Raw genomic sequence first — 72,089 nt, forward strand, 5'->3', positions numbered from 1 at the left:
AATATCTAAGCTCATAACTATAATTGGTATATACTTCAATTGATAGTAGCACAATCTTTTTGGGTTGACTCAAGACTAGCAACTTGACAAGATGATTTTTAGAGAAAGAAGTTGATTTATTATTTGATTAATAAATTAGAATAAATAATTTGTTAACATATTATGCAAATAATATATTAATCAGAAATAGTAATATATATTTAATATTTAATCAGAAATTAATTGGAATTAGTTTTGGGATCAAAAGAATTAATTAAAAGTATAGGGATTGAAGTGTAATTGTTCAGTAGTTGAGCAAGAGACATGTTAGAACCCTCCATAAGGATTGAACGGTTTCTTGAAGCCTAAGGGATTCTAGAATTATCCCTGGTAGATAATCAGGAAGGTGGATAATTACCCAGTTTAAGATCATCTTGGATTTAGGCTTGTCTAGATTTTCCTGACTGCACTATACATAGAGCCTCAACCCTAAAATTTTCAACCACTTATTCTTTTAAAGAGATAGCCGAAATTTCTAGTCTCCCTCCTTTTTCTCTCTCTCTCTCTCTCTCTCTCTGTCATATTCGTTTGCTAGTGTTGGGTGTGAATCACTAGAGGCATGACATTTATAATACTTGCTCTCAAGGCTTCAACAACACAAAGATTTTCATTATTATTACTAAATAGCAATCGAGGTATGATTCTCTTAACCCTATTTATTTTTTGGAAAATATGCTAGTGTTCTAGGGTTTCTATTTTGTTGTTCAAAGTTGTATGTTCAATTAGACAAAACATAGATAAAGTATTAGAGATACATGCACATATAGGGTTTACATGGTGTAACCCTAATAAGCCACACTATATAAAGGATCCTATGGTTCATGAAATGGGACTAGTGGATACACTTAGTGAGGGCCAAGGCCGATTTCATAAGGAGAACCAAAGTAACCTTCTTCTCAAGTTATTCCATTTATTGGTGGTGTTGTGTGATTCCATTTGAGGCTTCCACACTATTGGGGCTAAGCTCTTAATGGTTCAAGACTTCAAGCTCCATCAAAGGTATGTCATCTAACTAGTCTTTTGTAGTATAGTTGCTCCATAATATGCTAGTTAGGATGATGCTTTGGAATTTTGTAAATTTTCATGTATAATAGTGAAAACATATATCCAAGGCACATAGGGTTGCATGCACACCATAGGAGTGTTAGAATGCTCAAAACCCTTCAGTGGTATCAGAGCCTAGGCTTGTTTTCAATTATACTTGATGCTACTTGCTTGGGAATGCCTTAAAAATCGATTTTTGCCATTCTGGACAATGTACTCGCCGATTCCACTAATGGACTCACCGAGTCCAAGCACAAAACAACCTAACTCACCGAGTTTGTTTATACACTCGACGAGTCGGAGCCCCTAACAACAGATTTTCGATGTTTTTGGCTGGAATTGGACTAGGATCATTACCCTAAGTTGTTTTTGAACTTATAAACCTGTTTTTAATGTGGTAATGATCATGCTTATCCAATTTAAAAGATAGTTGTCAAATTTTCAAGTTTCGTATTAGTTTATATGGTTAGGCTGATTACATGAAATTTGTTTGATATAAATTGTCTTGTGATTATGAGTTTGATTTAGATCATAGAAATATGATTGTTTTTATATGTTACAATTTTGGTCTAAATGTTTTTTGATGAAATCCATAACTTGTCCTCAAGTTATGGAAAAGTGAAATTCTTTCTTTTAAAAGTAATTAAAACTCATAGGTTATAGAAAATGAAGAGTCGTTTTTTATAAATCGTTTTATGAACTCCATAACCTGACCTCAAGTTATGGATTTTCAAGAGTCTTTTCATTTAATCCTATATTAAACTTATAAGTTATGATTCCAAAAGTTTTTGAATAGTTAAAAACTTGCCCTCAAGTTATGGATTCAATCCTTATACTATTATAATATTATGGTTTTATATATATATATATATATATATATATATATATATATATATATATATATATAAGAGTAAAGTTAGTATTACCGTTAGTAGGCCTCATTCATGAACCCGAACTATAAGGGAGGTATAAGGTTACTGCCTATAAAATCGCAGTTTAATGGGTATCCACTCTCACTCACCACTTCCTTGACTAGTGGAAACTTGTTAGTCGAACGGGTAGGATAGGACTCTAATTCTCCCTTCATTAAAAGTATAATGATAATATAAAGTAATTAAACACTTATAAATTCCCAAAGCTTAGTTACTTAGGAAAATGTGAATATGGTTCTAACCCATGAAATTGCACTTTGCACCTTTTTAAGCCGATTAGTGGAGCGTGTGTGGTTAACGGGCACACTAATCTGGACTGACAGTGCATGGAAAAGGGTAGCTTGATGTTAATCATAGATCAATGGAGCATGTGTGGTTAACCGGCACATTGATTATGTTGAATCCATTTGTGTTGCGTCTTGGGCCATAAGTTTTGTACCCGGATTGGGCATGTCCATCCGTGGTTATCTAGAATAGTTTGATAGTTATCTAGATTAGCTAATAGGGTTTTGATATGAATATGCATGCATGTATGCATAATTAAATGCGGTCGTTCATTATGTTTATCATTGTAACCCTAAACTCCTCTACAGTTGAAGTTCTTCATCAAGCTCATCTAAGGTGTTGAACTTATAATCATTCGACATATTCAGTACAATTCTCTTGTTCTTTATTACATTATTATTTATTAACTTGTTTAGAATCATTCGATCCTGAAAGAACTTATTTCTAACAATTGGTATCAGAGCAGGAGATTGTGTGATTAATACACATTCCTTCTGTATTCAGATTGCTTTAGGGTTTCCACTTTTATCGTATAAATAGAAGTCTTCTTCTTTATATCGACGGTAACTCAGTTTCTGATAAAACCCTAATCTCAAGATTACAGGTTTGATTCTAATAGCTCACCATGTCTCACGACGATTCGCATACAAACCCCATCAACATCTCAAACAGCATTGGATCTACAACAAGGGTACCCATACTCTATACTCAAGATTACGAAGTATGGGCTCATCACTTTGAAGACTACGTGGTTGGATCTGAAGATAATGGCTATCTTATCTGGGAAGCTATCACTATTGGACCGTTTGTACATTCAGGAACAAACACGACTGTTAAGTCCCAAAAGGATTACAACAAGCTGGTGACAGACGTAGATAAGATACCACATGATGAGAAAGATAAGCTCTTGTGTAACGTGAAGGCCATGCGAATGATAAGATTCGCCCTGCAATCTGACGCCTTTCGGTTGGTGGGTTCATGCACACCGGCTAAAGAAATCTGGGATAGGCTGAAGGAACTTTACTCAACTAATGAAGATTTGGAACACTCCATTCAAACCCTACTACTGTCAGAATTTGGAGTCTTCGAACAGAAAGTTGAAGAGAAGCTTATTCAGACTTTTGATCGGTTTAATCATCTCCTAAGTAAGATGATCAAGCATGGAATAGAGAGAAAGTTGATTGAACAGAAAGTGACATCCATGAACGGACTGAGATCAGAATGGATGGCCGTAGTTTCCACTGTGAAGGCACATGAACAGTTTCAGTCTTATTCTCTGGCTAAACTTGTAGGGATACTTAAGTCCCATGAAAATGTAGTAACCAAGGAAGGGAAAGTGGATCTGGTGTGGGATCATTGGCTCTTGTCTCTAAAGGAAAAAGTATTGCAGAAGAAGAAGAAGAGTCAGATATGTATAAATGTGACCTTACAAGTGAGGAGTATGCAATGATGGTCACAAATCCAAAGAAATTTGCAAGGAGAAAATTTCCAGTCAGCAAGAACTGAAACTGGCAGGGAATTTATAGTTCTGAGAAGATAAAGGATGAACTGAAAGTCTCCTCTCAAAATGATGAAGAGAAAAAGGAGAGCAAGCTTGCAGGAGATTCTGGATACGACTGTAACTACTGTCATGGCAAGAACCATTTTGCCAAAGATTGCATGTTGAGAAAAATGGCTGAGAAGAGAGAGAGGGTGAAGATGATGAAGCGTATTATATGCGCAGGTTAGAGGAAATCAAGAAGAAAAAGGCGACTAACAGCTCTATGAATGCCATGATTGTACAAGAGAATACTGGGGAAGATGAGTTCGGTGGCGTAGAAGTTTGGTCAACCGACTCTGAAGATGAAGAGGTTAGAAGGCCCACTCATGGAAAGGCTTTTGTGGAAAAGGAAGAAGGTTCGGCTGGAAAGTGTTTTATTGTCACTATTGATCCATCAACCGAAAGTGAAGATAGGGAACCGAACCTGACTGAAAATAAGTGTTTTGCGGCCAAGCCAGTGAGTGAGAAGATCAACAACTGCGATCGGCTGATCAAAAAGGTACAAGCTCTTCTTGAAACTCTTAAAATTCCAAAAACATATTATCAAGAAGAATTAAATGAATTAAACTTTAAATTTTCTAACCTAAGTAGTAGCCTCATACAAACTCGCTTAGCGAATTCTAACCTAACTGACCAACCCAGTAGGGTGTCTTCAAAGAGTGAGGAAAGAAGAATGTGGATTGAGCTGAAGGAAGTAGAGTTAGTTAGATCTAGGGACGAAAGTATTTATTTGCAAAGAGACAATTTAAAGTTTTTAAAACAAAGAAATGTTTTCTGCTTAATTGCTAGGCGTCTTTTTACTAATATTGCTCAATTACATTTAAGCTGTGAAATTGGAAACAAAATCCAAAAAATGATATTGCCCTTTCTTGAATTTAAGGAAGATGAGATCATAGCAGAATGTGAATCAATATTGTCCTCTGAAGAGACATCTATGTCTTATAGGCTAGGTCTGGAAAAGATAAAAACCTTCATTGACTCTAAGGAACACAAAAGCATGCTAAAAGATATACTAGATGAAAATGATAGGCAAACAATTAAATCTGAAACTATTCAATCTTTCCATCTCTCAACTGCCAAACTTGACAATGAACATAAAATAAACTTAGAAAATACGTCTGAATTTGATATGGAAAGCAAGATGAGTGAAATCTCAGTAGAGGACGAAGTTGACTGCTTTGAGTTTATGAAAAATGAAACCGAGAATGAAAAACCACTAATATCAGAAAACTCGGTTGATTTTGCTCGTCTGTCAAAAGAACAGAAACCGAAACTCAAGGAAAAGGCCATGGTCTATCAAAAGGTTCAGACTGTGCCAAATCAGGTTTATGCTGTTACTGGGGTCACTCAAAGGCAAATGGCAGATAATGCTGTTACTGGGGTCACTCAAAGGCAAATCGTTGGCCTATCTGAGCAGACTACATGGAGGGTTAAAGGAAGATACATTGCAGAACCCATCAACACACCCTACGGTTTCGACAAACCAAGCACAAGTAGAACCAAAGAAATTCCTGAGGAACCAATTGAAGAACCGAAAGTTCTAACCAAGAATAGTGCAGAAACAAAAATGTCCAACAAGACAACCGAAAATCAAAAGGAGAAACCAAAGGCTAGCTTCAATATCCACAAATCTTAGAAGGAGTTAGCCGAACAGAAATGCTTGAGAAATCAGAGATATTCCAAGAATCTCAATGAACGAAAAATGCACTGGAATTCTCAAAACTCTAATATAAGCCTCCTAGGAAAGGATCAATGGACAATGGAAAGAAAAATTTGAAGGAAAATTTCGTAATTCCTACTATTCCAAGTCCCAGAACCAAAAGTCGAGTTTCGATTCCCAATCCAGTTTCGGCCCTAAACGCAGTTTCCGTCCTAAACATAGTTTCGATGCTAAACACAAAAATGTCCAACAAGACAACCGAAAATCAAAAGGAGAAACCAAAGGCTAGCTTCAATATCGACAAATCTTAGAAGGAGTTAGCCGAACAGAAACGCTTGAGAAATCAGAGACATTCCAAGAATCTCAATGAACGAAAAATGCACTGGAATTCTCAAAACTCTAACTATGAGCCTCCTAGGAAAGGATCAATGGACAATGGAAAGGAAAAGATGAAGGAAAATTTCCTAATTCCTACTATTCCAAGTCCCATAACCAAAAGTTGAGTTTCGGTTCCCAATCCAGTTTTGGTCCTAAACGCAGTTTCGGTCCTAAACATAGTTTCGGTCCTAAATCCAGTTTCGGTCCTAAACACAGTTTTGATGCTAAACGCAGTTTCGGTCCTAAATCAAGTTTCGATCCTAAATATAGTTTCAATCCTAAACCTAGCTTCGGTTCCTCAAAGTCCCAAGGTGAAACACATTCTGTGAAGGACATTAAAGGAAAAGGAAAGCTAATACCAGACTCTGAGATGGAAAATAAGAAACCACCAGCTAACCCTAGGAATCAAAAGAAAAATCCTAAACCATCTAACACCACACCAACAAATGCACCAAAATTTAAAGAAGATAAAACTAAAATCAAGGTGTATATCATTAAAAGAAAAGATCAGACCACTTTAGTAAAAAGAACATATTTGGTTGATATTTCTTCTATTATTCCTTTCTTTGTGAAAAACTCACAAGGACCCAAGAAACTTCGGGTTCCTAAATCTGCTTGAATTTGCAGGTAATCAGTGACGAGCAGTTTGACGACAAATGGTATATAGACAGTGGTTGCTCGCGTCACATGACAGGAAGGAAGGAAGAACTAAGGGAGTTTCGGTCCCTGAAAGATGGTGGGAGTGTGAAGTATGGAAAAAAATTCCTATGGAACAATCAAAGGATATGGCATGATAACTAACGGAGACTTCTCTATCAGAAAGGTGGCGTATGTAGAGGGATTGCAACACAACCTCATCAGCGTGTCCCAATTAGTTGTGGGCATAGGTTTGAAGGTATCATTTGATGATGAGGGATCTGAAATAATTGAAAAACAATCCAAGAAGGTTCTGTTGAAATCTGAACGAAAAAAGGAAATGTACCCTCTGAATCTCAACCCAATTCGAGGGAAACCAGCGATTTGTTTACTGTCAAAGGCAAACACAGATGAAAGCTAGTTATGGCATCTACATCTATCACATCTAAACTTCAAATACATTAACAAATTGGTGCTTGGTGATCATGTTCAAGGCCTTCCTCTTCTCAAGTTCGATAAAGAACATCTATGTGCTGCATGTGAGATGGGCAAACAGAGCAGAAAAAGCCACCCCACATGCATAAATACGAAGATAGTTGAAGCACTTGAACTATTGCACATTGACTTGTGTGGACCTTCAGCTATAGAGAGTATCGGTGGAAGTAGGTACATACTTGTCATTGTAGATGATTTTTCATGCTTTACTTGGGTTTTCTTTCTTAAGCAGAAATCAGATGCAACTCCCAAGCTGAAGGTATTCATCAAGCAAGTGGAAGTACAGCTAAGGAAGACGGTGAGAAACATCAGAAGTGACAATGGTCTGGAATTCAAGAACAAAGATTTTGAGGACTTTCTGGCTGATAAGGGGATAACTCACAACTTTTCGGCCCCTTATACACCACAGCAGAATGGGATTGTTGAAAGACGAAATCGTTCGTTATGCGAAGCAGCCAAAACCATGCCCAGTTTCGCTTCCCTACCATTATACTTCTGGGCAGATGCAATTGCCATGACTTGCTATACTCAAAATCGGTCCTTGCTCAACAAGAGATTCTCTATAACGCCATATGAGATCTTAAACAATAGGAAACCGAATGTCAAAATGCTTCCATATCTTCGGTTCAAGATGCTTTATTTTCAAATCTAAAGAGAACCGAAATAAGTTTGACGTCAAAGTTGATGAGGGAATATTTCTGGGATATTCTCTGCCATCAAAAGCATACAGAGTGTTGAATAAACGCTCCAAAAAGATTGAAGAGACTTATTATGTTACCTTTAATGACAATTATATGAAGAACGTTCAGAGGACCGAAGGTAACCTAGGGGAAATATTCCTAGAATCTAGATAAGTCTCGGTTCCAATATCCAACTTGTTCGAGGAATACATTCGACTGTTTGATGAACCAGAAAAGGCGATTCATTCAGAAGCGAAAGCAGCAAATAACAAAATCGATAATCTCAAAAAGGTAATAGACGACGTTGCTAAAGAGATGGAAAGTGAACCTACAGGTACTACATCATCAACTGGCTCTCCAAACAAAGATTCAACGTTCAAGGGGGAGAGCTCAATAGCACAAAAGACAACTGAAGTCTCTGTGGAGGGGGAGAAGTCAACTACCTCCTCAACGGAAAAAGGTCCAGATGAAAAGGAACATACGGATTCAAAACCATCGGGTAGTTGTACAATCGAGGGGGAGAATCCACCTCCCACAGGGGATGCAGACTCTGATGCGGCCTCAGGACACACTTGGCCAGTTGAGGGGGACAAAGAGAGTGAGAGTTCTGCTAACGAAGGTGAGGGTGATTTATCAGAAGTTGAAATAGAAGTAGAAGCTGAACTGAATCCAGAATATGATCCAAAATATCCTCCATTAGTGAAATGGACGAAGGACCATCCCAAAGAACAAATTATTGGTGAATCTTCAGAAAGTGTTCTTACTCGATCTCAACTGAAGGTGAAACAAACTGCATTATTCTCTAAAGTTGAATTTTGTATGTTTAATTCGTTTATTTCCAAAATTAAGCCGAAAACTGTAAATGTTGCACTTGATCATTCTGATTGGTTCAAGCAATGCAAGATGTGCTCCATGAGTTTGAACGCAACCGTGTTTAGAGATTCATTCCTACACCGAAAGATGCTTCTGTTGTCAGCCTGAAATGGGTGTTTAGAAATAAGCTAGATAAAGATGGGAATGTCATTCGTATCAAGGCTCGGTTGGTGGTAAAAGGATATTGTCAAGAGGAAGGCATAGATTATGAGGAAACCTTCGCTCCAGTAGCAAGGTTAGAATCTGTCAGAATCTTTTTGGCATATGCTGCTCATGAAAACTTCGAAGTTTTCCAAATGCATGTCAAATGCGCTTTCTTGAATGGAGAATTAGAAGAAACAGTCTACGTTGAGCAACCGCCTGGTTTTGTGAATGAAAAATACCCTGATCATTGCTATGTACTAGATAAAGCTGTCTATGGTCTAACACAAGCACCAAGGGCCTGGTATGAAACACTAACTCGGTTCTTGAAAATGTCAAAATTTAAACAAGGTTCGGTTGACCCAACCTTCTTTCGTAAGAAGGAAGGAGAACATTTGATGATCGTTTCAGATTTATGTTGTTGATATCATCTTCGGCTCCACGAATCCTAGCTTAACAGCTGAATTAAGGAAGTTGATGGAGACTAAATTTGAAATGAGTGCAATGGGTCCAATTAATTTTTTCCTTGGTTTGAATATTAGACAGGGACCAGATGGTATGTTTATCAACCAGGAGGCATACACAAAGAACTTGCTGACGAAATTCGGTATGAAGGGTGATTCAAAAGTGCAGGTTCCTATGGCATTTGGCACTAAGCTAACCTCATCTCTGGAGAAACCTGTTGTGGACATAACATTATATCATCAAATGATAGGGTCCCTTATGTATTTAACAGTTAGTAAACCAGATATTATGTTTTCTGTCTGTTATTGTGCCAGGTTTCAAGCCAATCCAAGAGAACCTCACATGGTTGCTGTAAAGAACATTTTTCGTTATCTGAGGAGAACCTCATCTTTCGGTCTCTGGTATCCTGCAAGATCTGGATTCTTCATTCAAGGCTTTTCTGATGCTGATCTAGGAGGATGTGGATGCAAATTTCTTGATCGAAAGCTTGTTAGCGGGCAGTCCAAGAAACAAACCTATGTTTCGTTATCCACAGCCAAAGCTGAATATATTGCTGCAACATCTTGCACTTCTCAAGTGGTATGGATTCAAAGTCAACTAAGAGACTATGGGATAAGCATGAAGAAGATTCCTCTCTATTGCAACTCTAAAAGTGCAATTAGTATCTGTCACAATCCAGTGCAACACTCAAAAACCAAGCATATTGCACTTCGGTATCATTTTATCAAGGATCATGTAGAAGACGGGAATGTGGAAGTACACTTTGTTCGATCTGCTGATTAACTGACTGACATCTTTACTAAAGCCTTACCTGAAGCTACATTTAACAAAATATTACAAGGCTTGGGCATGATGGAAGGAGAGTCAGTACCGAATCCTCAAATCTCTCACTAAAAATTAGACAGGCGAAAGGGAGCGAACGCTCGGTCTATATCGGCTCCATAATTTTCGGGAACCGAAATGAACCGAACGCTCGGTCTATTTCGGCTCTGGAGTTTTAGGGAACCGAAATGAACCGAACGTTCGGTCTATTTCACTTCACTCATTTAAGATAAGGTTTCGGTTGTATATCTTGTACATTCTTTTCTCATGTCTTTTATTTAAACTTAATTATTTTATCTTTCTGTTTTTATTCTTTTTCAGAAAATTTCCAAAATCCAAAAATATTTTATCTTTCTGTTTTAATTCTTTTTCAAAAAATTTCAAAAATCCAAAAATATTTTATCTTTTTGTTTTTATTCTTTTTCAGAAAAATTCAAAAATTCATAAATATTTTTTTTGTCTCGTTATTTGTCTGTTTGGTCTGTATGGTGTGTTTCTTGTTCTTCTTATTTGTTATGAGTACCAGTACAACAGAATATGGATCTAAGGTAGGTATATTTAATTTTCATAAGAACTAGTTAAGGTTCCTTAGAAGCATGCTGCTGCATGTTGACCTAAGCCTCTACGACCTTGAGCAAGCCTTAATGATTCAATCTACACCTATCGTTTCTTCCCAATCAGGATGATTACAACTACTCCATCTAGAGCTACCTTACTCTTCTCATATGAGTTAAGAGTTTTTCTGCTTTGTCATATTTATCTAGCAGAAGGTACTTTCCGTTCTTTACCCACCTCCCTTATATTCACCCTTTACTCTCGGTTCATCAATGTAACCCTTGAGACTCTCGGGTCTTACCACCGAGGTTTATGGTTACACAACATCTGCGTTTATGATCTTAGATACGTGTACCACGTGCTGAGTGAAACCCAAAATCCAACACCAATAATGAATTGATGGTGAATTCATTATTTCTATTTCTCTCGCTTTGAAGACCCCACGTACTGATGATTTTCACAATTTAGGGGGAGAAATGCAAAGAAGATCGGAAATCGTGATCTTCATCAGTTTCAACATCTAGGGGGAGATTTTTGAGTATTTGAGATATTGAAACTGATATGGCATATTTGGTTATTTAGGGAAGCCTTTTTAGGGTTAATCATTTTATGATTCCCTACGGTGCCTTTACAGTATAAGTTCTTAATCGAACTCTTCTAAGGCATTGGTTTTATATTAGGTGTTTATTTTATATTTATGGTAGATATTTATTGTTCCCTATAAATAATCATTAGGTTTACTTTTGGTGAAAGCTTTTTACCAAATTAGGGTTTTTCTCTATACGTTTATGAGATAATCAATATACAAAAACCCTTTATCATATTACTTGCATATTATGGTGATTGATTCTTGATTGTTCTTGATATTCCGCATTCGTCATCTCATATTTATTCTCAACAAATTAGGTGGTGTAACGTTGGGTGTACCAAGTTAATTTGCAAGGTTATTCACACCTTGTTTGTGATCCTCAGCATCCCAGTCACAAAATTAAAGGGCACAATCGAGATTTAAACATGCCATTGAATAGTTCAATGAATCTCAAAGGATCTAAGAGTTTCAATTCATTTAAAACCTAAAATTATTTTTTATTTTTCGTGGTGGAAATTGGTAAATCGTCATTTGCCTACCATCAAATATTTTGCAGTTTCGATTACGGTATCCGTCTTCCAATTTATAAAGTATTGTGTGGGGTCCTAGCCTTAATATTTCATTTAGGTGTTGTATTAAGGACTAAAATCAACTAAACTTGAATTTCTCCCAATTGTAGATGTCTAGTTCAGACAAATATGATCTTCCCAAATCCCTTGGAACAAGCTTTCCTAATGAAGTTGATGTCCCGTGGTTGGATCATGGAAATCATACTTCTCTTCCTCCACATCCTCTAATAATTCTCCCTATAACCTACATGTATTAGGTCACCCAAAGCCCTATTGCCAGGAAGGAAAGTCTGTATGTGCTCACGTCTTGGAGATTAAGTTACATACTGACAAGTTGGGAGAGTTGGGTGTCGTGTTCCCAAGGAAGTTGGAAGGGTTCTTCAGTCACTTCCTGAGTCATAGAGTGAGTTCATTAAGGACTACTATGTGACAGACCACGAAATGACCACTTCCTAGTTAGTTAAAGTTACTTAGAACCCTTATAGCACAAAGCAAGAAGCATTCGTGCATTGAGTGACCAAATCAAGCATAACCTAATTAGGCTTTCATACCGCTGACTAACAACCCTAGCATACAGCTAAATAAGCTCATACAGCAGGCATATAAGGCATCCTTTCTAGATCCTTAGTTCTATTCTAGTATGCAGTTCTCGGAATCATATAATAGGCATACAAGGCATCTTCCTAGATCCATAGCCCTAATCTAGCAAGCAGTTCTCATAATCATATCATATAACATAACGTATGAAGTATGAGTATTTTAGGGACAACTTACTTGAGCTCGGCCAGTCGCACGCATCAAACACCTTGTTCTTCCTAAAAATTCTTTAACTTAGATTTTAGAAACTATTTTCCAGTAAAACTCCTTCAAGCCCTCGATTTGAGTCCAGCCACCCCCAAAGGTGTGTCCGGATCCCATAAACCAAGGCTCTGATACCAATTTGTAACATCCCAATTTTCAAGTTCAAAAATTTCATTTTTAATTAAGTAATTTATAAAATTGTTTACTGAAAACATTTTCAATATCATATCAATCCATAAACCATCATGAACATGTCTCAAAATCAAACATAGGACAGTAACAAAAATCAGAGTACAATCCCAAAAAACTCAATGCGGAAACCATGTGTGTGTGTGTGATGCGCTGCTACGCTGCTGGCTCCTTCCCAACGGATAAAGAGGTACCGGAAACCACAACTAAAACTGTAAGCACAAATCTTAGTGAGTTCCCCCATCGTACGACATACTACACAATCATACATGTTGTCGGGCAATTCTTGGGTGCCTGACCTACCCATGTCAAGCCATTTTGGGGTGCTGACTACCCGTGTCAAGCCATTCTGGGGTGCTGACTACCCGTATCAAGCCATTCTATGGTGCCTGCCTACCTTTTGGTCTATCTCACCCGGTCACAGGGACTATTTCACCCCTACTACTATCACATAATAACATATCATAAACATGTTGTCTGACATATCCGGGATGTCCGACCTACCCTTTAGTCCTAACAACCGATCGGGAGACTAATCCCCCTCCTACTACCACTATCCCATAGAACATAACATACTGGCATATAGAACATATCAAGTTATAGCAAACTAGACAATTATCATAGAGACAATCATCTCAACTGTAATCAACTACTATTGGATCAGCCTTTGTGCCTTAGACCTACTTCTACTGGAAGGTAACACCAGTATTGACTGTCCTCCCTTTGAGATGCTTTATGGGAGGAAGTGTAGCACCCATTCTGTTGGGGTGAGGTCGGTTAAAGAGTCATGGCGAGTACGGAGGTAGTACTCAAGACCACAGAGTTGATACAGCAGGTCCGTAGCAGGATTCAGACTGCGCAGAGTCGGCAGAAGAGTTACGCCGATAAACGACACTCGGACTTGGAGTTCCAGGTGGGCGATATGGTCCTCCTGAAGGTGTCAACCTGGAAGGGTGTCATTCGATTTCGGAAGAGGGGAAAATTGGGCCCTAGATTCATTAGTCCCTTTAGGGTGTTGGCCCGGGTGGGTTGGTTTGCGTATTGGTTAGATCTTTCGGCAGAGCTCAGCCAGATCCACAACACTTTCCATGTTTCTCAACTGTGGAAGTGCTTAGTGGAAGAGTTAGCAGTTGTACCATTAGAGGATATTCAAGTTGATGGCAGCCTGAGTTACATCAAGAGACCCGTTACGATTTCAGATCGGAACACAAAGGCCTTGAGGAACAAGGTGGTTCAGTTAGTAAAGGTGTAGTAGCCGCACCACAAGGGCACATAGTAGACGTGAAAGCCCGATGAGGAGAGGAGGGAACACTACCGAGAGTTTTTTGCAGAGACAACAGACTTCAAGGACGAAGTCTAAAATTATTGGGGGAGAATTGTAGCACCCCGTTTCTGGTATCTATTTAATCTACTTTTATATCAATTGTATTAGTGACTCGACGAGTGGCTGCTCTAACTCGTCGAGTAGATGCAAGGTTGGGATGCAGGTTTAAGTAATCTACTCGTCGAGTCCGTGTTTGGACTCGACGAGTAGGCCGGTCTGGATGAAACCCTAATTAAAGGGTTTGTACCCTATTTAAACAACATTATGAGCTTCAAGTCCATCCTGCATCACCTCCATAGCATTTCTTTTGAAACCCTAATTCCATTTTGGAAAGCTTAAACTTTCTTAGTGACTTGGAGGGTTTCTGGTGCATTATGTATATAGTAGAAGAGTCAGAAGGAAGAAGGATCAAGGGAGAAGGACTAGATCTAGGAGCAATATCAGTTTCTCTTCACTTTCAGGTAATCAAGCTCAAAACTTGACATGTGGTTTTATAGATTTTCTCCATTGCCCCTTTATGGAGTTTTGGGGTCAATAAGCTTGATCCTTAAGACTTGGACATCCCAAGTCGATTCACCTTCAGATCTAGACTCTAGAACCGAGTTCATGGCAAAAAGATGCAAGCTTTATGGCCATATTAGCCCATGCACCCCCTTTAGACCTCATTTTGGGTCCTTAAAGCTTATACTTCCATGCATGCATGTAAAGTTCATAACTTTCCGTGCTTGATCGATCTTAGAAGCCCAGATCTACCTTTTGGATGAGAGTTGTACCCCGGAAATCGAGATTATAGACTTGGACAATAGGCGACTCGACGAGTTGTTCTTGGAACTCGGCGAGTCTGAGGCTGCTGTCCCGAATATGTTGTGGTTCAAAGGGACCTAGCTGAGTGATAGCAAGCATTTAGACGAGTCCAAAGGAGTGATTCGACATATTGAGATATAGCCTCAATTTGGAAATCATGGGACTCGACGAGTGTTAGAACACACACGGCGAGTCCAAGGCAATCTCTTTACCCACAAGAACATACTTGACGAGTTGTTCATACAGCTCGGCGAGTCATAGTCTGGACATGTTCATATGATGAAGATGAACTCACCGAGTTGTTCATACAACTCGGCGAGTCAGATGAAGATTGACTCAAGGAATTATAGAAGGAGAACTCGTCTAATCCTTGCTAAGCTCGACGAGTAGAACTGGGTAAGGAGGCAGAAGAAAGGATAAGGACTCGGCAAGTTGGCAGCCCAACTCGACGAGTTCGGACAAGTTGAAGTTGACTTTGACCAGGGGTAAAATAGTTACTTTACCCTGGGATTTGTTATCAGTGTTTGATGAAGTGTCTTTGTGGGAGTTGTAGTCGGGGAGTTACCGAAGCAGCAGACAGACAGTTCCCGATCAACATTTATGTAGTTAGCCTTACGAGGTGAGTTTCCTTCCAGTAGGAATGGGTCTACGACCACAATGCCCGCCCGTTTAGATAGAAGTAGTTCAGTATGCTTGATGTCTTTGTGATCCAGGCATGTCTATGTGTTATGATTTCCGGACTGTGGTCCAATGTAGTACGCAATTTATGAGTTATTGTTATATGTTATGATTATGTTATGCTATGTTGAGTCAGCTCTGGACTTCAGTCCGATGCAGTGGGCAAGGCCCTAGTCAGTTCCGAACTTCGGTCCGATGTAGTGGGCAAGGGCCTAGTCAGTTCCGAACTTCGGTCCGATGTAGTGGGCAAGGCCCTAGTCAGTTCCGAACTCGGTCCGATGCAGTGGGCAAGGCCCAGTATGTTCTTTATTTGTTATTGCATGGTATGTGGTAGTTTGGGGGAGCTCACTAAGCTTTGTGCTTACAGTTTTCAGTTTTGGTTTCAGGTACTTCAGCTAGTAAGGGGAAGGGATAAGGTTGATGGCATGGCACACACCACAGTTTTAGCCTGGGAGTTAGACTCTGATATTTTAACACGATCATGACATCAGATTTAATATGATACATTTATTATGACATTTTGAGATACATGACTCGTGGTTTTGTTATATGATATAAGGATATTATGGTTTTAGTAATGTTTTCAAATGAAATTTTTGGCTTGTATTTTTGGGTTGTTTCAAATATGCTAGTTAGGATGATGCTTTAGAATTTTGTATATTTGCATGTATAATAGTGAAAACATATATCCAAGGCACATAGGGTTGCATGTACACCATAGGATTGTTAGAATGCTCAAAACCCTTCAAAATCCAGTTCTGATGCTCCCCCTATTTCTAAGCCCAAGGCGGCCACTTGCTTCTATTGCAATGATAAGGGACATTGGAAATGAAGCTTTCCAAAATACTTGCAGGATATCAAGGATATCAAGGTAAAGCAAACCTCGGCAGGTATTTACACTATCTTATCTAATAACTCATCATATTCTCGTTTTGGGTCCTTGATACAAGATGTGGGTTTTACATGTGTTCTAATTTGCAGGGGCTAGAAAGAAGTGAGAATGTGGAGCATGGAAGGATGAACTTGATCATGGGGAATAAGCGATCTTCACATGTCACCAAGATTGGATTTTGTAGCTTAGTGCTTAGTAATGGGTTAGGGTTAAATTTAATAAATTGTTGCTACTGATCAGATATGATACATAACATTTTTTTTCATTTAATGCTTTATTTGAACAAGGTTTTAGATATTATTTTAATGATGAGAATGGTTCTATTTCTGCTTATAAAAATGGTGTTTTTTATTTTGAAGCTTTACCTTGTGATGGTGTGTATGAAACAGTGATGATTGTAGACAATTTAGGAAAGAGTATTCTTCAAATTGATTTTTCTAATGGTATACACAAAGCATGATTGTGGAATTGTCATCTTGGACACGTTAACAAGAAACACATTACCCAACTTTAAAATAATGGAGTGTTGGAATCATTTCACTTAAGGTTAAATGATACATGCGATTCTTTTTTATTGGAAAAGATGAAAAAATCACCAGTCACTGGTTCTTATGAAAGAGGTGAAGGATTGTTGGATCTCATACAAACATATGTGTGTGGACCCTTCATATCTACCATAAGGGATGCAATTTGATTCTATGTGACTTTTACTGATGATTATAACAAATATGGCTATATCTACTTAATCAAGCATAAGTCAGAAACCTTTGAAAAGTTCAAGGAATTTAAACATGAAGTCGAGAATCAATTAGACAAGAAGATAAAGATGCATAGATCCATAGAGGTGGTGAGTATCTTAGTATCGAGAATGGATATCGGTCTACCAAGCTCTACTTGCTTGTTCCTCAACGCCTTCATTTTCCTATCCAGAATGGCTATCGGTCGCTCGATGTAGTTCAGGCTGTCATCCACCTAAATATCCTCGAGAGGTACCATTGCAGAATCATCTACCAAGCATTTCCATAGCTGGGAGGCGTGAAAGGTTCTATGAATCTGACTAAGCTGGGAGATCCAGCCAATATGCCTCGACCTGGAACTCCTGGTCCAATCGACGCTTGTCAGCATAACTTTTCTGCCGACTCTGAGCAGTATGAAGCCTGCTCCAAACCTGTTGGATCCTCTCTGTAGTCTTGAGTACCACTTTGGTACTCCCCATGACCCTCTGACCAACCTCAACCCAGCATATCGGGGTCTTGCACTTCCTCCCATACAACATTTCGAAAGGAGGATAGTTAATACTCACATGATAGTTATTATTATAGGAGAACTCACCCAAAGGAATGTAAGTATCCTAACTACCCCCAAAGTGTAAAACACATTCCTGCAGCATGTCCTCCAGGGTATGGATGCTCCGCTCACTCTGACCATCCGTCTGCAGGTGAAAAGTAGTGTTGAAGTGTAGACGAGTACCCAACTCGTCGTGAAACTTCTTCCAGAATCTAGAAGTAAACCACACGTCTCGATCCGAAATCATTGAGACTGGAACTCCGTGCCGAGCTACTACCTCTTGAATGTAGATCTTGGCCAACTTCTCGGCCGATATGCTCTCCTGGATTGGTACGAAATGGGCACTCTTGGTCAACCGATCCATGATGACCCAAATCGAATCTAGTCCCCGTACAGTCCTGGGAAGCTTTGTGATGAAATCTATAGTAATATCTTCCCATTTCCACATGGGAATGTCCAACGACTGCATTTTTCCGTGAGGCCACTAGTGCTCGGCCTTGACCTTTCTGCAGGTCAAGCACCTCTCGACGTACCAGGCGAAGTCCCGCTTCATGCAGGGCCACCAGTAGTCGGATCGAAGATCTCTGTAATCTTCATCGTCCCCGGATGGATAGAAAACCTGGATTTGTGTGCCTCCTCCATCAATACCTGGCGCACACCTCCATGATATGGGACCCACACTCTATGGTGAAGAGTCAACAATCCACGGTTGTCATAGTCGAAGGAGGAAACCTTACCCACAATACGCTCTCTCTTGCGATGTTCCTCCTTCATGACCTCCAGCTGGGCCTCCAGAATCCATTCCAACAGCAGAGTCACAATCATCATCCTCATACAGATATCCCTGATCGGTGCGACCTTATGGCTAAGCGCGTCGACCACAACATTGGCCTTCCTCGGGTGGTAAAGGATCTCGCAATCATAATCATTTACCACATCTAGCCACTGATACTGCCTCATATTGAGATTTGGCTGATCCATGAGATACCTCAGGCTCTTGTGGTCCGGGTAAATGGTACAACAAATCCCATATAGGTAATGACGCCACATCTCATAGTCAATGCTTAGCATTCTAAGTTTAAGTCTTGAAATCCTACAAATTTCTAGTTTGCTTATACTAATGCTCTGATACCAACTGTGACATACCCATTTTCACAGCCAGAAAAGACTGATTTTGTTTATGCTTTATAAAAATCAAAGTATCTCTTTTAATAAAAATGTTGCGGAATTTGTTCCCAAAAAAACATGATAATTTCATTATCAAAGCATTTCCGAATAAATGTATTTTTATTCATTTTAAAACATATGGGATGTCATCGTCAATACAGAAACATAAGCATAAACAGAACTTACATTCATTTACACTAGTCATCTATATCTCCTTAATCTCTCAGTGTAATGTAACTTCACCTCGTCAGCTGTGATACAGGTAAACTGAGTGGGTCAGGTTGGGAAACCTAGTGAGTACATACGGTTTTCAACCCACAATAATATAATTATTATGTTTAATCATCAAACAATTAACCCAATTATCCATCCCCATTATCTTCTTTATTCCTAAGTACCTTCCCTAAGGATTTGGTCTAAGGATCGTCTCCTACATCATATTTACCTCTCATCTCCTTACATCGCATTTCCTTATATGTTTGTTCGTAAGGACTATCCCTAAGAATCATCGCCTACATCGCATAGACACTGTTGATTCAGGGATTACTTCATCAATATGTGCCCAACAAGGGTTAGGGTATCATCGCATGAATACGTAGTCATAACATCGCCTGAACTCGTAATTCATAGTAAGGGGTCAGAGTATCATCACATGAATACGTAGTTACAACATTGCCTAAACTCGTAGTTCATCACCTATAGGTTATGAGCTTGCTAGTGTTTACACGGGGTTGTCTATAATAGTTCGTGGTCGCCATCTATACTCTAGTAGATGACTACATCCACAAATTGTCGGACAAGGTTATAGTATCTTTCACCCTAGATCACCGATTCATCATCACCTATCTATCCTCGTCTAATTATCATCACATATCTCTCATCATTTTATTTTATCACACATCAACTATTTCATCTACCTATGTTTTATCCCAACATATTTGTAGACATAAAATAAATATATAGTTTAAATCATTTAAAACATGTATAAAATCATTCATCCAGCATAGACAGCAATTATCCAAATAATATGCACACATGGCATGTAAATTATATAAAATACTTCATATCTATGCGTATGATGAAAGTAACTATGCACTCACTTGAAAAGGTGGTGATTCCGAACTCAGACAGCGCTTCGCTTCTTAAAAATAATTTCCTTCGATGAAACAACGGGTTTTATAGGAAACCGAGATTTACTTGGATCAGTGTTCCCGAGCCAAAAATCTCCTCTTCTCCGAGCCATTGAGCAATCAGGGGCTTCCGCCTCGTGCTAGGGAGGTTCCCTAGGCTTTTCGGGGGGTTCGGGGCTAGAGAGAGGTTCTATAGAGAGTAAAGAGAAGAAAGAAAGGGAAATGTATGAAATAAATGAGGGTGGGAATGGTTCTATTTATAGGGTGAAATATGGCTGAACTTGGTGCCACATGTTACTATCTGCTGGCAAGACTTGGGTAGAAAGCAATGGCCAAGATTGTGTCACGTCACCTATTTTCGCACAACACACTTATGACTTCTAATATCCGTAACTTTCACATACGAGCTCTGTGTTTGAAGTTCTTTATATCCATACATACGTAAAAATAGGATCTACAACTTTCATTTTGACTCCGTCAGCTAATTCTCGACCGATCTTAAATTTAACAGTACGAGAAGATTATACTATTAAATGACCATGAAAAAATCGTAACTCCTTCATACAAACTCCGTTTTCATCTTTCTTTTTACCGTTGAGTTCCTATTAATGAGATATTCAACTCTCATTTAGGTTGTGTCAGCTAAAAACTGCTCGAACTAAAATTCGAGTTTCAGGTCGTGCACTGCTAAGCCATATCTTAAAAAAAATCATAATTCCTCATACGAAGTTAGATTTAGGCATTCTTTTTACGGACGCTCTTAGGTTAACATATTCTATGACTTTCATTTAGATCACTAAGGCTAAAAGTCGCTCTATCATAAATTCACTATTTACGTCTCCCTGGTACAGTGTCGGTTCCATCGCGAAACTTCGACGGGTCATACCTTCTTCGTTATAACTCTGATTTCAGGGCTCTTTATATGTACAAAACCCTTGAGACATATTCTACAACTTGGTTAAGATTATTTATTCAAAACAATATTTTGTCGAAAAGTCGTTTTCGACCACTATTATCTCTAAATTGACTAGCCCGGATCTATAGGCGTTACACCGGTAATCTATACCCATCCGATGCAATACGTCCTTCTTCTTCACAAATAAAATTGGGGCTCCCCAGGGTGAACTGTTCGGTCTAATGAATCCCTTGTCTAACAGCTCCTGCAGCAATGTAAACAACTCCTACATCCCAAGAGGAGTCAACCGATACGGTGCCATGGCTTTTGAAGTCGCACCAGGGACTAGGTCGATCCTGAACTCTACCTGCCTCTCTAGAGGTATCCCAGGAAACTCCTCTAGAAATACATCCGTGAAGTCTTGTACCACTGACACATCACTCACCGTCTCCTTACCCACCTCCCGGGTATCCAAGACATATGCGACATACCCTGCGCACCCCTGCTGGAGATAGCGCCTAGCCCTCGCTATTGAACATAAGGTTGGTCCCTATTGTGGCCTTTCGCCTTGAATTAGCAACTCTCCCCCACTTGGGATCCTGATCTGCACCAACTACTACGCGCAGTCGATCACCGGCCCATTGGGTCTTAGCTAATCCATGCCTATAATAGCCTTGTTCCTCCGTAAAGGTATGGGAACCAATTCTACCAGGTAGCGCTTCTTGAACAATCTCAAAATACAATCCCTGAAAACGTTTGATGCTTGCACTGACCAGTCATCTGCAATATCGACCTCTAGAGGACAATCTAACATTCCTGAGGACACAGGAAACCTCTTGCTAAGTGCAAGAGACACAAACGATCAGGTAGCACTCAAATCAAACAACACCTGAACTGGAATACCATTCACATGGAACGATCCTAAACATAGCACATAACCTAACATATCAAAATCACAGCAACATAATATAAAAGTTTAGAGAGAAGAAATCATACTAGCCACCACATCGGGTGTGATGCGTGCCTCCTCGGCTGTCAACCGTAATTCTTGGGTCCGCACCACTAGAGCCTCTGTATTGACCTTCCGGCCATTCGCAACTCATGTTGTCACTAGAGTTGTCGCCACCACCGACACTGCTACTGACAACCTAGGGCAGTTGGCCTTTTTATGGCCCCTCTGATTGCAATGGAAGCAAATATGGTCTGATGTCTGAACTATAGGGACGAGCGTAGTACAATCCCTGCCAAAGTGCCCCATCTTGCCGCACTTGTCGCAGTCTGACGACCACACTCTACAAGCTCCCTCATGAGGCCTGCCGCATTTCCTGCAGCGGCTCTGGCCCAACTGGCCCTCGACCTAATGTCGGATCCCTTGGGCTTCTTCCCCGAAACCCCCGTAACCTACTCAGTCTCTGCCTTCCTCTTCTTGAGGTGATCCAAATCAATCTGCCACTCCCGTGCCCTAGAAATCATGGACTCCAAGGTCGGATAAGATGGATACCTAACATGCTCTCGGATATTAGCCCTCAACATATCATGATAGCGGGTCTTCCACATCTCCTCATTCCCCGCATATTGAGGTACCAACAAGGCCCTCTCCCTGAACCTGGTAACGAAGTCTGACCAAGTCATAGCCTCAATGGCTGGGGATCCCAGTGAGTAACCAACTGACTCCCACCAAACCCTAGCTCTATCCCTCAAACACCCTGCCGCGAAGCGGACCTTTGATGTGAAAACCCGAAATTTCTTTCTTGTACAAACCATTCAAATCAATCAAGTTTAGACTCGTTTTTGCTATCTTCTAGCAATGTTTAGAGTCCATTAGAGTGCTCTAAGCCTTGTATCCTCAAAGTTAGGGTTTATAAAGGAGTCCCACAAGTTCAACACTTCAAAAATCGGCCAAACACTCCAAATTAATGAGTGTACGGCCGTACACATGGAGTGTACGGTCGTATACCCCCTTCTGGTTGTACACTCTCATGTATAAATGACATTGTTAGCCTCCTTTCACCTCTTTTCACACTCTTAAGCCAAAAACCAAGTTCTCTCTCAAGTATCATCCGTTTTCGCTTCTATATATTCAAGTTGTAAGTGTTTTCTTCCTTCTATTTGATGATTCTTTACAATATCTAGTAAGGATCCACCATTTCATCCATGAAATTACTCATTTTGTTTAGATATTGAAGTGTTCACCAAGAACACCAAGTACATCTTCTAACTATGATGCATGGAAACGCCTTAGAAGCTGCCGCTCCCGTATCTGAAACGTGCAAGAAACGGAAATGCCTGAGAAACGGCCGAGAAACGTTTTCGGCAAGTATCGACTACACACGAAACGTTTCTCGCAAGTATCGTGCGCGTTTCCTTTTTTTGCATGGGCTTTTATTACGTGGTGAAGTAATGGGCTTTAATCGAACTACCGACGGTTGCTATTAGTCTATTATGTATTAGTGTATTACCCTACAATTACCCTACGTCCCTTCACTAATACAATTAGCCGATTAATAAAATTAAAGTTTGCAAAGGTTATTGCAAACTGCTGTGCTTCACCGATTGCAAAGGTTACCCTACAATTACCCTACGTCCCTTCACTTTCTTGTTTTGATTAATGTAATGTAATTGAATTTATAATGTTAATGATGAGTTGATGACCTTATTTTTTTTCGTGTTGTGTAATTGAGAATGTCAATGTTTTTATGTTGTTTAATATAGGTACCGGGATTTCTATTTGCAAGAAAGCAACAACAACTGACAAACTTAACATGACACAATTAGAAGATGAGTATGAAAAGAAGAAAACCGAGTCACAAGCAAAAGAAGTTCAGTTGCCATGTGAAGCTGGTGTTGGATTTAAGAAAAGAAAAGGTATTTCAACACCTATTGAAAGAGCTTTTGGTGTTGAAATTAGGGACCAACTGGATCAAGAAATAGCTAGAATGTTTTATACCGGAGGTTTACCTTTTAATCTTGCAAGAAATCCACACTATGTAAGGGCTTTTCAGTTTGCTGCTAACAACAAAATTGATGGTTATGTACCTCCTGGTTATAATAAGCTAAGAACAACATTACTACAAAAAGAAAAAGATAATGTTCACAAGCTATTGGAGCCACTTAGGTTAACATGGAAAGAAAAGGGTGTGACTATTGTGAGTGATGGTTGGAGTGATCCTACAAGAACACCTCTAATCAACTTCATGGCTACCTCAGGCAATGGTCCTTTGTTTCTAAAGGCAGTGAATTGTTTTGGGGAAGTGAAAGATAGATTTTTTATTGCTGAATTGATGAAGGAAGTCATTAATGAAATTGGTCATGAAAATGTTGTGCAAATCATTACCGATAATGCAGCAAATTGTAAGGCGGCTGGAGAGATTATAGAGAGTCAGTTTCCTCACATCTATTGGACACCATGTGTTGTTCATACACTTAATCTTGCTTTGAAGAACATTTGTTCACCAAGGAATGTGGAAACAAATGAACTAACATATGAACAGTGCCGCTGGATAAAAGAAGTTCATGAAGAGGCGTTTGCAATAAAAAATTTCATCATGAACCATAACATGAGGCTCTCGATTTTCACCAAGTTTACTCCTCTTAGGTTGCTTTCTGTTGCTGACACTCTCTTTGCCTCCATCATTGTGATGCTTAAGAGATTGAAACTTATCAAAAGGGGTCTTAAAGCTATGGTCATAAGCGAAGAATGGTCTTCTTATAGATTAGATGACACTGAGAAGGCAAACTCTGTGAAAGAATATATTTTGAATGATGATTGGTGGGATAAAGTAACATATATTCTTAGTTTCACTGGACCTATATATGAGATGATTAGAGCTTGTGACACTGACAAGCCATGTTTACACTTGGTCTATGAGATGTAGAATTCTATGATTGAGAAAGTGAAGATTGAGATCTACAAGAAAGAAAAACGTCCTGCATCTCAAATAAGTTGTTTTTACGACATTGTGCATCGTATTTTAGTGGCTCGATGGGCGAAGAATAACACCCCTTACACTGTTTAGGTCACTCTTTACATCCAAGGTATAAGATTTTAAATTATAAACTTGATTTGTATTAAATATTTATCTTTTAACTTTTGGAGGTTGTAGATATTATAGTGATGCATGGTTAATGGAAGATTCTACAAGATGTGCTCCACATAGGGATGGAGAAATTTCACAAGAAAGGATGAAATGCTTTCGAAGGTTATTTCCTAATGATGATGAGTATGGCAGAGTCCTTGATGAGTATGCGATGTTTTCAATGAAGAGTGGTCCTTTTGAAGATTTAACAAGCATTTCAAAGATGGCTACTATGGAACCCAAGAATTGGTGGGTTAACTTTGGTGCTCAAACTCCTTTTCTCCAGACTTTGGCTTTTAGATTACTTGGACAACCTAGTTCTTCTTCTTGTGCTGAGCGTAATTGGAGTACTTATGCATTTATCCACTCGCTTAAAAGGAACAAGCTGACTACAAGTCGTGCTCAAGACTTGGTTTACATCCACAATAATCTCCGACTTTTGTCAAGGACTCCGAAAGATGATGTAAAGATGTGGGATGTGGGCGGAGATGCTTTTGATTCAATGGAAGACGTCGGGTTTTTGGAGTTTGCAGATCTCTCACTAGATGAACCCGATTTTGAAAATGAATTAATTATTGATTATTAGTTACTTTTGAAATATTTAGTATTTTGGGAATTTAAACTTTACATATTTTGGAATTTCTTTAATATAGATATGTTTTTTCATATTTTTTATATTGTCGTATCTGTGCCGTATCCGTATCTTGAATTTTTGAGTTTTGCCGTTTCCCGTTTCCCGTTGTCGTATCCGTTTCCGTGCAACTTAGTCTTCTAATTTTTGGACCTCAAACACCCCAAAAGGCTTCTCCTTTGTACGGCCGTACACACCTTATGTGGATGTATACCCCTTCATTTGGTGCTAAATGGCCTCAAAACTCATGTTCTAAGCCAGCTCTTGATCCAGAACACTTAGGGAATGAAATATAGAACCTTGGAATACCCTTTTGGCCATATTTAGATTATTATCAAGGGTGTATGGATGTAAACTCCTTGTATGGCCATACACACCCTTTTTAAGGTCCAAAATGGCATTTAACTTTCAATAAGGTTAAGTATTGGTCAAGGCACACTACCTAGGTGCTTAAGAAGACTTTAAACCACTCAATAGCATGTTTAACCATGAGTGTACGGTCGTACACTCACTTGGGCCATACACTCTGGCCATATACACACATGAAACACAACCTCTTGGCCGTAAACACTAATGTGTGGCCATACACCCACAATATGCAACCCGTAGTACTTCTAGCACTTGAATCTAAGTGTTTTCTATGACCTAGGGTGTCTTTCCTTACATAATTAGTCGTTTAAACACTAATTGTATACATATATGTATCATTATATGAAAAATAGGATATATGTGTGTGCTCAAGTCTTCACTTGGCACTTAGCATCCTATACCACTCATTAATCCAAACCACTCACTACAGGTGAGTTCATACCCCTTAATCTACCTTTTAAATGATTTAAATGCTTTTATGGGGGAAATACAAGTTCAAACATTATACTTATTATATCAATGACATGTGATTAATAATTATCAAACAAATGGATTTACTATACTTTTAACTGTTTTATCTTGCAAACTACTTCAAAATATTTATCAAACTCTTTTACATACTAAAATATTTATCAAATTTGTTCTTATATGCCAATCCTTTTCTTTTAACTCTTTCAAACTTATATATTGTCAAAAACCATGTCTAATGCATATATAGTTATATAAGTCAGGTTGGAAGGACTTAGGACTAATAACTCACTTTATTTCATGTTCCTTGTTTGGTTGTGAACTTGGAGTACCCTGTTGTTTGTCTGAGTGTCATTTGATCCTTGGTTATATATTATGTATATATGTATAGACATAAAAGCTTTTATCTCAGTTCAATACCTTTGGGTAGCAAAGGTGTACAAACATGTTCAGTTATACAAACAACTCTACTACTAAACTATTATAGGTATAGTTTAGGAAGTCACTACTCACTGTTTCTAGTACAATGAAACATACAAAGAGTCACTTCATACATGAGTCAATACATACTATAAAAAGAAACAATACATACTATACACTATACAAGAGAACATACTATGATGAGAAACAAAGAGAACATACTAAATACTAGACAGAGAGAACATACACTACACTAGTACATACAATACATATACAAGAATACTATAACATAAATGTGAGCCACTACTTCGGGGCATGCAATCACTGCTATGGGTCGTTTTGTAACTAGAGTCTCATAGAGGGACAATGTGAATTTATGTATAGATCTATACGGGACTGACCGTCCTACACCTTGCTTCTAGCTACAGCGGGACCTGCATGTCTACGGGTGACGAATGTCACACCATTTCGACGTCTTCAAGAGTCGTGTTTTACTAGTCGATCAAGTATGGTTACAATCATATCACATTATACCTTAATTAACAATTGGTTTAAGGTAGTTAGTACAATAGTAGTCACATCATATTGTGATCTTCTCACATAAACGGTAATGTAAAAACTATATTCTGTTAATGATAGTCACACTTGGGAAAAATACACACTTTTACAAGAAACAAACATACAGAACATTTGATGCCTTGGTAGAAGGCTACTTTTTAGTAGAAAACATAGGATTTTCTAGGAGATACAAACTTATACTTCAAACACTTATAATCATTTTCATACAAACAATGACACTAAAATGCTTATAAACTCAACAACTTTAAAGCTGATAAACTCTTTCAAAATAACTTGTATTCTCAGGTCATCAGTAGACAGGTACCGATGCCGGGTTTTTTAGAAGATGGAGCACGTTCAAGACTCATCTCTTATTTTGATTCATATTTTTGGTGTCTTATAACTATACAGAACACACTTGTATTAAATTATAATATTAATGCAATGGATGATGTTGTTGCTTGTTTACTATTATGCTTTGTTGTGATACTGTACATGATGTCCTCCACCCCAGAACATTTCCGTCATTTCGGTTTTGGGGTGTGACATTCGACCCCTCCGGGCAGAAGCTCGTCAGTTGTGCAGACTCAATGTTTGTGATCCATCTCCTAGTAGAAATGGGGTTCTTCACCCCGTGAAAGTCTGGTGCACCACTCCCCTGGAAGTTCTTGGAGGACAATGTATGCGTACTTAACTAGCTAGATGCCAAATCACTCCTGAATATCCGGAGGCGATCCTCCATCAGCTCAATAATCCCCTCCTTAATCGACCCGAAAATGACCGGGGTCGCCTCAAGGATACCTCTCGTGATCTCAGATGCGATGAACTCGTGCAACCCATCATCAACCTACTCAGATCCCGCACTCGAGCCTGATCCTGATCCTGACCCTGATCCTAAACCTCCTTCTCCATGTCGTGTAATCGCCATACTGAAAACAAACACAATTATATTAGGGTCATACATACTCTCGAGAGATCTCAAATGCTCTCCAAGTTTCCTAGTTCTATCTCAGCCTTCCTTGATTCGAGTACGGATCTTCTGCTTCCAGTAGTACGGGCCCATACTACCTTCTGCATCTATCCTTACTTTCCTTAAGAACTACCTTGACTTCACGAAGTCGTTTTCTACTAATACAAGTTTCCAAATAATCTAATCCTAGGCTTGTCCTAGGGAACTCTCCAACCTACTCTCCGCCATCAGTTGCACAAGGAGTCCCTACCATCTTTCCCTAACTAGCTTGCGAATCTTTCTACATATTTGCTTACTGGTTAGTTAAAGTTATCTAGAACCCTTATAGCACAAAGCAAGCAACATTCGTGCATTGAATGACCAAATCAAGCATAAGCTAATTACGCTTTCATACTATTGACTAACTTCCCTAGCAAATTGCTCAATAAGCTCATACAACAGGCATATAAGGCATCCTTCCTAGATCTTTAGTTATATTCTAGCATGCAGTTCTCGGAATCATATAACAGGCATACAAGGCATTTTCGTAGATCCTTAGCCCTAATCTAGCATGTAGTTCTCATTTTCATATCATATAACATAACGTATCAATTATGGGTATTTTGGGGAAAACTTACTAGAGCTCAGCCGGTTGCATGCATCACACACCTCGTTCTTTCTCAAAATTCTTTAACTTAGATTTTAGAAACTATTTTCTTGTAAAAATGCTTCAAGCCCTCAATTTGAGTCCATACACCCCCGAAGGTGTGTCTAGATCCCTCAAACCAAGGTTATGATACCAACTTGTAACATCCTAATTTTCGAGTCCAAAATTTTCGTTTTTAATTAAGTAATTTATAAAATCGTTTACCGAAAACATTTTCAATATCATATCAATCCATAAACCATCATGAACATGTCTCAAAATCAAACATCAGACAGTAATAAAAATTAGAATACAATCCCAGAAAACTCAATGCGGAAATCATGTGTGTGTGATGTGCTGCTACGCCGCCGACTCCTTCCCTTTCGATAAAGAGGTACCTGAAACCAAAACTAAAACTTTAAGCACAAAGCTTAGTGATTTCCCCCATCGTACCACATACTATACAATCATACATGTTGCCGGGAATTCTGGGGTGCCCAGCCTACCCATGTCAAGCCATTATGGGGTACTGACTACCCGTGTCAAGCCATTCTGGGGTGCTGACTAGCCGTGTGAGACCATTCTGGGGTGCCTGCCTACCCTACGGTCTATCTCACCCGGTAACGGGGACTATTTCACCCCCTACTACTATCATATAATAACATATCATAAACATACTTTCAGACATATCTGGGGTGTTAGACCTACCCTTCGGTCCTAACAACCGATCGGGAGACTAATCCCCCTCCTACTACCATCATCACATAGAACATAACATATACTAGCACATAGAACATATCAAGTAATAGCAAACCAAACAATTACCACAGAGATAATCATCTAAACTGTAACCAACTACTAGTGGGTTGGCCTTGGTGCTTTAGACCCACTTCTACTGGAAGGTAACTCACCTTGTAAATTGTGTGTTGAACCTTGCGGAGGAAATCTCTAACAGCTGCTCCACTAACTCCCAAATATTAGAGACACATAACACTCAATCAGAGTCTATTAGGACATACTTAAGTTCCGATTCTAGCTTATCAAGTCCAGCTCTCTTACAGTCCATTAAGGATTCCCTAAGGGCTCACTCATTGTCAAATTTCTGAATTAGACCTTATTTTCCCCAAACGGGCCCAAAATTTCCCAAGTCCAATATAATAATTCTCAAGGGCCCAATCTTGGCCCAAAAAGGCCCAATACTCCAGTTCCATATTCCTAAGTCCAAAATGATACTTCATAGTAGGCCATGGGGCCCAAAAGTCCAGGCCCATCCTCTTAGGGCCTAAAAGTCTAATTTTCTCAATCTGCATGCGTACGCATAGTGTATCGGGCATGTACGCCCAACATACGCTGGCCTTGACCAAGACAGGGAGTTTGACCCAATATGTGTGGCGTACCAGGGAGTGTCCCCAGTGTACTGGCTACCTTCTTTGGGACTTCATTCATGACTTAATGTGCTTGCATCTAGGTCCTTTTAGACCTACTAAACCATAAATTCACGAAGTTTATGTGCTTGCATGCAAGGTTGGGGTTAAAACATTATTTTGGTCCTTTTAACAAACTTTAAGACCCTAAAACACTTGCATGGTTGTGGCTTAACCATCAAGGTTCGATTTTTATGACTCACAGTGCCCCTAAGAGCCCAAAAGGATAGCTATTATGGTCTGAAATCATTAAGATGCAAGAAGGGTCAACAATGGAGTCCAAAAGTAACTTTAAACACTCCCCATAAACAAAGCTAAGAATATAATGGACAAGGTTGGAACTTGATACCTAAAATAAGTCAGAAATGGGACTAATCTTTTGGATCGACAAGCTCTTGGTGGATCCTTGCTCCTTCTTCAAGTTCCTTCCTCTTCCAAAGCAAAAAAAAAAAAAAAAAAAAAAAAAAAAAAAAAAAAAAAAAAACTACACTAAGAACTCTCAAATAGCTCCCAAATCACAAGAACACACAAAAGTAGGCTAGGGTTTTCGTGGAGGCTATATGAGGGTGAAGGGAGGCTGGACAACTGGGGTAATGTTCTTTATATAAGGGGTAAACCCTAAATTTTAGGGTTTAAAGAGTTGCACACGTACGCTGGGTGTAATCCTGGTATGCTGGGCATACGTGTTTGGCCTCCGCGCTTTCTTTCCATGAGTATGTTGGGCGTACATGGCAATTTACTCCCCACATATGTAGCTTCCTCAGCTCATTAGCAAGACCCAAAGATCAAAACCCAAACAAAACCACACCCACTTCAATTAGGATGAATAATAATAATACCTGGAAAATTTCGGATGCTACACCCTCGATGATTTTGTGATGACACCCCTAAGTGCTTGGCCAAGCCTAGACTAATTTGATTTGTTCAATTAGTCAGTCGTCATAAATCGGAAATCTGGAAACAATAAATGGACAAAGAGAATAATTATAATCCATGTCTCAGTCTATATGATATCTAGAATGGAGGAATATATGATCCCTTATCTAATGGACACGTCATTTGACTAGGTCAGAGTTCGACAACGAATTTAAGAGTTATGATTGCTAGTCGGGATCTTGGAGTCATACTTGAATAATAGTTTTAGAATTATCGAAGTGGGAGACTGTTGGATTAGATGTCTAAGCACATAACTATTATTGTTATTTACTCGACCCGAGAGTAGCATGGTCCATTTTGGTTGCACAGCATCGGAACGATTGGTTGACAAGTGATAAAAGTTTATTTATGATTTATATTAATATATTATAAGTTCAAATATATTAATATGAAATCATATTATTTAATTAGTATTAATCAAAAATTAATTTGGAATCAATCTTTTGATCAAAGGAGACTAATTAAATATATGGGGATTGATTATGTAAATCATTCATTCGTGTATATGTGGGCTTATGATCCATTGTTCCTCATGTTGGGCTTAACCCATGTGGTGATCCATGGATAATTAATGGAGTTTAAAACCGATGGATCATGATGAAAATGGAAAGTTATGCACATTTGGGTTTACATGGTGTAACCCTAATGAGCCACACTATATAAAGGATCCCATGGTTCGTGAAATGGGACTAGTGGATACACTTAGTGAGGGCAAGGGCCGATTTCATTGGGAACCAAAGTAACCTTCTTCTCAATTTATTCCATTTGTTGGTAGTGTTGTCTGATTCAATTTGAGGCTTCCATACTGTTGGGGCTAAGCTCTTAAAGGTTCAAGAATTCAACCTCCATCAAAACGTATGTCATCTAACTAGTCTTTTGTAGTATAGTTGCTCAATAATATACTAGCTTGGATGATGCTTTGGAATTTTGTATATTTCTATGTATAATAGTGAAAACATAGATCCAAGGCACATTGGGTTAAATCCACAACATAGGAGTGTTAGAATGCTCAAAATCCTTCAAAATCTAGTTCTGATGCTCCCCCTATTTCTGAGCCCAAGGCGGCCACTTGCTTCTATTGTAGTGACAAAGGGGCATTGGAAATGAAGTTGCCTAAAATAATTGCAGGATATCAAGGATACCAAGGTAAAGCCAACAACGGCAAGTATTTACACTATCTTATCTAATAAGTCATCATATACTCGTTCTTGGGTCCTTGATATAGAATGTGGGTTTCACATTTGTTCTGGTATGGAGGGGCTGAAAAGAAGTGAGAATGTGGAGCATCGAAGGATGAACTTGATCATGCGGAATAGGTGATCTTCACATGTCACCAAGATTGGATTTTATAGTTTAGTTCTTAGTAGTGGGTTAGGGTTAGATTTAAGAAATAGTTGCTATTCATCATATATGATACAAAACATCATTTCATTTCATGCTTTATTTGAACAAGGTTTTAGATATTCTTTTAATGATGAGAATAGTTATATTTTTGCTTATAAAAATGGTGGTTCTTATGTTGAAGCTTTACCTTGTGATGCTGTGTGTGAAACAATGATTATTGTATACAATTTAGGAAAGAGTGTTCTTCAAATTGATTTTTCTATTGGTATACACAAAGCATGATTATTCCATTTTCGTCTTGGACACGTGAACAAGCAACACATTACCTAAATTTAAAAGAATGGAGTGTTGGAATCATGTGAGTTAAGGTTAAATAATACATGCAATTCTTGTTTATTGGGAAAGATGAAAAAATCACCTTTTACTGGTTCTTGTGAAAGAGGTGAAGGATTGTTGAATCTCATACAATCATATGCGTATGGACCCTTCAGATCTACCATAAGGGATGCAATTCGATTATATGTGACTTTTACTGATGATTATAACAGATATGGCTTTATCTACTTAATCAAGCATAAGTCAAAAACCTTTGAAAAGTTCAAGGAATTTAAACATGAAGTTGAGAATCAATTAGACAGGAAGATAAAGATGATTATATCCATAGGGGTGGTGAGAATCTTAGTATCGATTTCCACGACTACCTCAATGAATGTGGAATAGTTTCACAACTGACACCTCCTAGGACACCACAACTTAATGGTGTGGCTGAAAGGTTCAATCAGATCTTGTTAGACATGCTTTGTTCCATGATGAGTTGAGCTTCACTTTAAATCTCTTTGTGGGGGTATGCCTTAGTGACTGTCACCTATATTCTTCATCTTGTCCCAACAAAGAAAGTTGCCAAAACACCTCACGAGATGTAGATAGGGAAGGTTCCCTCGTTAGCACATATCATGGTTTGGGCTTGTGAATATTTCTTGATATGAGAGACTCACAACAAGCTTGAAAATTGAAGTGAGAGATGTATTTTCATCCGCTACCCACAAAAGTCCTTTGGATATTTTTTCTATAAACCTAGTGACAACGTGCTCTTCATAGCACAAAGGGGAGTCTTGTGAGAGATAGATAGATAGATAGATAGATAGATAGATAGATAGATAGATAGATAGATAGATAGATAGATAGATAGATAGATAGATAGATAGATAGATAGAGAGAGAGAGAGAGAGAGAGAGAGAGAGTTCATATGCAAAGAGGATAGTGAGAGTATCATTGATCTTGAAGAAATTCAAGAGTTAAATGATGAAGGAATTTCTAAAAATGCTAGAGCTCAACCTGTGGAAAAAATTCCAGTTGAACTAATTGAAAAGTCATTACCTCTTAGGAGTTCCGGTAGAGTTAGAATGCCACCTAAATTTTATGGTTTCCATATTACTACAGATGGTGATACGTCTATCAGTGGTAGTACACTGGTATATTTGGTTGAACCAACTAACTACAATGAAACCAATGGCAGGCCCTGAGTCAGCCAAATGGAAAGAGGCAATGGACAACGAGATCAATTTCATGTATGACAATCAAGCTTGGAATTTGGTTGATAATGTACCATGTCGCAAGACAGTTGGGTGAAAATGGATCTTCAAGAACAAGATCGGCATGGATGGAAAGGTACACACCTTCAAGGCTCGATTGGTTGCGAATGGATTTACTCAAACCCCAGGGGTTGACTATGATGAGATCTTCTCATTGGTAGCTAAGATAAAATCTATTAGGGTAATGCTAGCCATAACTACGTTTCATGACTATCAAATTTTGCAGATAGATGTCAAAAATGCTTTCCTTAATGGGAAGTTAGTTAAGGATGTTTCATGAGTCAGCCAAAGGGTTTTGTGGATGCAAAGTATCTAAATAGAGTGTGTAAACTTGAGAAATCAATCTACAGATTAAAACAAGTGTCTCGCAGATGGAATCTTTGTTTTGACGAGAAGGTTGATAACGTTTATTTTATGCATATATTTATGATGTTTTCTTATTATTTTATACTATGTTTTTATATTATTTATAACTAAAAGATACTTAATCTGCTTTGAAATATTCAATTACAGTTGAAATGGGAGCCGGAATATAAAAGGAAGATAATGGAGCTGAAAAGATGCAAAAAGGATATTGCTGGCAGATTGACCCCTCTTCAGTGTTTTGCGTATATCTGATGACTCATAAGTCCAATTGATGAGATTCAAAATATTCTGAAAACTAGATGAAATTTCCTACAACATCTATAATAATGACTTTTCACTAACTTGGCATTTATCTTATCCAAAATCGGCCTTGAAAATGAAGCATAGAAGCTGGATGGAAATTCCCTCCAAGTTACTTATTCCCCAAGCGCCACTTACCTTATTTTTATTTGATTAATCCCTAAGCCACCATTAATTTCCTTATTTCAATCCAACTCTAATATTCCATATTAATTTCATCTCCCTTCAACTATAAAGACCCCATATCATTCCCCCATTTTCATTATCTATGATATTCCACTTCAACTTGTGCAACAAGAAAACTTCATAGCTGTCGTTTTGGGGGTCTAGAAGGTAGCCAAAGGGCCGTTAACTGGTATGGAGCAAAGATCTTAGGGATTGGAGAGCGGATTCATGTCGGTAATCATGTGGTTTGTTATAGTGACCATGTTTAGCATTCCATTATGATTCCATTATGTGTTTACTTTCTAATTTAGGTGTAAATACCATTTACTTTGTGTTTATGATTAGTTGAAACCTTGATTTATGGATTAAATGCTATATTTGATTGTTTTATTTATGCTTAATTTATCTTTTCAAGCTTGTTAAAAGATCCTAATGTGTTAATGATATTTATTTTATGTTAATTATTAAGTATATTGAGTTATATGAACATATGTTTGATTGCTTGCCTCTTATGATTTTGATGACCATCAAGATTATATGCCTAGGAATACTGAACATGAAACTAGGGTTAATAAGAAAAATAATTAAATTAATGTGTGAGCATGTGTGATGATGAGCCACATATGAGTTAATTGAACCAACAAATTTGATTGACTATTTTACAAGTCTTGCTTGATACGAACTGAACACTAGGAAGCATGTTAATTTAATCAATTGATCATTGTTTGAATTGAATTGTTTGCTAAAGGATTACTAATAATGAACATGAAACTAATCATTTTAGAAATCGTTGAACATGAACAAATAAATCTTTATGTGCAATTATCTATGATTTTAAGGTGTGATTTGTCTAAACCAAAGTACCTAAAGAGATTTGACTTCCTGTCAGTTTATTGAGATTTGCTATTTAGCTATTCGTTTGTGATTTAATAAAACATTTATTTAGTTATTTCGTGTGTTTTGTAACCTATAATTAAATATTTTAAATTAATTCACTACTGGTTAGCAAGGCTATACTATACTCGATCGGGTTCACTGCCTGTAACGTGTGGTTTAGATGCGATAAATTAGGAATTATAAATAAAAAACTAATGCATTAAATATTCACATTGCTAGGTTTTACTTTTTGCATGGGCTTAGAGATTTCAAGCGATTAGAGAATTCTTGACTTGTTTAGTCTACTACTTTGTTGATATGACCAATTCAATCCACAAGGCATAGTATAGCAAGGTGTATCAAGGTGGTTAAGTGGAAGACCGAACTCTTGCTATTCTTGACTAGTTGGTCAACTCTTGTTCTACTTATTAGTTAATGGTCGAAAGAAAACAAAGGAAATAGTGTGACAGGTCCCGAAAGTTTTTGTTTTCACAAACCACCTCTTGTATGCAAGGGATTTAATCAACAATTATAGCTTGATTTCGACGAAAACGAGTGATAGTGATATCCTTTTTAGTTATTTTGGTTTGCTAATTTTTTAGCTATTTTAGTGAGTTTTTATTTTTATTTTTATTTCTAGTTTGTTTAAAATTTTGTTTTCCATGTTGATGCTCTTGATGTTTTAGATCTTTGCAAAAAAATTTCCCTTCGGATACTTCCAGAAACAATTGGGGTCTAATGTTGATTTGTCACGTGAAAAAAGTCGTGAGAGTTTGAAGTTGAGAATTGAGAGCCACGACCTTCAATAAGTGTGAGGTGCACGTAAATTTCGTGAGATATTATTATTTTCAAAGAGTGGCGTTTCTATTTATACATTGATTCCTCTGACATGGATGAGTTGTTCCCATGCCATGGAGTTTTATTTCGACGCGAAGCAGAATTATTGTCTCGGATGCCACGACATGGTTGACACTTTCCTATGTCTTGGGGGAGTTTTTCATCGCAAGAAGGAAGCTTCCATTCTAGATAGTACGACGTGGTCGACAATTACCACGTTGTATCCATGCTATTATTCGCGATATGGATTTTTCTTCACTCGAGGACACGATGTGGCTGACACTTTCCCACGTCGTGGTCACTATACAATGCATTAGTTTGCAATCTTTTGCACCGCATTTTAGAAGTAGACATTCTTGATTCTATTTACCGGCACATTCAAAAGCAATAGTTCCAGTTTCCAGTCTTTCAGCAATTTATGGAGCAACTTTTAGTAGCCTCATTCGATCTCCCCATTACTACGCCATGGGAGTCTGTTCCTTTTTCTCCCTTTTTACTTTTTTTATTTGCCTAATTAGTTTTCACATACAATGAGGGCATTGTATGAAATAAGTGTGGGGTAGGGGGTCGGAAAAGGAATTTTAATTGGAAAATTAAAAATTGCTAGATTAGGGAATTTTAAAAATTTATAAACTTGAAATAATAGTTTAATTTAGGAAAATATAGTAATAATTAGAAAAAAATTTGCTAATGTTGTATGGGATAATCTGATGAGAACCAAAATGTTTACCTGAGCCAACACATGTTATAGTGTATTTGCGGCTTCCCATTTCCTAGTGAAAAGTCATGAAATATGAAAAGGTAATCTGTAGTTTATATGGCATAATATTTTTTGCAGCCTAAACCTGAAATCTATCCAGGAAAGCTTATGTAGTCATTGCACATAGACTAATACATTTAGCCAATAAAGGTTGAAGTTAAGCACCCTTGCCTAAGCATGTAGGTTTTGAGAGAAAAAAGTGAGTTATATTTATAAAAAAAGAGAGAGAAATTACCGAAAAGTGAAAAAATTGAAGAATTTTGGAGCTATCAAGTTTGAAGATCAAAAGATCAAAATTCCAAAGAATCAAAAGTTGAGGATACCTAAAATCATAAATGTGGTGAATTCAAAGAAATCAAAGATCAATTATTCAAGAAGTGAAGAATTCCAAAGAGCTCCATTGTGGTATCTAAATTTGTAATTTCTAGATTATGTATGCTTGGGTTGCTTAACCAAAAATACATTGAGGTTAAGAAAGATTTCTGAGGATTGATTCGAAGGGTTGCAGAAATGAATGTTGTATAAGCTAAGGGATGAAAGTTCATAAGGATTGTGAGTAGCTAGGGTTGGGAGGTTGTTAGGATTTTAGACACAAATATGCGCATTGAGGTCTTGGTATAATGGTTGAGCTTGAATTGGATTGCTCTATGTGATGTTAGTGATAAGAGTTTGAGTTAGATTTTCTTAAGGGTAAGCAAAGAATAAGTGTGCGGTATTTTGATATTGCCATATTTATGCATGTTTTTAGGCAATATTTAAGTATATTTTTACATATATTTTGGTTTTTTGCATAGAATAATGTTACTTATAAGGTTAAATTATATATTGCAGCAAAAAAGAAGACATTTTGAAGAAAAGGGACTAAAAGCATTAAAGAATGGAATTTTGGAGGTTAAAGGCTCAAAAGATAAGAAATCCAGGAAAATACGTACTCACGAGGTGAGTATTAAAGGACTCACGGCATGAGTTAAGCCTTCTAGAAGATAGACAACGCGAATCAGGAATTCGTGTTGAATACGGATATCTACTGGATTCACTAACTGAACCCTGAAAATTCACAGGGTGAATCGGGAAAAATCAAAAACTATTTAAATCCTTGATCCCTACGACTTTGAGGAGGTTGGCTAACTTTGAGAGGTTTTAGAAGTCGAAAATCAGAGAGAAAGAAGGCCAAGAAATTGGTTTTAACACCAAGGGAGAAGAGAAGTTCATAACTTGATTTTAGATTTGGTACATTTAATTATGCTCTTAAATATGAGTTGTGATTGTATATTTTCTAGAATGTCCAGCTAAATCTAGCTACTTTTGTTAGTTAGATGAAGCTGGAACTCATGGTGTAATATTTTATATTTGACTTTATTTTTTGGTTATGACTTGTGTTTAATTTATTGAACCTAGCATGTTTGATTTAATGTTTGATTGCTTTAAATTCTTGTTTTGTGTAGTTATGAATATGAAGTTGCATGAATTTGAATACCTAATAATTCAGTGAACACTATTTTATTAGATTTAAGATCAAACCAATCTTAGATAAGAAATTGAACTATTGAATTAAGTTGTGCTAGAGAGCTCATATTATGATCGTAAGTGTGTTTTCCAAATCAATCTTACATGCACTACTAGAAAAACAACCTTTTACGACGCGCAATTTATGATACGCATTGATTCACGATACGCAAACGAGTGTGATCTAAAAATAATGTCATCTCTCTATAAATTTTAAGGATTTAGGGCGCGCATTTTTGCGTACCCTTAAATTAGTGTCTAAAAAAAACACGGAGGGCGCCTATAATAAAATGTGTGTCCTCTGAGGATGTTGCTTTATAAATTTAAATGGAAACGCGCCTTCCATCCTTTAGTAGTTGAGGGGGAAAATGAAATCCTAAAAAATTAAAATCCCCGCCTTCCTTTTTGTTCCTTTCCCTCTTGCCCTAATTATCGACGCTCCTTCCTTCCCCCTGCCGACATTGACTGCCACCTACTTCTTCCCTCACACTTCGACCATCGTTACTTGCCATTCCCGGTCGTCGATGTCGATCAAGGAAAGCACGCCACCAGCCGACAACCTTCAATCTCTCCTTCTCATTTTCTCTGTAAACCCTAATCCGTATATGGTTTCCAGTCGTTTCCCCAAAGGAAACAGATTTGATCCAATCATTTCCCCAAAGGAAACAGATTTGAACCCTCTTGATGACTATCAAGAATTCTTTGATGATCGATTGGTTCAAGACTTTGACTATTGAGTGAAAAATGCATAATGGACACAGACCTTCTTGTTCAACTATGGTTTCCAATAATTAGACAAGGTAAACATGGGGCCCATGTGAAGGAAGATCCGAGCCCATTTATGTGATTGAATCCGCTTCGTATGTGTTCGATCTAAAGATTTTAGGGTTCTTTGAGGCGACCTCAACCCAGCAGCTCGTATCGGGAGAAGGTATTGCTGGTAAAGCGTTGGGTACAAACCAGCAGCTCGCAGGTTGTCCATCATCAGCCACACACCGTGTTTTATAGGCCACAAAGACTTGGAGTAGATGAAATTGATATTATCTAGCTGAATCGATATCGATTTGACTCCAAATTGCAGTCAATCGAAGGATTATTTGGTAAGGTTCACTCTTCTGTATTGTAAAAATTTCTCTTCTTTCTCCTCTATTCATGCCTCTGATTTCGATTTTGATTCTTCTTGTATTCTCCTCTCTAAAACCCTAACTGGAAAGGCGATACAGATATTAATCGTGATTTCCTCCTCTTTCCTTGATCCCCAATTCTACACTCTAAGCATCTCAGGTACGCTCCATTCCATCTCCCTTATTCTTTTTTTTTTATGTCTCAGGTGAGACATCCATCTCCCGTACTTTTTTTCTTCTTAATCCCATTATGATAGTTGTTCACAGTCGCACACAGCACCAGACACACATCCACATGTTTACTATTTTGATTCTTTCTGTCTATTTTCACTGATAAGTTAGGGTTTTGGTCTCTTTGTTATGGACTATGAATGGTGAATGATGCCTACTCCTAGATTTAATAATAGTAATACTAATCAGTATAACATGAAAATAGATATGTCCAACAATGTTGTTAGGCTATCGACTATTAACTCAACAATGGTATCTCAACCACTAAACCAGAAGCACCAAGTTGGTGGCCAGAACAGTCACATATTACATAGCCTTGGGAGCCATATGGGTGGGGGAATCAGGTCTACTTTACAACACAAAGCTTATGGATTTTCAAATGTCATAGAGAAAATGAGACACCTTCTCATTATGGGACTGTTCTGAATGTCCATCAACAACAGATGTCACAGGGTACTCTCTCTCTCTCTCTCTGCTTTTGTCACTGTAGTATCCTCTTTAATGTTGATGGGGTACTTAATATGTATACTTTGCAGGTGATGGTTATGGGAGTAGCACCACTGATTCTTCTCGAACCGGAAACTTTTATGTTCCCACAACCTCAAATACATCAATGATGAATAATCAAAGTTCCTGAATCAGGTTATTCCTTTAGAAAGGAAATTGTTAAAGGAGAACTTTTTAATTTTTTTTTAAAATATGATTTAAATGTTTGGATTGTTACATGTTTGTGCAGTGCATTTTTCGCAAGTCAAAGAATGCAAAGAGTGGCATAAAATATTAATGGATTGAAATAATGTTGATGGGGCGGATAGTGCTAAAGATTCAGGGAGCTCTCAGCCTTATCCCTCTACTTTACTCGGCATTCCAGAGGCAATATTCAGTTTCGTTATTATATATATATATATATATACATATATATATATATATATATATATATATATATATATACAATATACATGTTAATATATATATATATATATATATATATATGTATGAGTATGATTGTTGGTTTTTGTATGTTGATACAGGGCAGTGCAAGAAAAACATTTCAACGGTTGCAGGGACCAATGGAAGAGTCTAAACAAATGATTGTTCTTGGTATGTATTTGCATTGTTGGTGATTCAAGCAAGTTTTTGATGAGCCTGAGACCTGTAAATCGTCCTTCTAAGTGTAAAAATTACTAGAGTGTATGTAACCTTATAATTTGTTGTATTTTCAGATTTTTGCAAACTGTCTTGATGTATCTAAACTGGATGATGGTGATGAAACTAAACTCAGGGTGTTAGGGAACAGTTCTGAATGCAATAACAATTGCATCCAGATCATCTGCAACCCCAACAAAGGCCTGAAGACAGTTCTCAACATCAACAATCAGCTCTAATACTTCAAAACCCTGATTCAAGATAACAACAAAATCAGCATAATTTGAAAAATACTGTTTTTCAGTTTTCATATAAACTGTGCCAAGTACCGTGGTAAGGGCATCACATCTTGAACAAGTCCAAGTAAAAATGTTAAATTTGACATGTAAACCTGCATAGTTTATTATTAATTCTTCTACTTAACTTAATTACTCCATAATGTCTCACGATATCATGTTCATCTTACTGCAGAAGCATATTCCACCAGAATTGTGGCGAGTGTGTGATTGTAAAGTGGTGAGGGAACCTTATTCTTGATTTCAAGTCCCGTGTCCATAAAATAACCCTAATAAATAAGTAAATGGGACATTCTTCAGAGCTGTTTCAAAGGTAAGTCTGCAAAGAAATTAAAAAAAAATTAATATGTGGGTTTCAAAATTATTATGATTCAGATCATATAATAACTGAATATAAACTTTAGCTTGTGGAAGTACAAATCCCATTCTTCAAGCTTTGATGGTGACAATCTCCAATCATATGGAATAGCAAGAATATCATTTGCCTCAATCCCAAATTCAATGCACCATTCTTTCCATACTGATGAAAGAGGACCTGATAATCAAGAATTCACTTTCAAGGACTATATGTTACAACTTACATATAACGTATAAGTGTGTGTGTTTATGTATATACAGATGGAGAGATGAAAAGAATGTTACCTGTTATATAACATGGGTCAAGTTCTGTGATAGCTGAAAGGCCACTATCTGGACGTGACTTACACTCTGGATGAACCGATGTTTATTTTGTTATATAAAAAATTAATCTTTTAAAGTAATTATGTTGATGATTAATTAATTAAATATTGTAACAGGAATGACAAGGGGGACACACTGACTGCATTATACTACCACATTGTTAAGTCGTTGACCAACACAACTGTAAGTGCATTATACTACCTTGTAAGCCCTTTGTGACTTCTGTTGCAAATCCTTTATTCAGTTATCTTTTCATGGTAAAAGGTAAAAGCCTCATGCCAGTTTCACATAAAACTTTTTGAAAAGATGAGGTTTATTTAACTTATTAGTTTCTTAGTTGTGCATATACTTGTAGGTTTTGTTGAAAAAAGCAATACCTTTGTGCTTCCCTGCTTGTTGCCATCCATGGCTGTTATGTGAATCTTTGTTGGGTACTTGCATATTGAATAAAAAAATACAACCATATCGAATTCACATAATAGTTTGTGATAAAGATAAAAAGGAGTTAATTTTGCATTTTTTTGTAGCATAGTCAGTCACCATACTGTCAGATTTTAATTTGGAAATATGTGGTGTAGTTTGCAGAAAGAACATCACATGGATGACCCTTGCAGCTCGGTAAGTCCCTATGATTTCCTAAAAACTTTTCATCCTTTTCTAGTTCTTACAATGAGTGATAACCTTAATAGGTTCCAGAAATACTAAAATTGTGTTTTGTGTATGTAGGTTTGTTGTTGTGATCCAAACACCATGGTCCAGTCCTTGTGATTGCCCTCAACATTGCATTCTTGAAAGCAGTAGTCCCACACTTGGCTTAAATCTAATTGGAGAAGGAACAAAATCCCAATTCCGGATTGCTAGGGCCCACTTTTGTAGGTAGGTAATCATAATCATATAGTTTGTTTTGTTGGTAAACAATGAGTTGTAATAATATTTGCAGTTCCTCTGTCCTGGAATTAGGAAGCGATCTGGTGTACTCAATTGAACGCCTTCGCGAAGAGAATGATGCGGTTATTTTAGCAGTTGGGGCAACAAATCCACGAGACCTCCCTGTTCCAGGACGTGAGCTCTCAGGTGTGCATTTTGCAATGGAATTTCTACATGCGAATACTAAAAGCTTATTGGATAGCAATCTTGAAGATGGAAACTATATGAGAGGAACCAAACATAGCGCATTGTACTCTCATTTATTTTCTAACTATAACAATATACTTCCATTTTCTTAATAACAATGTACAATCGGATCCCCTTAGTCGTTCGAACGATTATTTGTATGGCATTAAATTTATTCAATGGATTCTACTTTTTGTATATGATATTTTATTTTTTATTATGAAACATTAAATACAAATTTAATTTGAAAATAAGTAAATCCATAATTAATATTTTTTTTAACATTTACAATTATGATACGCAAAAATGTGTGTCATCTTCATTTATGACATGGCCTTTCTTGACAGGGGCTTTCTTGATATGCAATGTGTGTCATTAACACGCGCGTCGTAAGGTTACGACACGCGAATGCGTGTCGTCTTCCTTTATGACAGGGCCTTTCTTGATACACATTGCGTGTCGTAAACGCGCGTCATAATTGCGCGTCGTAAATGAGCGTCGTAAATGCGCGTCGTCTCTCTTTATGACAGGGCCTTCCTTGACGCGCATTTGCGCGTCGTCTGAGCCTTTTACGACGCGCAATGAGCGTCGTAAAAGGCTGTTTTTCTAGTAGTGATGGCTCCAATCATATTCAATAATTGATTATGTGTTAACTATTGTGTGACCATACATAGACTTACATGAATTAATTAATGTTAGTAAATTTAGAACTGAATTGCTAATACCATATTAATTGGTAACCAACAGTAATTGTGATAACTAATTTATAAACCATTGAGCGAAAGTGGATTCGAACTAACAGAAGTGTTTTATTTATTGATTGAATTTGTGTTAAAGAATTAAGTTTTTCTAAACTTTCCAAATTAGATAAAACCCTTCCTTTATTGGAAATTAGGTTAATTTAATAGTAGGTAGATTAATTAGTTAATATCGTTCCCTGTGATTGACACCCGACTTATTCAAACTATTTTATAATTTGACTAGGTACACTGCCTAGGTGCATTTTAGTTAGTTAAGTAGCTAGGTTATAAATTTAAAATTAGGTGTAGTTAATTGCATCCATCGAAGGTCAAAGAGTTTGGTTTCTCTAGAAGTGAAGATGAATATTGTGCATATGTTAAAGCTAGTGGTAGTATAGTAACCTTCCTGGTTTTGTATGTTGATGACATACTTCTTATACGAAACGACATTCCAACTTTACAAGAGGTTAAGCCTTGGATAGTAAAGTGTTTTGCTATGAAGGATCTGGGAGAGGCTACTTATATTATGGGGATAAGGATTTTGACAGACATGAGTAAAAGGCAAATTGGACTTAGTCAAAGCACATACTTGGAAAAGGTACTAAAGCGTTTTAGTATGGAGAATTTCAAGAAAGGAGAACTACCTATACAGATTAATACCAAACTGAGTAAGACTCAGAGCCCAAGTACTCATGTAGAGATAGTATAAATGGGTATAGTTGCATATGCTTTGATGTTGGAACTTACATGTATGCTATGATATGTACTCGCCCTAATTTGGCTTTTGCTTTAAGCATGGCCAGTCGTTATCAGGGAAATCCAGGTAGAGCTCACTAGATAGCAGTTAAGAATATTCTTAAGTATCTGCGAAGAACTAAGTATTGGGTCCTTGTGCTTGGTGGTAGTGATAACTTAAGAGTAATTGGGTATAGTGACGCCAGCTTTCAGATAGACAGATACAACTTTCGTTCTCAATTTGGCTGGTTGTTTACGCTTAATGGAGGAGCGGTAACCCTGAAATTTTACAAACAAGAGATGGTGGATTCTACTTGTGAATCAGAGTACATAGTGGAAAACGAAGCATCAAAGGAATGTATTTAGTTGAAGAACTTCATCGAATACCTTGGAGTTGTTCCATCCATCAAGCAGCCAATGGAGATTTTATGTGATAATGAAGGGGCAGTTGCCTTAACAAAGGAACCAAGAGATCATAACAGATCAAGAAAAATTGACATAAAATACCATTTCATCAGACATGCAGTAGAAGAAGGTCACCACGTCGTGAAGAGGGTATCGTCAGAAGGGAAACATGCAGATCCCCTCACAAAGGGTCTGAGTAGAGTCAAGTACGATCAGCATGCTAGGAGCATTGGTCTAAAGGATGATATTAGCTTTAGCAGTTAGATAGCTAATTTCGAAACATGTAACAAAATAAATGTAATTGATTTTTGGTGATTAAATAATGGAGATTTATTCATGAGTTAGATTACTACCTTCTATCTATTGTTTATTTTGTGTTTCATTTTGCATGTTTTACTTCCCGAATAATGAGATTATTCAAACATCCACAGTCGATCATACTTTTAGAAGTAAGTAGTGAATCAAGACTGTCATGAATTGGATTATAGATTGTCTAAAGAGTTTTGGACATGGAAATAGTGTTGCTGCAATATTCATGAGTACTTTGAAATGGAGATTTAAGTATTGGATTAACCCAAGCTCAGAGAAGTACTTTATGGAATTTATCACGATTAATTCTGAGACGATAATATTTTATATTCTTGAAACAGAGATATATGAGTTTTTGTTTACAAATTGATTGTGCATTGATGATACATAAACGCATCAGTAACTTGATGTTATAAAATGTATTGTTATGCATGATTTGATGAGTAAATAGCGCAAGCACATAAGTCAAACTTTATCTATTATTTTTCACCCTTAGGAGGGGGGGGGGAGCGATATATTTGGGCCCCTTGATGATTTGGTGTTGACTTATAGTGTCGGGCACGGCCAGGACTAAATTGATGTGTTCGATTAGTAGTTCTTTGTCATTACAAATAAAAAATCAGGAAGTAAAGTATTGGACAATGAGATTGATTCTGGTCCATGATTTGTAGTTATTTGTCTAGCATCCCTCATCTCTCTTAATCATCTTCATTTTCTAGTGTTGGGTGTGAACAACTAGAGGCATGACATTTGTGATGCTTGCTCTCAAGGATTCAACAACACACGGATTTTCATTGTTGTTACTAAATAGAAATCAAGGTATGATTCTCCTAACCCTATTTGTATTTTCGAAAATATGCTAGTGCTCTACGGTTTCCATTTTGATTTTCAAAGTTGCATGTTCAATTAGAGAAAACATAGATCAAGTATTAGGGCTACATGCACACATATGAATTATATGTTTTGAATAATATCTTTCAATAGCAATACAAGGTCACTCATGTCAAACTCCATGCTCATTTTTTTCTTGAAATACTTGATATCATCACCATGACACCCTGTAACAATTAAATCATCAACATAAACACCCACTATTAGTAATTTTCCGGCCGGGCTTCTTGTGTAAACAGCATATTCTTGTTGACATATTTTTCAAACCAATTTTTTTTAGTGTCTGATCGTGAATTCCAAGCTCTAGGAGCTTGGCACAAACCATATAACGCCTACATCAACTTATATACTTTACCCGATTGATCACAATTTATGAAACCTTCCGTTTGAGTTACATAGACTTCTTCTTCCAAGTCACCATACAAGAATGCTAATTTCATATCTAAATGGTGTACAATCCATCCATTTTTATCCAATAAAGAAAGCAAGAAACGTATTATTTCTAAACATATGATAGGTGTGAACACTTCATCAAAGTAATTTCAGGTTTTTGCACATAGCCTTTTGCAACCAACCTTGCTTAATGCTTCAATATCTTTCCATTTGGATCACTTTTTAGCTTAAAGACCCATTTAAGACTAATAGATTTTCTTCTTGGTGGTAAGTTTACTAGCTTCCAAGTTTTATTTTTTTTCAATTGCATCCAATTTAGCCTTCATCGCTTTGATACACTCTTCTCTTAAACATGCTTCAGTGTATGATGTGGGCTCCTCATCATCATCCATAAAGGATAATTGTCCGGTATCATCATACACATCAGCTAGCGAGCAATACCTAACTGACGTATCACTTTCTATTGAGCTTTGGGTGTCGCTTGACGGGTCCTGTGGATGGGAATTTTATGAAGCCTCTAAAGTAGATGCCGTGTCAAGTTGTTCCGAAGTAGGGGTTGTTTCATCTTCATCTTCAAATACATCTAATGTTAACTCTCCGTTGATAGTGAGGGTTACACCTAGAAAAAAAAACATGATTTTTGATGCCCTATCCCATTCCCGTTGTATGTTTTCTTCAAACTTTACATCCATACTGATGTAAATTTTCCCTGTATCCAGATCAAGAAGTCTATATGCTTTTGTACCCTTTTCAATGCCTAAATGCACCATTTTCTTACTATAATATTCCAACTTCTTAAGGTAAGGACATGTTGTTCTCATATGAGCTAAACACCCAAAAACACTTAAGTGTTAGGTGTTGAATCTCCAAGGTCTTTAGTTGTTACACGGTTTAGAACATAGACTACATGACGCACTGCTTCTCCCCATAAAACTTCTGGTACGTTCATGCTTTTGAGGTTACTCCTTACCATTTCCATTATCGTGTGATTGTGTCCCTCTACAACCCCATTCTATTATGGAGAGTATGGCGTCGGGTATTGGTGACATAACCAGGTTTTTTTGAGGTTACTCCTTACCATTTCTACTTTAATCTGCAAACCTTTAAAAAAAAAATCCTCATTTTTGGTTTTTAATAGGTGACACCACATCAATCTAGTGTAATCATCTACTAGAAGTATAAATTACGTGTTATATGTTGGTGTAGATGGTGAGATTGGAGCACAAAGGTCACCATGTACTAGGTCAAGTCTTTTTGTTGCCCTGCAGCTTGCTTTACTTGGATATTGGTTGTGAGTTTGCGTACCTATTAAGCAACCTTCACAAGGTCGTGTGGGATTTTCAATTTTTGGCCGCCCTTGAACCAGGTTCTTATCAAGAATATTTTTTAGGATTATAAAGTTGACATGGCCCATTCAGTCATGTCACCTCCAAGTCTGATCAGAGGTTTTTTCACATAAACGCTTAGCATCAACTTGATTTACCATAATTTTATACAAATGGTTTTGATATTGCTTTACTTTCATAAGTAATCTTCCTTTCTCATCATCAATCCATAGAAACAAACCTTGCATTTACATTTGATCACCCTTCTCTGCTAGTTGGCCAAGTCTTATAATGTTATTGCACAATCTTGGGATGTAATAAACTTTATGGAGTACTCGTTGTTCACCATTTTTTTCATTGAAACTTAATGGAACCTATCCCTTCGATGCGTACCTTTAACCATCTCCAAACTTCACAAAACCTTGTATATCCTTATTTATGTCACAAAACATTGTTTTTCACCTGTCATGTAGTTATTTTCCCTATCATCAAGATACCACATATTTGAGATGTTATAATCTTCACCTTATGGTTTTAGTTTGGGATTTATATTTTCTTTATTCAATAGAAATTCGCGTTTTGCTTGATCATTATGTAATATAGATAATAACAAAGCAGGTTCATTGTCATGTTGATCTTGAGTTAGGTTTACTTTAGTGTTTATTTCACATCGAGGATTTTAGCGTTTAGTTGCATGATGCCCATGTTCTTGGCAATTATAACATTACACCTTTCTTTTATTTTGATTTTCAGATTTCGCTCGTGTGTTCTCTCAATGTTGGTGGTTGCCGCCTCTACCTTGGCCTCCACGATATCCCGAACCACCACTTCTACCACGACCTCTTCCCCTTTCTCAAGAGTTGTTGGTGTTTTCACAGTTGTTTTTATTTGAAGAAGGAGATTGCTCTTGACTTTTCTTCATATATTTTTCATACCATTCTCCATGTGTAAGAAGTAGCTTCTTTTCTTCAATTTCACCTTGCCCTCGGATTCTCTCCTCGTGCGCTTTCACCTCCCAACATCCACTTCAACGATCATGGTGTCTAATTCTCCAAAATGCTCTATAGTCAAAGAACTTTGAACAAACATGAATGGTACGGCTCGTAATATTTTTTACCACATACGATTCTTCCATGTTATCTCCTAAAGTTCGGACGTTACTAACTATGTTTGAGATTCTTGCATAAAAATCAACCACAATTTCCTATTCCTTCATCTTCAAAACTTCAAACTCTTTTTTTAATGTCTAGACTTTTGTGGTTCTGATTCTGTCTTCACCCAATGTACATGAATTTTAGAGTTTCTCATGCCATTTTTTTTGTTTGCTTCTCTGTAATTGTTAATAGAATGTCTTCTAGAATCCCTTGATAAATGGCAATAAGAGCAAACTTATATTTCTTAATACTTATTTCATTTTAGGGATTCTTAGGGTCTATAGCATCCCATACTTCTTGAGCATAAAGACTTTCATCTTTATTTCCCAGGCTGCATAGTTGCTCCTGGAAATCATGGGGTAAAGAACCTTGGGACCTTCCATGGTGGGATTGCAGCCTTTAATCAAGACCTGGTTAAGCTTTGATACCAAATATAAGTTTTAACCTATGAATTCAACCTTATCTCTAAGGTTTAGTTCTGAATTGCAAATAGATAATATTAGAACTGAGAAAAAACATAAATAATGAATAGGGAAGAATTAAATGAGAATAGGGGAAGAAATGGTTCTAGGAAAACTTGCATGTTCACCAAGCTTGATTAGAAATGAGAGCATAACAACTAACTACAATTACTTCTACTTAACACCTATATATACTAAAACAATTAGACTCCTAAAATAACTCAAAAACGTTAAAAAAAACTAAATATTCCAAAAATAGCCTTAAGAGTCTATCTGTCTCTAAATTAAGTTAAAAGTACAATGTTTATATTGCATTGTGGCATTGGAGTGTTATATGTTAGGAAATATGCCTCATGGACATTTTGGGAAAACTTTCCATATATGCATCTTTTAGTGATAGATGAGGATTCTAGTTTAATTAGCATAAGTAATGGGTTAAGTTTATGTTTTTTATGTAAGTTAACTACAACATGAAACCATGAATTTATAGTTATCATCCTTTATTCATGTTATCCCAATTTTTTCTATTCTTTCTCCCTTGATGCTCGACTTATTCCTTAGGCATGAAGGTAATACCAAGTTGTTGCCTTATACTTGCTATCAGAGCCTTAGCAAGCCAATCAATTTTGAAAAACCACACCAGGAAAAGACAAGATGTAATACTCTATGTTAGAAAAAGGACAATATATGTGAATTGTTGGAGCATTACCTGCACTAATAACCCCAAGAATCTTGCTTGTATTAAGAACTAAGGACAATATGGAAATGGTTACCATCTACCAAGTTGTTCGAGAAGAAATTTTACTATCAATAATGGAAAAGTAAATGGAAAAAGAAGTGTGGTAAAAACTCAAGACCATGTATATAAGTGAATTGTTGGAGCATTACCTGGACTAAACCAAAACCAAATCCAAACATGTTGTGTAAAATATATCAAGAACATATGGTGCAATTGGAACAAATTGTATGTGTTTTTATTCCCTTCTTTCAAAAACTACTTACAAATGTGGGATATTTTAAACTCTACATCCCTATCATTAAGTTAAACAAATACATCTACTTATACTAAGGTCATCTCCAATGCATTGAACTCATATGAGTTCAAAGGATTGTCACATGTACAATCCACTAACTATACAACTTTACCTATTAAACTCTACACTCCATTAAACTTTATACGATTTAATGGGCTGTCACATCATTATGATTTTCTTTTTATTTATTGGTATTTTGTAAATAATTAATTAGAATGGAATTCAAAGTTAAAAACTACAATTAAAATTAAAATTAACATTAACTGAAAATTACAAATTACAAATTTCAAATTTGAAATAAAAAACAATTTATATATATATATATATATATATATATATGTGTGTGTGTGTGTGTGTGTGATGAGAGAGAGTATATAGTTTAAATGGGATTAAACTCCTCATGCTACTGAATCCTTGTCATTATCCCACAATGAAGATTTTGAGTTTAATGAGATTAAACTACCTATTAACTATTAAACTCTTCATAAAACTCCCATTGGATTTGGCCTTAATATAAGTTGAATAATAGCTACTATCTAGCCCACGTATCCATATTATTTTCCACCATACTCAGTCTATAAAAGACAATTTCAGACTTACTTTATAATACTTTAAATGCTTCTGTATTTCATTTTATCTTATGCATAAAGGAAACACTAGACCCATATGACCCATTCAAACTATTGACCTGTTGCCCAGGTTAACCCACCAAGATTATCCAACATTCACCCCGATAATCTTGAAGATATTGACCTTTCTTCTCTTGCTATCCAAATCATTGTGATTCAATATTGATACTTTATTTAAGATCACAAATTTCTTATATCTTACTCTTGCTAAACTTTCGAGTTCCAAAAAACAGATCTTGATCTCGTTCTTATCGGTTTTGATCATGTTCTATGCTTCTTTTCTTCTTGCTTCTTGCTACATGGTTTCTTTTCTTACTGATTCTTGTTGCTTGCGTTTTGTTTCTTTCTTGCTAACATATCGAAAAATTATGTTGCTTCTTTATTCTGATCACCAAGCATGACCAACCTTGCTTATTGCTTCCATTCTTCCTCAATAGTCGTCTGCTGTCATCTCCAGGATTGAACAACTACAATCAAACCTTCATTTTCAACACCACTGTGAGCCTTTAATGCCACAGCATAACCCAAACACGCTACAATTAAGAACCACCATGTTTATCTCTAATACCAATTGTTGGAATATTATCTAGACTAGACCAAAAACAAACCCATGCATGTTGTATAAAATCAAGAACAGATGGTGCAATTGGAACAAATTTTTTGTGTTTTTATTCCCTTCTTCCCAAAACTGCTTACAAATGAGGGATATTTTAAACTCTACATCCCTATCAAAAAGTTAAACAAATACATCTACTTATACTAAATATGAGCTAAATAATAGCTACTATCTAGCCCATGTATCAATGCTAAACTAAAGCCATATACCTATTATTTCCCATCAAACTCGGTCTACATAAGACCAATTCAAACATACATTCTAATACTCTAAATGCTTTTCTATTTCATTTATATTCTACATAAAGAAAAATCTAGACCCATATAGTGGCAGAGGGAGTACTCCCCCCCCCCCCCTAACCACAACTTGTCTAATGCTACCATACCTTTTGACTAAGATACCTCTATTTGTAAAACCATCATACATACGCTCATGTTGAAAAGAAAGAAGTCAATACAAAAAAAGGTAAATGCATCTAATACAAGTCTTCCACTCTATTTTCTAATTTAACAAAAAAACATATATTTAAAAAAAAGGAAAAAGGAAAATACATCTCAAATCTTTTAGAGGGATATGTATGGTAACTGAATATTTCAAAAAGTTTTTAAAATATTATGAAAACCCCTATATAGTTAAAAAAAAATAATAAATAAATAAATAAATAATAGAAAAACAAGTTGAAAATCTTCCAAATAAATCAAAATCCTTTTTCCAAAGGTTATCGTGTGCGTCATCATCATTCTAAACCCTTATTTGTTGGAACAGTGGAGATCATTTTCCAGCCTTACCATTTGATCATCGTTTAAGAAGGAGATCATCATAACTGAAGGCTTCAAGCTCTAAATCCAGTAGTGTTTCGTTCAAGATTCCACTTGTTGTTGCTTCGTTCTCCTCTCCAAGAAAAAATGCAGCGATCATTGAGGACAACTGATCTATAACATCTAACGCTCGATCTATAAGTATTGTTCCTTCAAGTCTTTTTAACTATGTATTATAGTGTTAATAGTTGGAATCTAGGGAAAGATGCAATCAAATTGTATATAAAATAAAACTAAATGATTCCTGACAAAAAGGTAATGTGTATCCTATATTTCTTGTTTCTTGTTTCTTTCTTTCTTTTGTATCTATAATTCTTTTATTTTTTTAGTCTATTATTCATCACTTTATGTATTAATCAATTTTATCTGTTATCTTTTAGTATTCTTATTTATTCTAGGGTTTGTAAACCAAAAAAGTGTTGTTTTCCATTTAAATGAATGAAAGTACAAAGCCTAAGTGGGGACGTGCCCCAAGAACCTATGAGCGAGGAAGTAGTATACAACAAAGTGAAGTTGATTAGGAAAAATACATGAAGTGATGAAACTTCAACAGAGGATTGTCCGCCTTTAACTTAAAATGCAAGAGGTGGGAAGTTGATTAGGAAAATGACACTTCAACAGATCATTGTCTGCCTTTAGGGAAAACAAGGAAACCACTTACTTAAAAAAATGCAAAATTCGATAAGTATTACTTATATGCTCATTATTTTTTTTATTAATTGTCCTTTATTTTACACATATATCGAAAATAAAAGCCTAATTCATTAATACATTAGTGTATTTTAATTTGGATAGCTTCAAAGTATGTTTATTAAACACTTAGTTTGGGTAACTTTAAGTCCATAATATATACACATAATTTATTAACACAACGATGTATAAATAAAGTATGGTGGGGTCTTAACTCTTAATACATTAGGCCTTGACTTTTGGCTTAACCAATTTACTAGTTATCTACATATTAGGAGAAAAATAGACAACCATACTCAATTATCCAGATTAAGTGTTTAACCCATAGAGTTCATTAAGTCAAAAAGAAACATATACTAACTTTACTGTTCAACATTGTACGTGTAACGCCTGCAAAATCGGGCTAGGCATTTAAGATATAATATAAGTTTCATATTAAGAAAACATACAAAAAAGCAATCGGATCGTTCATAAATCGTAAAAAGTAGTGCATCAAAACATATATATCATTATATATTTAGAAAGTACACGTCGTCCCGGTCGCGAAAATACAAGTTTTGTATAAATCTGGCACCGTATGAATTAGATATGATTTTTATAATATATAAAAGTTAGTCGAGCCCAAGGAATGTGTGACATTAAAAGCTATGAAGAGAATGGTTAAGTTTTAGCTAAAGTCACCAAAAGGAAAATCATAGTACCCTTTAAGATAGGAATTTTGAGAAAAAGAATTCCAAAAACAGAGTCTATATGAGAGAGTTATAATTTAGCAAAATCATTTAATCTTATAAAAAGAGGGACATAACATAAAGTCAAAATTAGTTGATGGAGTCTAAAGGAAAGTTGTAGAACTGGTCGAGGGATTTTTGGGGATATAAAGAACGTCAAAAATAGAGATCGTATGAAGAAATTATGAAATTTACAAAAGCTGTTATCTGTGCCCCGCATTGTGCACATCGGGTGTGTGACACGCGCTTTTAGAATGTGAAAACGCAGACCACGGAGAGGCTGACACGTGGAACAAAGAGGTTGAGGAGACATAGCCTTAAAATGTGTGACGTGCACCCCTTTTTCATGTTGTACACCGCAAAAAAAGGCTATAAATAGGAGGCCAAGACTTATTCCCTTCCCATACCTCCCAATATCGTCTCTCTCGAGTTGCTTCCGATTTTAGCCCGTTTTCTCTTAGTTTTAGCCTTCGGAGATGGTATGCGATCCCTAAAATAGTAGTAGCTAGCAAGTAGAAGCTCTGGAAGTGCAATTTCCTAACTTCTGTCAGGAGAATCTCTATAAGTTAACCTACATTAAACCTCTTTCAGTTTAACTTATATTAATAGCCATAAGTCATTATTATGAACCTACAAACCAGATTTATTAGTAATTCCATGTCGTTATACTAGTTGGCCTATTTACAGGGATGATATCTAGGCTGGATTTAGTGAGGTGTTTCAAGTGAGATCTCCAAATAGTATACTCTGTATACAAAATGGACATTACCTCTGATATGATCCTACCTGGTTGTCCCTTATAAGTTATAGATCAGTAGATATTGGGATTTTTGGGGAATCTAGACTATTAGTTAGTGATAAGAGGTAATAAACCAAGACTTAGAGATAATTTAACCTATGTCATATCAAGGGAAAAACCAAGAGCTAAAGTGAAGCACCGTCCATCTTTCCAGTCATCCACTTTAATAAGTGAGTGCATAGTTACCTTCAACTTACACACAGATATCAAGTATTTAATTTGCCTAAATGCATTATGTGATTATTATCTGAGTTTTTGGTATTTGTGTTAGATGGAATAGTGATTTTTCTAAAATACCATATATGTATTTTACCTTACTAATAAGGTATTGGGTAGGGCGGGTAGCAAGAGATAAGAGAAATGAGATAACAGTTAGGGACTACAAGAGTTCAGATAATGGTGAGAGACCATAAAGGGAAAAGGATAATGGCGAGAAACCATACCAAAGATAGATTAGTTGTGAGAGACCATGCCCAATAGAGATCAGTCATCAAGCAGAGTATTAATGGCGGCCATGGATTATTTTAGACAGTCCAGTGGAACACTGTCAGACTTGTATATGTAGGTGTTAATGAAATCACATGAACTGAGAGACTGGATTGTGTTATTTCATTAAGCAGTATTTTTATACGTGTTGCCTATAGTAATCCTTAAGATGGAAACATTGAGATAGATCTTATCGAATAAGAGAGAGAGTGAGAGAGATAGAAAGAGAGAGAGAGAGAGAGAGAGAGAGAGAGAGAGCGAGAGAGAGAGAGAGAGAAGAGTAATGGGAATTGGTAGTCGGGTTAACTATTTGGTATGAATCATATATATATATATATATATATATATATATATATATATATATATATATATATATATATATATATTATTGTGCGTTGAAAACCCTATGTACTCACCATGTTTTCCAACATGACCCACTCAGTTTACTGTGTCATAGGTAATTCTATATGATAATATAGGCATCTTTCGAGAGATTTAAAAAAGATATAAACTATTAGTATAAAGATGTTGTAAGTCTTTATTTATGCTTATGTTTCTTGTATTGATGATGACATCCTGAGTTATATAAATAAAATACATTTCGTGGAAATGTCTTGATAATATTATTATCCTATTTTCGGGACAAATTCCACAAATTAACTCTGTTTAAAAGGATACTCTTATTTAATAAGAAAAAACAAATCAATCTTTTTGACCGTAAAAATGGGGATGTCACAGTTGGTATCAGAGCATTTGCTTAAGCGAACAATGAATTTTAGGGAATTTCTAGACTTAAACTTAGAATGCTAAGTGATGATCGTGAGATGTGTGTGTATTATATTCTAGGTAGTACACCTAAATTAAAACTAGCACTAGCTTACTTTAGGATTAGATGCCTAATTTAATTTTATATGCTAAATGAGTTATGTTATAGCATGCCTTAGGATTGGTTATCTAGGATGTTATTGTTAGGTAGAATTTAAAGCGTGATGCCGACCTAGAAATAGAAAATTTTATTTGTTCAAGTTTCTAAACATTTAATTACGATATTTGACTTGGCATATAACTTTGTGGAGTAATAAGGAGGATTACATGTCTAAACCTAACCTATCTATATTCTCATCACTATACACTGAATGCATGATTTAGTGTATAGAATGCCATGGTGAGGAAACGTAGTAGCCTAGGAAACAATAACGAAAGTCATCAGCATGAGCCTTGAACGGTTGAGCTTGCACCTGAAGTAGTGTCGATAGCTGAACCTGCCACAATGGCAATGATTAGGGCTCTTTTAGATAAGAAAAGAGAGGAAATGAGGCAGCTGATCTGGGAGAATGGAAGAGGACCTATTGCACCCGTTGTACAATGTGAGCTTGAAGAGGACCCATTGGAAGAGGAAACTACAGTTGAATTTTTTGTCTTGTTGAACCCCAATTATTAAGGAGAAACCACCCTAATTGAGGATATGGAAAGGATGGATGAAAGTATAACAACTTCATGAATACCAAGCCACCAAGTCTTTTAGGAAGCCCAACACTAGTAGAAGTTATGGATTGAATCTCCAAGATGGAGATGGTGCTTGATAGTTGCAACTGTGGCGATCGACAGAAGACAATTTTCACTGTCATGTAACTAAAGACTAACGAGTTGAGTTGGTGGAAGATATTGCCTGATACAATTCATAAAAGAGAAGCCATCAAGATGTCATGGGAAATTTTCTTGGAACAGTTGAAGAGGTAGTGCTTTTCAGAAACAGACCTATTAGAGATGAACAACGAGCTTCAGAATTTGAAAAAGGGAAAATTGAGCGACATTGAGTATGCCACTACTTTCACATAGAAGATGAAGCTATTTCCCTAATTAGTTCCCACTAAACTCTCCAAGATAGAGAGATTTTCTAACAGACCACCAGCAGACTTTGTGTAACGTCCAAAATAGAAGAATAAAAATTTCGAGTTTTAAATTGATAAAATCATTATCCAAAATAACATCATGAAAAACTGAGTGAATCAGAGTGTATCAATAAACATCCAAGTATGCCAGAGTAATAAAAAAGGTGGAACAATATGGTGTGTGCACTGCAATCATCACGGGCTCTTCCCTTTCAAACCATAAATACATGAAACATAAACTGAAAATTGTAAGCACAAAGCTTAGTAAGCTCCCCATAATACCACATACCATACATACATAACATATAATGGTCCCCACCCATCATCGGGCCCCGCCCGACATCAAGCCTTGCTTAGTAAATAGATCTATCAGTCATCAGGCCCCGCTTGGCATCGGGCCCCGTCGGTATACATATAAACATATAATCATATAAATACATGCAATAATCATAAATATAACAGCATACAGGATATTTATTGGGCCCTGCCCGGTAAACATATAAACATAACACATGCAAGAGTCACGCAAACAACTAACATACAAATATATCAAACCATGGGTTGGCATTGGTGCCTTCGACCCGCTAAACAAAGTGAGGAAGCTCACCTCACAGTCAAAAATATTAGCTTCACCGATCACTGCTCTAAAATTTGTCTCTACCGGGCACCTATATAATTAACAGGAACCAAATTCTCAATCTATAATCAAATTACCCAAAATTCCCTTAGGTGAAACTTGGTCAACCATGGTTAAAGTCAATGTCAACATTCAAGGTCCAAAATTCTATATTTCCTTCCTAACGGAGTAGGCCCTACATACAAAGAAAGTACGCCCAGCGTACTCTGATGTTGACCAAAAGCAGGGCGCTAACCGCATACGCGCATCATACCGCCAGGTACGCCCAACATACATAGCCCAGTTCCAAAACTACATTAACAGCTTATTCCATTAATCCCTTACACGTACAAAGTTATACTGGAAATTGTAATTATAGATTTATCCAATTGGCAGAATGTTGGATTAGGTGTCTAAGCTAATAACTAAATTGTTATACACTTGAATTATTAGCAAAGTTTTTTTGGGTTGCCCTCAAACCTAATAATATATTGATTAGAAATAGTATTAATTAATTAACAACTAATCATAAATTAATTAGAATTTATTTTGTGATTAATTGGACTAACTAAAAGTATAAGGACCTAACCTATAATTGTTAATAATTGAAGAAAAAAAGTTTCAGAACCTTCCCAAGGTAGTGGAAAGATTTGGGGATATATTTTAGGATTTCTAGAATATCCCTTGAAGATAATTAGGAGATTGGATAATTACCTGATTTGAAATAATAGTAATATATTCAAATTAGGGTCTCCAAGTACAGCTATAAAGAGGGCCTTAACCCTTTAATTTTTGGCCACTCAATCCTCTAAATAGTATAGCTGAAAATTGCCTTCCCTTTTCTCTATCTTCAAGTTTCCTTAGTTGCTAGGGTTTTGGTGTGAACCATCAAAGACATGAGATTTCTGGTGCTTGCTTCCAATAGCTTTTGAAGAATGATTTCATTGGTTATTTACAAGAATAATCAAAAAGTATGTAAACCCTAACCCTCTTATGAATTTTGATTAAATTAGGGTTTCCATATCTTTGATGTTCATAGATTATAGAATTCAATAGTGAAAACATATATCCTATTAGGTTGCATCTGAACTTAAGAGTTAAGTTATTTTCCGCTACTTGATTTTTTGTAACCTATAAAACCTCTCATAAAATTGGTGTTGCATACTTTTATTGTTATATTATTTAGGATGAGCCTAAAAAAAATTAAGAGTCCATGGATTCTCGAGGTGTTGTCTTTTGGAAGGAATCAATTGATGATGAAATATCATCATTTCTTGAGAACAACATTTGGATGTTGTCTAATTTGCCTCAGGTTCTAAACCACTTTGTTTCAAATGTATTTTCAAAAGGAAAATGAATGTTAATGGAACTATTGACAAGTACAAATCCTGGTTGGTCTTTTAAGATTCGAGGGAAAAAACCGATGCTGACTATTTTGATACGTACGCTCTATTTCTATGTATTTCTACTATTAGATTGTTAACTTCTTTAGCACGTATCCACAATATGATTACCCATAAAATGGATATTGAAACAACCTTTACAATGGTGAACTTGATGAAGAAGTTTACATGAAACAACTAGAAAGTTTCACTATGCCCAGTAAAGATCATACGGTATGTAAATTGGTAAAATCTTTGTATGGGTTGAAACAAGCACCCAAAAAATGGCATCAAAAGTTCGATGAGGTTATTTTTTCCTCTAGATTCAAGTTAAACCAGTGTGAAAAATGTGTTTAGAGTAGATATAATGATGCTATTAGTACAGGAGTGATCATTTGTTTGTATGAAGATGATATGTTGATTTTTGGTACTAACTAAGATTAAACATATTAAACAAAGCAATTATTATCATCTAACTCTATGAACGACTTAGGAGAGGATGAGATAATTCTTAGAATAAGGATTAAGAGGGTGAACAAGGGATTAGTAATGACTCAAAGTCATTATGTTGACAAATTCTCAAACAGGTTAATTTTAGTGATTGTTCTCCTTTGAACACTCCTATGGATTCAAGTTTGAAATTAATGTCTAACACTGGGATTCATATTTCACTTTTAGAATAACCTAATGTTATTGGTAACATGATGTATGCAATGACATGTATCAGGCCTGACATTGATTTTTTGTAGGAAAATTAAGCAGTTACACTAGTAATCCTAGTGTTCAACATTAACAAGCAGTTAATAGAGTGTTTAAGTATCTCAAGGCAACAATGGATTAGGGTTTGAGTTCTTGGGAAGTCATTCGGTTTTAGAAGGTCATTCAAACATAATTTGGATAAGCAACATGGAGGACCATTCCTCAACTACATGGTGGATATTCTGCTTGGGGAGGTGCCATTTCTAGGCTTCCAAGAAGCAAACTTGCATTACAAAATCAATAACAAAATATGAGTTTTTTTTTGTTAGCTACTGTTAGTAAAGAAGCAAACTGCTAATGAATCTAGTCTATGAGATTCTTTGTTGGTCAAAGCCTAAAGCACTCACTATCCTTTATGATAATGCAGCCGCATTGGCTAAGGCATATTTCCATGTTTATAATAGCAAGTCTAGACACCTAGTTATTAGACACAATGCGATTAGAGAACTAATCATGAACGGTGTGATTTCGGTTGATTTTGTGAAATCATAACAAAATTTGACAGATCACTTGACTAAAGGTCTAATAAGAAACTTAGTTCACAAGTCTGTTATTGGGATGAGATTAAAGTCCATTTAATTCTATAATGGTGAGACACCCAATTCCCTTCTAATATGACATTAGAGCTTGAATTCAATGTGGAAAGCTTACATTTATATATTGGAACATGTAAAGTATACATCTCAAGCATGTGTTCACTTTTGTTGTTGATTAGGTTAAAGTTTAACTTCTTAATAATTCATTTGGTAAAATGTATGTGCATATACATGAAGTAAAGGAATTGCCTACATGATTGTGAAGTGTACCGTATTTCAAGAGGTTGAGGACTTGGCCTTGATAGAGTCAATGTCAACTTGAAATTTGCTAGAAAGTTCAGTAAACTAGTATGTATTTTACTTTCAAGTATTCAGGTGGATTGATAGGTTATTTTCTTAGGATACCCTGATTCTCAAGTATTTAAATGTTTGATAATATGATGGAAATTCAGTCGTTTTGATATTTTCACTTATGTACTAGTTTAGTTTGTTTACATAATTTTATGTTAATTCATGGGTTACACTAAAATGAGGGAAAATTGTTGGTGATTTTAGTGTCACCGGACATTTTGTGTAATTGGAACTAATATGTAAGCTAAGGCGCTTATTCTATGTACTTTATATTATATATTCACTAAATGTTAAGTGCATGCATATATAAGATCAAATTATAAGTCGGTGAAAAATCTCGTCAGTTTTACAAACCATTGTTTATATCATTAATTCGTGATTTGTTTAACTAATTTGAAGATGGAAATCCCAATCCATCAAAGTATAAACGACTCCTCTATTGAGTCATCGTTGGTCTCTTCTTAGTCCTCTCTCTTCTATAATAAACTTAGAATTCGTCTGGCAATTTGGCTTGTGTTTCTGTGCCTAGATTCACAAGGGTTCTTTGGATTATCCTAGACTGTATTTCCGATAACCTAGGCATATGGTGGAAATATTAGTTCAGAAAGTAACCTTATGTGACCCATTAGGAATCTATTTCTCCACCATCACCCTATCGCATCCCCAAAAGATGAGAGTCGTGTCCTCATACTCTATCTTTATCTTTTAGTTCTTTAAGTCTATTAGGATCAAATTTTGTCTGTCTAAATGATCTTTCAAAACAAAATGTTGCTTCATTATAAGAGAGAACAAGGTTACCTTAGCAACAACTTACTCGTTAGGGACTTTGTAGTGCAAAGAAACTTGAGTTTCATCCACTGCCTCATTGCACTTTCTTCATCAGCTACCTCATGTAGTACCTCGTCCTCGTCCGAAGGAGACACCAAAATGGTAGAATGTGCATTTTCATCTAACTATCCATAATCTACACTTGTGGGCTTTTTCCAATAAGTGGAAGCCATATACCTTATTGTTTTATTAATGAACGCATCTTAATCTTCCAAAGATTGGAGTTATATAAACTGGTGAAAACTTTTTTGAGGAATCATGAAATCGACCCCTTACACCCAAGAAGACTATGAAAACTTCTTTGAGGAATTTGTCCGAGCACATGGAGTGCGACACAAAAAATAAAAGTTTCTTTAATACCTTTTTAAGATCGAAATTGACCAAAAAATATGCACACTTTGTCTTGATGTTTTTGTTGTCGTTGGATTTGAGAAACATGCATGTAGTGACTAAAAAAATTACCTAAAATTTTAATTATTTTTACAAAATAGCTACCAATTTACAATGGTCCACTAACAGGTGCACTATTTAAAGTTTGATATCCACCAAAAAAATAATCTTTCTAACACATTACTCTTCGTAACAAACTTCTTTTTTTGCAAATGATAAGTTTTCATTTAAAAAAAATTAAAGTTTTTTTTATTGTAGCGATCTTCAAAATTAATGTCTTCGCAGCCATCATCACCACACCACTGCCATCACCGCCATTACGACCAATATCCCCGCTCCCGCCCTCCGCCCCTCTACAGCCATGATCGCCACCAATACCATCACCATTTTCACGACACCACCACCATCACCACTGTATTCTAAAAATGAAAATCGATATATATATATATATATATATATATATATATATATATATATATATATATATATATATATATATATATAAACATGCTTTCTAATTTTCTAAAACATAAAATGAAAACTAAATAAGTTTTCTAAATATATTTTCTAAATTTTCTAATTAAAACTTATTTGTTTTTCTGAATATTGAAAACGAAAAACAAAATCTATTTTTCCGCATCTAAATGCAAGCATTGTGAAATTAATGGGCATTTTAAAGAATAGTACTTATTGGTGGCAAATGATAAATAGATGTTTAGTGACAAAAATATATCCTTTGCGATTAAGACCATCTCTCACCCATCTTTATTTTAGTGCTTATAAATAGAGTAGAAAATAAGGTAAATAGAGTTTCATTTCCAATTCTATTTCATTTTTTATCCTATTTTTTATTCCCAAAAGTATATTCTTAGAATATTTTATTTTTGTAACTTATATATATTGTCAAATACACTTCTCTACTAATTAGATTTTAACAAATATATATATTATATTTTGTCATTACAATAATATTACAAATTATGTTATCATAAATAAAATGTTTATATATAATAAATATGAATTTGTTATTAATTTATTATAAATAGTTATTACAGAAATAAGATTATATTTATAATAAATATATCAAGATCACGATCATATTCGATTACTATATTATGTAAAATAATGCATTTAATTATTATGTTGTGTTTGTAAGATATATATATATTTCAATTAAAAATTCTTATAACTTATGTTACGATGTTTCAATTCTTTAGTATAAGTTTAACTTTTTTTTATGTATTCAATAAATAAATATTAAACTCTATATTTGTGATTAATTAATATAAATTAGTATATAACATGATATTAAAAATATTAAATATTGCATTTAAATTACAATTAGTAGATAAAAATAAGCTAGAAATGTATAAATTAAAAGAGAGAGTGTGTGTGTAACATCCCAAAAATATGAATCAGAATTTTAATTTTAATTAAACAAATATAAAACCATTTGTTTGAAAACCACATAGTAATAATATATATATATATATATATATATATATATATATATATATATATATATATATATATATAAACCAATGTATCAATAGTCAAAACATGTCATAACAAAATCATATCAGAGTATAAATCTCATAGATCTCTGGTGCGGAAAATGTAGTGTGATGCGTTGTGATCATGTCGACTCATTTCCCTTAGAAGATGAAGTACCTTAAACCAAAACTGAAAACTGTAAGCACAAAGTTTAGTGAGTTCCACCCCCATCATACTACATACCAAATTATCACATATTGCCTAGCATATATGGGTGCTGGCCGACCCCTGCGGTCACTTTCAACCGGTAACTGCCTAACATATATGGGTGCTGACCTCCGTTTCGGTCTCTTTCAACCAGTAATTTACTAGCATATCTAGTGTTGGCCTAACCCTTCGGTCTCTTCCAACTAGTAACCTGGGAGTATTTCACCCCTACCACTACCACATAAAACCCTAGCATGTACATATAAGTCATATACTGTCTAGCATATCTGCGTGCTGGTCTACCCCTTCGGTCTCTTTCAACCAGTAACTAGGGACTATTTCACCCCTACCACTATCACATAATAACATAATATACTAGCACATAAAGTGTCACACCCCCAAACCAAGGATGGCGGAAACGTCCGGGGGTGGAGGACTTCATGTACAGTATCATAACCACAATTTCAATAGTAATTTAAGCAAACACAACCAACATATATATAATTGAAAAGGTTACATCACTTGTATGAATTACATGTTTCAAAATCAATTACAATATGTTGACAAAATATGAAAAGTTTGACGTCTTAACGTCCCATCCTCAAAAGCACTTGATTACCTGTTTAGTGTTTTCCTGAGAATACGAGTTGTTTGAAAAGTGTCAACACAAAGGTTGGTGAGTTCATAAGCTTTTATTAATAAACTTAGTAGAAGTCTATCACGTGTAAATGTCGTGTTTGTGTCAGAAAAATCCGATATTTTCCTTGAACTCCGAAAAAATGTAGCCTTATAACCACAGACTAAAATGTATAAGAAATCATCATTTCTTAGTAGAAACGTCGTGAGTTTAAAATGATATGGAAAGTAAATTTCTTTATCAATCTAAAACCTACTTTGGTTTTATGAAACCCCGTAAACTTTATGAATTGTTATCTCCCTAGGTGAGTCGCTATAATCATACTGTGACTATGTGAACCTGCCACAACGTTTCTCAGGCGTTGCGAAAATGTAATGACATTTGTCACCCGTAGACCTGCAGGTCCCACTGTAGCTAGCAGCAAGGTGTGGGGTGTCAAACCCAATATAGATCTATATACAAGCATCAAGTTCTCCCTCAAGGAGATTTTGATTATAACTACCAGGAATTATATCCCGCACTCGGACGTACGGGGAGAGAGAGTGTCTCACAACATAGGTTAACAAGTTTACGTGAAATGTGTGTGGATATAAATCTTTCTTGTATGAATGTACCCTTTTTGTACGAGTGTGTTGAGTGATGTATCATAAACTATACCTATTATAGTTTATCTAAAATGTATATAATATGTATGAATTCTTTTTATGGAAATGTATTAGTGTTGTGAATTTATCCAACTATACTTTTTATAGTTACATAATACGTGTTCTAAATGAATGAATAATATTTAATATGAATAACTTAGTTTCAGTTCACAATGATAAACTAACAAGGAAACACATTCAAATATTAGAACTTATGATTATACACTTTGCTCAACATATTACAAAGTGTTATGATATTTACATGCTGTTGGCTAACTTTAGCAATTCTGCCCAGTTTTGTAAAAATCATAGAAAAATCATACGCAGTCGAAAACTAGATCCGTAAATTCTGAGAGTTCACAAAATGTGTCTAGTTTACTCATAATTTTTATCACGATTTTTAATGACCTCCAACTTGGGTGAAAATGTCGATAATCACAGACTGGTCCGGATTGTTGTTTGAAATGATAGGCAGTTTTGTAAAAATCACCATAAATTGTATAAAAATCGTATGGAGATGTGCAAGTAGTCATTTTAAAGCTACAAACTTGAACTATTTGCACCTTGTACAGTTTTGAAAACAAAAATGTTTAAGATGCCCAAAACAGTCCGTGAATGGAGTTGAACTTTTCTGATGAAGGCTGTTAGAAAATTTTAATTATGTTCTTAGTGTTTTAACTTGTATTCCCCCCCTAAAAACTTGAGAAAACATGAAAATGTAGGGGTATGGACTCACCTTGAGTGATTTCAGTTGATGAGTGTTGAAGAAGAGAAGTGTTCAACCCAAGAACACTTGCAGAATCCCTTGAAGATTCGAAGCTCTAACGTTAATATGATGGAGTTTGTGTAAGATATTCATGATTTGAGTAGAATGAAGTGAAATAATCATAAGGAGGATGAATTATACTTACTAAGAGTGGAAGAACACTTGAAAACCAGCCTTGAATCTCGAAATTTGAGTGGGAAAAGTTTGAGAGAAAAGTGGTGTTTGATACTTAGTGAAATGAGGGCAATTGAGAGAAATGAGGAGAGAGGATGTTTGTTCCAGCTCTAAAAACGTGGGAATGAGGGTAAATTGAGTGTGAGGGACATTGATGTGACCTAGGTAAGGTGGGGAGGTATGGCTGGTCATAGAGTGGGTGTGGGGTGGTTGCTTGTGACTTTGGATAAGGCAAAGTCAACACTCCACCTTTAATAATTCATCCATTTGATTTTTATTGTTTAAATAATGATTTTCATCAAAATATGTTTAAATTATGAATATTTAGGGTTTATTATGTTAAAATATAATTTCTGGAGAAAATCCCGCTTTAAAATCACGAAAAACGGGCTTAAAATGTTAAAAATATCAAAAATGAGCTAAAAGTGACAAATATGCGAAATCTGGCCGAGGCTCGGCCTTCTTATGCTGAACCGAGAGAGAGGGAGGCAGCAACCGAGAGACGAAGAAGAGAAAAGGGAAGGAACCGAGAGAGGGAGGAGAGAACAGAGGGCGCGAAGAGACAGAGCGAGAAGCGAGAGAAGGCGGGGGTTCGGTTCGGGAATAAGAGGCGAGAACGTGCGAACCGAACGGACTGTAGTGAACAGTAGTGAACAGTAGTGAACAGTACCTTCGGTTCGCTTAGTGAACAGTAGTTTCGGTTCGGTTCCTCCTGGCTCGGGTTCGGTCCTCTCACTTTCGGTCGGGTGAACAGTACCTTCGGTTCCTAAGGACCTTCGCCTCTCATAAGAGGGTTTTGGTTCCTAAGGTCCATTTTTCTCGTTTTTATCCCGTTTTAAGCCGTTTTTGACCCGGTTAAGGGTCGGAATGACCCGAATGCTTCTAAAAAGTTACGGGAAGCTTTTGAGAGAGATTTGGGAGAGATTTCACATACTTGGAGAGATTTGGGAGAGATTTGACATTCTTGGAGAGATTTGGGAGAGATTTGACATTCTTGGAGAGATTTGTCATACAGAGAGATATTTGAGAGAGATTTCACATACTTGGAGAGATTTGGGAGAGATTTAACATACTTATAGAGATTTGGGATAGATTTAACATACTTATAGAGATTTCTCATACAAAGAGAGTTTTGGGAGAAGTTTCACATACTTAGAGAGATTTCAAATAGAGAGAGGTAGAGTGAAAAAGATTGAGAGAGGTTTCGAGTGTGGCATGTGTGAGTGTCCGGCTTCACAATGCAAGGTTTGTAAACCCTATTAAGCCTTGTTTAAGGATCTTACACACTCCCGATGAGTATGCAACATTGTTTTATCGTTCTAGTTCATTGATTAGAACTAGGGTTTAGGAAATTTTTAACACAAGACTTTTCTCAAGTGAAGTTTTCCCATTAATATAGCAAGTTATACAGTATGAACATAACACAAACCCTAATACACAAGGTTTAATCGAGTTGATCGGTCTTGACTTGATGATTTGACTTCACTCAAGATTGACGATTGTCACATAAAGGGTAGCAGATAGTGGCATACCAAACAATTATCACAAATACAATCATCTCAACTATAATCAATACTAGTGTGTCGACATTGGTGCCTTCGACCCACTCCTACTGGAAGGTAACTCACCTCAAATGTCGTGTAGTAGATGAACTACCATCAACTCTGGATCAACTCCTCTCAAACTCCTACACATAAAATATCCTTTATTTACCCTTTCATACTCATAACCCCTTCAAGGGTCAACTTAGGTCAAAGTCAAAGTCAATGTCAACACCCTGGTCAAAGTCAACCTTTAGTCAAAGTCAACATCTGGTTGACTCAACTCACCAAGTTGGTCCATCAACTCGCTGAGTTCCATAAATTAGAGAAACTCAAACTCGTGATATGGCTCATCGAGTTACCCTCTAACTTGTCAAGTTCTTCCTTATGACAGAATCGGGACTTTTTGCTTGAACTCGTCAACTCCTTCCTTGAACTCTTTGAGTTCTCCAATCTTCAAAGCCTTAAAAACTTAGCCAACTCACTGAGTCATCTCCTATACTCACTGAGTTTGCTTAGTAACCAGAAAAGGTTGGGGCCACGATCCAACACATTGAGTTCTTTCATGAACTCGTCGAGTTCCACTTCATAACATAGTTGGGACCTTTCAGTCACAACTTGCCGAGTCCTTCCTTAAACTAATCGATTTCCTCAATCTCCATAACCCAAAACCATGGCTAACTCGTTGAGTCATCTCCTAGAATCAACGAGTTTACTTGGGAACACAAAAGGTTGGGTACCACGACCCAACTCGTTGAGTTGTATGAACAACTCGTCAAGTCCCCCAAAGTCTAAATCCATACGGTGGTTTCCAATTGGGTTCAATGCTTCCAAACCACAGATCTGGTTCCCTAGGGTCAATATATCATGTAAAGCTTCTAACTTTACATCCATGCATGGGTTATTTAGCTCAAAATGCCCTAAAAAGTAGTTCACAAGTTGCATGGGACTCCCATGGCCATAAATTTGGCACCTTTATGACATGGAGTCCCTCAAAGGCTCTAGATATGAAGTCATGACTCCAAAACATGCTTGCATCCATGAATGGTTCCAAAATAGGCTCCTTAAGGCCCTAAACTACTCCATGAAGAGATCTAGTAAATGAATAGTCAAGGTATAGACTTTATACCTTAATAAGGTTGATTTAACACAGAACGCTCTGGATCCAAAGCTTCTTCCTTCAACCAAGAACTTCTAACTTCCACTCCTTCAAGGAAATACCAGGGAATCACTCTCTTTTCACTCACACACACTCAAAAGGCTCAAGATCATGAATTACGGTTTTGTTGGGCTGAGGGAGGCGATGAGGGAGGCCACAAATAAGTGTTAATGTCCTTAAATAGTGTGAAAACCCTTAAATTAGGGTTTCACTCTAGCAGCCTTACTCGTCGAGTTGAGGTTTCTCAACTCATCGAGTAGACTCCAAGTCCCGCGTCCAAAAATTTGTTTCTACTCGACAAGTTTGGGGCCTCCAACTCATCAAGTCCCTTAAAAAAAATGAATAATTTTGTGTAAAATACATACCAGGAACCGGGCATTAGAAACCTTCCCCACTTATTTTACACTTCATCCTCGAAGTCTGTTACATCTAGGAATAGCTCTGGGTAGTGCTCCCTCATCTTGTCCTTAGGCTTTCATGTCCATTAAGAGCCCTTGCAGTGCTGCCATTGCACCTTCACTAACTGAATTTCTTGTTCCTCAGATCTTTCTTCTTCATCTCGAGGATGGCTATCGGCCGCTCAAAGTAGTTCGGGCTATCATCCACCTGAATATCCTCTAGAGTTACCACCACAGAGTTGTCTACCAGGCACTTCCACAGCTGGGAGACATGAAAATGTTTAGTTTTGTGTACTAGCACACTCCTATGGTGCACATATAACCCTAAATGTTATGGATCCAAGTTTTCTCTAGTTATACATGCAACAAAATTATCCAAAGTATGAAACCTATAACTAGCATTCAACATAGATATTTGTAACATGAATCACTAGTTAGAAGAATACCACTTAGTTGTAGCTTGTAGAATTTTGGCCTTTCAAGAGCTTAGCACCTCAAGTGTGATGCCTCAAACAATTCACATACACCAATGAACAAAGTGGAAGATTATGAGAGAGAAGTTATGAACCTAAAATCGGCTAGGCTCTTCATGAAATTCAAGAGTCGTGATTTTAGGGTTTAGGGAATACATATATAGTGTAGAATTCCAAGAATTATATGCAAACCCTAATTCTTAAACATAGGCTTATGATCCAATAAATCACATGGACTAACTCTTAACGGACTGTCACATAAACTTAGTTCATCATGGATCAATAGCCCAAACCATATGTATCACTGATTTACATAATCAGTCCCCGTTAATTTAATTAGTCTATTTGATCACTAAATTAATTCCAAGTTAATTCTTGGTCAATACTAATTAAATAATATGGTTTCTCAATTAATATATTATACTTATAATATATTAATAAATCACAAATAACCTCTTTCACAAATATCCATCCTATCAGATTGTTGTTGTGAAGGAAACCCAAAATGGACCATGCTACTCTCAGGTCAAGTACATACCAATTATAGTTATGGGCTTAGACACCTAATCCAACAGTCTCCAACTTGGATAAGTCTCATAATTATTATTACAAGTACGACTCCAAAACCTGACTAGCAATCGTAGCTCTCAAAAGTCGTTGTTGAACTCTGATCTTATCAACAACGCGTACATTAGATAAGGGATCCTATATTCCTCCATTATAGATAACATATGGACATGATACAAGGGTTATAATCATTCTCTCTTTCCATGTGTTGTTTTCTGATTTCCGATTTATGATGACCAACTAATTGAACAAATCAAATCAATTCAGGCTTGGCTAAGCACTTCGGGTTGTCATCACTAAATCATTGAGGGGCCCACAAATATCGCTTTTATCCCTCTCAAGGCAAATGGAAAGGATAAACTTCAACTCGTATTCTTACTCTATTTGCTCATCAAATCACACACAACAATACATTTTATAACACCAAGTTACTGGTGCGTTTTCACATCATGAATGTCCAACCGACTTGCAAACTACAACTCATATGTATCTATTTCAAGAATATAAGATATTATCACCTCACAATCACTCGTGATAAAATCCATGAAGTAATTAAATGAGTGTGGGTTTAATCCAATACTCAAATCTTTTTACAGGAGTACTCATGAATACTGCATCGAACTTGTGTTATGTCTAACACTTAGAAAATCTATAGACGGATTCATAACAGTCTTGCCTCAATACCTACTTCCAAAGTATGATCGACTGTGGATGGTTTGAATAACCTTATTATTCGAGAAGTCAAAACATGCGAAGTAAAACACAAGAATAATCGAATCCAATATCGTCTCAAAATTTTTGAATATAAATAAAACACCATTTATTTAATCACAATATTGATTACACATTATTCGTTGTATAATGTTTCCATCAATCAACTTAATACTTGAATTAAAACAATAGTCATCCCATGCTCCAAGCATGCACACTATGTTTACCTATGGTCCTTACTTTGAGAAATTGATCAATTGTAAACATTTCCAATGACACTCATTTCACAATTCGAAATCCTTATTGTAAGTGTAAGAATACCAAGTCCTTGCCACTTACTGTAATATGTTAGATATAAAGCTTATATGTAGTGATCCTTTTGTAATGACTATGTACACAAGTCACAGAGACTTTGCCAATTATAAAATATTCCATTGGAAATTGTTACAAGACAATTCCATAGATACGAAGTCTCATATTCAAAGCACATTCATTTGAACATCCTTCTTGCATAAGAGTTTCTAACTTACTCATATTCTTGATATCCAACTCCTATTATGGAATCTTATCCATAATTTCCATATGACTATCCATTCGAAAAAGAATCCTATCTATTCATAATTATATCAATATGGTCCATTCATTACTATACTTCCAACTGTCCTTA

The sequence above is a fragment of the Lactuca saligna genome, chromosome 4, assembly GCF_052625555.1.
Source record: "Lactuca saligna cultivar CGN05327 chromosome 4, ASM5262555v1, whole genome shotgun sequence".
Lineage (NCBI taxonomy): Eukaryota > Viridiplantae > Streptophyta > Magnoliopsida > Asterales > Asteraceae > Lactuca > Lactuca saligna.